Raw genomic sequence first — 72,089 nt, forward strand, 5'->3', positions numbered from 1 at the left:
ATATTTTTAATTCTCTTTGTTGATTTCGATATTGCTCAATCCTAGAACAGTGTTCATCCCATTGTTTATCAAATACCGATTTCTCATAGATTTGTTTAATACCCTCAATTTTATCATTCAATTCCTGTTGTATCTTAACTATTTCCTCTTGAAGAACATCGATAGTTAACAACATCAAATCTAGTGAACATCTGGTGATCACGGAGTTCCATTGCGCTACATATTGTTCATTGGCTAAAAAGCGTGGTTCTTTGTTAATACGTAGTCCCCGAGGGACCCTTTGTATATGACAATATTCAATCAAAGCAGCAGAATGCAACTCCGTTCTCACCAGTGTCTTATGTGTTCTTAAAATTTCTTCCCAACCACATGTCTGTTGCTGGAGAGGATCCGAAAACAAACGTGTGCCTCCCAATAATTCTGTAATTCTATCTTCTGACAGCCCAGACTTGGACTCCCACCGGGCAGTTGCCATATTCCCGTTCATGTATCAATCATTAGATTAATTAGGGAACCTTTTATATTTAAACACAAAGTACGTATTGACTAACCAATTTTTCACTTGTACTCCCTGTTATTCAATAAATTCTACAAGTACATATCATTTTTATAATTTAATATAGAAATACAAATATAACATATAACATATATCACCCCGTAGTGCGCACAGTTTTTCTGGAACTTCTTTGCCAATATCGGTCACATATATTCTCTTACCGTTATTCTAGCTTAAAGTAAGTCGATATTATCTTTCAAAACAACATTCACCATAATATATTTATGAAGTCAATAGCCCGTGGGTATACAGATATACCCTTAATGTTTTTATGTATAGTCCATATAGTGGCCACTATGTTGCCGTCATCCAGAACTCTTGTGGCAACCGGGCTTCAACTATTCATGCCCCTCCTTAACTTAGGAGCATTAAATGTTTTGTTCCAAAAGTATATATAAGGAGAGAAAACACCTTCACAACTTTTCCTCCATGTTTAAGGATCGTTGGTAATAGAAAACTCCAGCTACTGAGAGCATCTGCGGCTCATCCTTATTCCAGAATGTTCTCTCGTTTGGTTCTCAATGCGAGACCACATTTCGCTCACAGCTTCTTCAGGAGAACCGCAAGTTATCACCCTAAACAAACATATATTCCATGTAATATTTAGGAATTCCATGTAATGTTAGGAATTTGAGGGATGATGCCCCCCTGGTCACTCACTGGAGGGAATGTAAACATACATTAGAAGATATTAAATGTATGGCATTGCTACAGGTTCCTTTGGGGGATCGAGGCGGCAATGTGAGTGAGACTTTGTTCAATATAGAACAACGTTTCATTTTTCAATGGAGAACCGTGACACCTCGGGGGTTAAACCTAGAGGTGGAATGGATCTGAGGCCCCTACGTAACCAGGAGGCGTGGCTTGATGGTATATTTTAGGGATCTAGGCATTAACAGAGAAACAATTGTTGTCATTTCCTGGCGGCTCAGACACGGAAATCAACCCACCAGGTAAGTTGTTGAATAAATTGATATTATTACTGATGGATTAAGCAGGCACTATTTAGATTGTTGAAAAGAATTTTGGAAAAGGTTATGTTACATGGAATATATGTTTGTTTAGGGTGATAACTTGCGGTTCTCCTGAAGAAGCTGTGAGCGAAATGCGGTCTCGCATTGAGAACCAAACAAGAGAACATTCTGGAATAAGGATGAGCCGCAGATGCTCGCAGTAGCTGGAGTTTTCTATTACCAACGGTCCTTAAACATGGAGGAAAAGTTGTGAAGGTGTTTTCTCTCCTTATATATACTTTTGGAACAAAACATTTAATGCTCCTAAGTTAAGGAGGGGCATGAATAGTTGAAGCCCGGTTGCCACAAGAGTTCTGGATGACGGCAACATAGTGGCCACTATATGGACTATACATAAAAACATTAAGGGTATATCTGTATACCCACGGGCTATTGACTTCATAAATATATTATGGTGAATGTTGTTTTGAAAGATAATATCGACTTACTTTAAGCTAGAATAACGGTAAGAGAATATATGTGACCGATATTGGCAAAGAAGTTCCAGAAAAACTGGGCGCACTACGGGGTGATATATGTTATATGTTATATTTGTATTTCTATATTAAATTATAAAAATGATATGTACTTGTAGAATTTATTGAATAACAGGGAGTACAAGTGAAAAATTGGTTAGTCAATACGTACTTTGTGTTTAAATATAAAAGGTTCCCTAATTAATCTAATGATCATTACTGTTTATGCCTTTGGCTGGTCAAGACTGTACACCTGTTTAATCACTCACTGAAGAATAAAGAGTTTTGTTAGACACATGGGTTTCCTTTTTGCCTGATTTCCTAGGAACATTTTCCTTCCACTCTTTTTGTTTTTGCAGCATAGGAAAACCCATCTTATAAAATGACCATACAGAGCAGTAGGAAGCCTAATGGTTAGAGCAGAGGGCTGTGAATCAGGGGACTCAGGTTCAAATTCCACTTCAGCTGTTTGTTATTTATGTTTTAAATTGTGAGCCCTCCAGGAACAGAAAAATACCTACTGCACCTGACTGTATGCCACTTCAATAGCCTTCAGGCTTGTAGGTATCTTATACATTCAAGTACAGTTGGTAATCTTCTGTCCCTGGAGGACTCACAATAAAAAAAAAAAAAGACCTGAAATGGGATTTGACACTGGGTCCCTCGATTCCCAGTCCACTGCACTAACCTTTAGGATACTCCTCAGACCTGCAAAGTGCATAGTGTTCTGTTAAGAATGTCATAGAGCCTAGCATCCTTTGCTGGTTTCACATTCAGGGGAGAGGGAAGGGGAGAGCAACCCCTGGGGGATTAGGGAGGTGTTATGCCTTAATCTCTCCAGGGACAGCTGCTAAATTAGAGCACATTCCTGTAACCTGGACATGACAAGTACCAGGTCTAAACAACAATGCCTTTATTTTTAGTCTCTTCCCCTTCTGTGATTGGAGTTGGACGTCCATGTTTTTGGCCCTTCCTAGTCCTTCCCAAAACACACCCAGACCATGTCCTCTTGTCATATGGACATACTGCAGTGTTAGATGTTCATACCCTGCCATTGTAAAATTTGGATTTGGACATTCATGCAATATGGACATCTAAATGCCAGTTTTCACACATCCAAAACAAGAATAGGGCTTCTCAAATAACCACCATAGTTGCATACAATGGAGGCAGTGCATCGAAATATCTCTCATGCCTGTTACCAGCAGAGTAAAAAAAAAACAAAAAAAACTGAAGATTCTAATGATACCACCAGTATAACCGGTGGTGCAGCTAGAGTCCTGTCAGTATTTCTCTGCCTCCAGCAGCCAGCGCAGATCAGACTGATACAGCAGGATATTTGTGGTAGCAGGTCTGACTCCCTTGAATACACACTATGGCTTCTGTTCAGTGGTTGAGGCTGGCTAGTGTAGAGTAGACTTCCAGATGTTTGATTATGATTCTTCTCCTAATAGAGCCTGGAGGGATTCACTACCATTCTGTAGCCCCAATTCTTTGCCCAAGGGCCTTCGCTCAATGAGTCTAACTAGCACAGATTGCTGGTTAAAGAGGGTCAGAGGCAGGCTGGGGGTGGATTAAATTTCAGGGCTTCTTTTACTAAGCTATACTAACGATTTTCATTCACTAAATGCTAAGAAGCCCATAGAAATAAACTGGGCTTCTTAGCATTTAGTGTGCACTGATCATTAGTCCACCTTAGTATAAGGAGCCTTAAGTGGCTGTCTTGTCGATAAAATCACTTATCTCATTAACATTAAGCCAATAATTTTCATCAGCCCAACTTACAGTCTTTGAATATTCAGTTAAAGGTAAGCAGATAAATTATCCAGATATCTTTAACCAAATATCTTGGGGCTGAATATAGACCGCAAAGAAATATCTTTAACAGGCAAATAAGGACTAAGAAGTCCAGCAGATTCTGGCATTTAAAATGTTAAAAAGCATTGGTTTAGCAAATATCTTTTTTATGTACTTTTAAGTTGACAGTACAGCTGCCGATGGGTTTCTTTATACCCCATTAGGGCAAGTGGAGCAAATTTCAACAGAATATTTTCAACTTCGTTTCAGTTCTTCAAGTGATCCACCTTATTTGCAGATGCAAAAGAAAAATCATTTTATCTCAATTAATTAATCCATGCAGGTGTCCATTCAGTATCATACAGCTTAAGTAGAAGGCAGTTCTCCCTGTTTCCGAGCTGATTGGTTAGATACAGGCTCCCTCCCCTATGAGTCAGTGTAAAATGATTTTGCCAGAGCTGAATTCCCAATAAATGAGTTCCACTGCTAAACCTCTCTAGGACAGGGGCTGAAATCCATTCCAGCCTTCAGCACAGGTAGAAGGACGCAGCAGCACTTCACTCCCTCAGAGGAAGGTAAGCTCAGCAGGACTGAAAAAGCAGCTGTCACTTGCTCACTGTTTCACTCATTTAAACCCTCCCTGTTGGTACTGTAATAATTCCCAGCAACCCAGTTGTACACATTCCTACTTATCCTCATTTTGTCTTTTTTTTTAATACTTTTTTTCATAGATCTGCTAAGAAGTGAAAGAAACTGGTAAGTATAATTAAAGTACTGTGGTTGTCTTTTTGCTCTGTTGAATATGTATATGAGTTGCAAGTACATCCAATAAGAAGGACCAGCTCAATGTGCAGGGAAACCATACAAACTATATCCCAGCATCTAAATAATACTCAGCAAACGTCACCAATACACACAAACTTATGAAAACCTTTTAGCACATTTTAAAATTTGTGTTATGGATCCTCAGATGCTTGGCTAAATGTGCTAAAAAGTTTTCATAAGTTTGTGTGCATTGGTGACGTTTGCTGAGTTTGCTGAAAACTTTTTAGCACATTTAGCCAAGCATCTGAGGATCCATAACACAAATTTTAAAATGTGCTAAAAGGTTTTCATAAGTTTGTGTGTATTGGTGACATTTGCTGAGTATTATTTAGTTTTGTTGGACTAACTGAAATCGTCTGTGACTGGCATAAGTCTCTGAATTCAGTTCTGTTGGTATTATATTAAGTGTTGGCATTCTAGGATTTAAAAAATCTGCCTCGTGCTGTGCATCTTGCTCTTTCTCCCATTTCTCTTTCTTGTTCTCTCTCTTTCTTCCCTTAATTTTTATGATCTTCTTTCCTCTCACAGACACTATCTTCTATTTCCCTTTGTCCTCTTTCTTTTTGTTCCATTTACAATTTGTTTTTTTTAAACCTTGTCTTTCTCATTCCCCCTCCATTTTCCCCATTTCTGTCACACTCATTTTCTCTTTTTTCATATTTCTTTTTCTCTCCCTATTTTTTGCTCGCTTGTCACTCAGATTCTGGTAAGATTCAGACTCAGCAAACCTTACTAGTACAGTAACTTGTAGATAGGCTGAAAATGTAATATGTAAATTAGCACAAATAATATAAAAAGTATTAGTACTAAGAATATAACAAGGACAATTCCAGAATTCTGGTGATGCTCAGTATTGGTAAACAGTCTACTTCTCTCACTGTCTCTCCCGCATCTACATAGTAACATAGTAAATGACGGCAGATAAGGATCTGAATGCTCCATCCAGTCTGCCCAACAAGATAAACTCATTTTACATGGTATGTGATACTTTATATGTATACCTGAGTTTGATTTGCCCTTGCCATTCTCAGGGCACAGACCATAGAAGTCTGCCCAGCACTGTTCTTGTACTAAAAGTTCTGAAGCTAACATTGAAGCTCCTTAAAATTTACACTCCAGCCCATCTATATCTATTCAGTCACAATCAGGGCATAGACCGTAGAAGTCTGCCTAGCATTGGTTTTGCTTCCCAATTACCGGTGTTGCCACCCAATCTCCGCTAAGAAATCTCTCTTTCTTTCTCCATGTTGGTCTAGCCCTTTCTCTCTTTTCATTTTTTAAATCTCTCCTCTTTTCCTCTCTCTCCATTAGTCTGTACTCCAGCTTCGATCTCTTCCTTTGTCATTTGTCTATGCCTTTAGCTTTCTTTTTTTCTGTCACCTAGGAGTTTTTTTTTGCCTTCTCATCTGCTAGTGGATCCCAGGATCCTGCATGGTTTTCTTCCTTATCCCCCTGTTCTCTGTCCTACAGATGTGGCATTTTTTTCATAATCCTTTGATTGAGTCCGCTAGTTGCAGGAACTGAAGTATGATTATCTTATCTCTGTTCATGATATATTTCTTCAGTTTTATAGGCTTTCAGGCTAGTCAAATAATTTTGTTTTTTTGACATGAGGGAAGCAGATGGTTGGCATCAGCATGCAGATCAGTGACTGGTGAGAGATCTAGAAAGCTGAGCAATTTTAATGTGCCCCTCAGTTTGTCTATGTGGGAGGATTTGAAAACATAAACAGTGGAAAGATCCCCTGTGCCAGGCGAGAGCAAACGGCCATCAATCTATCTCTGAAACGTAAAGAAACAGTGACAGAATGAAACTGGCAAACAGTCAGCATAGCTAAGAACTTGTGAAATCCTCTCTCTATCTTCTTTCACATGTTGTCTCGCTGTATGAAACACACCCAGACATAGCTAAACTTCTCTTTCACTGTGAAACATTGCAGAGAATAAAGAATATACCCAGCCTTGGCTGATGAATAACTCAGGGCCTCTTTTACAAAGCTGCGCTACCAATTCTCGGTGGGACAAATGAGAGGAAGCCCATTCAATTCCTATGGGCTTCCTCTCATTTGCCGTGTGGGAATCGCTAGTGTGGCTTTGCAAAAGAAGCCCTCGGTGACAGTGTTGCATGCTGCTGTCAATTAGATGTGGCTTTAATTCCCAAGCCTGGTACCTGCTCCTCAGGGGCAATGGAAGTTTCAGAAGATTCTGGGGCAGAGGAGGTCTAAGTCATTTCACAGTGGTAAAGCCCGGTGACCTGATTCAGTCTGTATCTAGTGGGACTTAATATCTGAGTGGCTGTAATTTCTGGGGGAAGAGGGTTAAAAGGAGAAAATTTTCCTGTATAATCATATATGAAGATTTATGGTACCTTTACTCCAGTAGAGACTGGAAGTGCAAACGCAGAGAAGAAAAGTGGTAAAAGAAGAATGAAAAGAAAATTAAAAACCAACTTTTCCACCTTCTCTCTCTCACTATCTGACGATGAATGGAGAAAAGACATTTCCACCCCCTCTTCTCATTAAACTCAATATTCAATGAACCAGCAAGTAGGTAAATTGTCTAGATAACTCTAACCAGACATTCAGAGAGGCTGATCCAGATAAATCAGCTGCTGAATATATTCACATAGAGTTACCCAGACAACATTTACACTTCTCTAACTTTTACCAGGCACCACTGAATTTCAGAATAGACCAGATGGGCTTAACTTTGGGGTCATTTTACTAAGGTGTGCCAAAAAATGGGCTGCGCTAGTGTAGGTGCGTGTTTTGGGCGCACACAGATCCATTTTCCAGAGCACCTGTAAAAAAGGCCTTTAAAAAAAATTTTTTGCTGAAAATGGACGTGCGGCAAAATAAAAATTGGCGCGTCTATTTTGGGTCTGAGACCTCACTGCCAGCCATTGACTGAGCGGTAAGGTCTCACGCGTTAACAGTGCGGTAATCACCTACACGCATAGAATGACGACTACCGCCTGGTTTTTGCCGCATGCCAGTAAAGAAAAATTATTTTCCGCCGCACCTAGTGGATGCACATCAAAAATGAAATTACCACAAGGGCCATGCGGTAGCCGGGCGGCAACTCCAAATTGACATGTGTTGGGCGCATTTAGGCACCTATGCGGCTCAGTAAAAGGACCCCTCTATTAAGCATCTAGAGTAGGCTTCTACAATTGTCTAGGACTATACACATGACACATACTTTTGTGTGGTATAAGTTGGGACAGGATTGTTACAAAACATATCTGTCAATTTTAACCAGCACCACATACACAGTTATACCTCGCACAGAGCAGAGCTATGTGACAGAATTGGTGATGAATCTAGGAGACTATTTTCACAAAGTGCACCACACACATACCGGAAGGAATTCAACAAATGGTGTCAAATCTAGCACAGAAAAAATTGAGCACTAAGGGGTCCTTTTACTGAGGTGCGCCGAAAAATGGTCTGCGCTGGTATAGGCACGTGTATTGGACGCACGCAGGCCCATTTTTCAGCGCACCTGCAAAAAAGGTGCTTTTTTTGGCCAAAAATTGTCATGCGTCCATTTTGGGTCGGAGACCTTACCGCCACCTATTAACTTAGCGGTAAGGTCTCACGCGTTAACTGGGCAGTAATCGTCAGCATGCATACAGTACCGATTACCGCCTGGTTTGCACCATGTGGTAGAAAATAAAAATATATTTTCTGACGCGCGTTCGAAAATGGAAATGCCACCTGGGACACATGGTAGCTGGGTGGTAGCTCCCAATTGACGCATGTTGGACGCGCATAGGCACCTACGCGCCTTAGTAAAAGGGCCCCTGAGTGTAATTCTATAAAGGGAGCATGCTCTATATAGAATAGCATTTGGCGTGGATCCAGTGCTGGCAGGTGGAAATGCCATTGCCCAACTGAGGCGCATTTTGGGCAAATTCTGTAAATCCACATGCAACTTTTTGGAATGCTCCTAACACACCACTGGCTATGCTATTTTCTTTTCAAATATACACAATTGAAGGTAGGCACTGTGCTTTATAGAATAGCACACAGTGAGATGCATGCACAAATATTTAAGACTGCCAATTAACATCAATGATTGGTCATTAGCATCCAATTATTGATGTTTCCGAGCTTTAGTCATTTTATTTGTTCATGCATCTCTGGGTCATGGAAATGTGGGCATGGTATATAGATATTCAGTAGGCACATTTTTTTCATTCTTTCCCTAGTTGCTCTGTTATAAAATTGCTCCCATATAGTTTAGCCACACCCTGGGAACATCTGTGAAACATCTTTATATGAGGGCACATTTTGTCTGGATAACAATTTGCCCAAGAATAACTCACCTGCTCAGTAGAGGGCAGATGGTAATTTAAACCGCACAGATTTGCAGTAGCGTTCCTAGGTCGGCTGCCACCTGGGACGGATCGCCGCTGTGCACCCTCCCCCCCAAGAGCAGCTGCGTCCATCCCCCCAGGTTGCAGCATGAACCCCCCCCCCCGCCCCAGCGCATCAAGCCCCCCCCCCCCCCCCCGGGTGCATTCTTGGCTGCTGGAGGGTGCAGAGAGCAGCTGCGCACCTGTCGGCTCCACTGGCTCCCTGCTCCCTCTGCCCCAGAACAGGAAGTAACCTGTTCTGGGCAGAGGGAGCAGGGAACCAGCGGAGCTGACAGGCACGTGGCTGCTCTCTGCACCCTCCAGCAGCATGCACCCGGAGCGGACTGCCCCCACTGCCCTGCCCTTGCTACACCACTGCAGATTTGTTCATTAAATCCCAGACTTAGCCATACAAATAATTTGAATAGAAACTTTTTTCTGTATAGTAGTGCCTGGAATAAGGAAAATACATAGTTCTTTTTTTTCACTCTCCTGTCTAACTGCATCATGCTTACAGAAATTATAGACTAAGACCAAACATTTCTATCCCATTCATCTTACTGTGTCACAATGCACAGAATACAAAACAATCCCAGGAAATTTTACCATTTCACTAAAGGAGGATTCACTAAACTTGGGCTGATTGGCACTATCCACCCAATTTTGTAAGAAGAGTCCAATTCAAGAGTGTACAGAAATAATTCCCCTGATAAGAGAAATGAAATTGTGGCACATAAATCTTTTGAAACTTCAGGAATTATTTCTTCTTTCTAACAAGTCTGAGAAAGTAAAGAGCTAAGCATGTCTGATGTCTGCATAATGTATCACAATATTTCTGAGAAGTTCAAACTACAGTAACAAACCCTTTCCGTATCAGAGGTGTGGGGGGGGGGGGGGGGAGGTAGGAATGTCTTGCTAGGTGTATGTTTTGTTTCTCTTTTTCACACCCTCACCCTCTTGCATTCTGTCAATGCAGAAATTGCCCATCTGTAAATCTGAGTGTTGGCTTAGTTTTTATAGCAGATGTTGAAAAAAGGGAAAGAGAACAGTAGTGATGTTAATATAAAAAACATTTCCTTTACACAGAAGCTATGCTCTTAATTAATTTCTGTTTGGTGCAAAACCAAGCCAAGAGACAGCAATGTTGCCCACCGCATGAATAAAAATATTATCATTCAACATTCCTGATGATTGAATGGACTTGCCCTGCCCATGGACCACTCCAGTGCTATATGAATAGTACCAAGGTGGTCTGCAATGTATTTTAATGGCATTATCTGGATTTGCTCCTTAAAATCCAGAGGTAGAATAAGTCATTGCTAGCCAGATAAGTAACTGAATATTTGTATCTTTGCTGCTATTCAAGTAATAATTTAAAGAAGTCAAGACGATTATCCACATGCTTCAGAGCAATCTATTTCTTACCCAAAAATGATGTAGACATGTTCTAAATGAAACAGTTTCTCATTATGTTTTAGCAGCATAAGAACATAGGATACTGGGCTTGATGGACTTTTGCTTGCTTATTTTCGAAGGAGAAGGGCGGCCATCTTCTGACACAATTTGGGAGATGGCCGGCCTTCTCCTAAGGCCGGCCAAATCGGTATAATCGAAAGCCGATTTTGACAGGCTTCAACTGCTTTCCGTCATAGGGCAGGCCAAAGTTCAAGGGGCGTGTCGGCAGTGTACCGAAGGTGGGACAGGGGGTGTGGTTAAGAGTTGACCATCCTCGGCCGATAATGGAAAAAAGAAGGCCGGCCCTGACGAGCATTTGGCCGACTTTACTTGGTCCCTTTTTGTTCACAACCAAGCCTCGAAAAGTTGCCCAAATTGACCAGATGACCACCGGAGGGAATTGGGGATCACCTCCCCTTATTCCCCCAGTGGTCACCAACCCCGTCCCACCCCAAAACAAATTAAAACACATTTTTTGCCAGCCTCTATGCCAGCCTCAAATGTCATACCCAGCTCCATCACAGCACTATGCAGGTCCCTGGAGCAGTTTTTAGTGGGTACTGCAGTGCACTTCAGGCAGGCGGACCCAGGCCCATCCCCCCCCCCCCCCACCTGTTACACTTGTGGTGGTAAATGGGAGCCCTCCAAAACCCACTGTACCTTTAAGGGCTATGGTAGTGTTGTACAGTTGTGAGTAGTGGGTTTTGGGGGGGCTCAGGACCCAAGGTAAGGGAGCTATGCACCTGGGATCAATTTGTGAAGTCCACTGCAGTGCCCCCTAGGGTGCCCGGTTGGTGTCCTGGCATGTGAGAGGACCAGTGCACTACAAATGCTGGCTCCTTCCACGACCAAATGGCTTGGATTTGGTTGGGTTTGAGATGGCTGCCATTAGTTTCCATTGGCGAAAACCAATTGCAGCCATCTCTAATGCCAGCGATCTCTAAGGGCAGCCCAAGTGTTGAGATTTGGCCGGCCCCGACCGTATTATCGAAATGAAAGATGGCCAGCCATCTTGTTTTGATAATACAGTCAGGTACGCCGCTTAACGAGGTTGTCATTAGAGATGGCTGCCCTTATAGATGGGCACCCCTGTTCGATTATGCCCCTCTTGGTCTGTCCCAGTATGGCAACACTTGTTTCCAACAGTGTCCAATCCAGGTCACAAGTACCTAGTAAGATCTCAAAACAGTAAAACAAATTTTATGCTGCTTATCCCAGAAATAGTGGATTTTCCCCAAGTCCATTTAATAATGGCTTATGGACTTTTCCTTTAGGAAGCTGTCCAAACATTTTTTAAACCCTGCTAAGCTAACTGCTTTTACCACATTCTCTGGCAACAAATTCTAGAGTTTAATTACATGTTGAGTGAAGAAATATTTTCTCTGTTTTGGTTTGTTTTAGTTTCAGTGTATCTCCCCTAATCCTAGTACCTTTGGAAAGAGTAAAAAAGCGATCCACATCTACCCATTCCACTCCACTCAGTATTTTATCATATCTCCCCTCAGCCATCTCTTCTCCAAGCGGCCAAGCGGAAGAGCCCTAGTCTTTCCTCATAAGGAAGTTGTTCCATCCCCTTTATCATTTTCCTCGCCTTTCTCTGTACCTTTTCTAATTCTGATGTTATCTTTTTTGAGATGCGGTGACCAGAAATACACACACAGTATTTGAGGAGTGGTCGCACCATGGAGCAATACAGAGACATTTTAACATTCTCATTTTTGTTTTCCATTCCTTTCCTAATACTTCTTAACATTCTATTTGGTTTCTTAGCTGCTGCTGCACACTTAGCAGAGGGTTTCAATGTATCATCAACGATGCCACCTTGATCCTCTTCCTGGACCTTGACCCGAAATCTTGTATCACGTAGCTATAGTTTGGGTTCCTCTTTCCCATGCGCCAGTGGCATAGCCAGGCAGCCAATTTTGGGTAGGTCTGAGCCCAAAGTGGATGGGCACAAAATTTTCTCTGTCCTGCCCTACCCACACCTCAAAATATAAATGGCTAATAAGGATCCCCACATGCTGTCAGCTCAAGACTTTCTCTAAAGGTTGCTAGAACTCCCTTTTACCAAGCTTGGCAGGCAACAGCGGGGTAATGCTATCAAATTTCCCTTTACCAAAAATCAGTCTGACAGCCATATTTTGCAACAACTGCAACCATTTTTGTAACTTAGATGAAGCATTTTGATACAACGAATTGCAATAATCCAGTTTCAGTAGGAGAATTGCTTGTGGTAGACTCCTTTGCATTTGAAAAAATTTAGAAGATTTAATAGCCTGAAGCTGTCATAATCCAAAAAAAAAAAAAAAAAACCTTAATGGGGCTTGCTGAATGAGGGGCAAGAGAGACACATATGCCAAAGCAGGGAATAGGATTGAGGCAGCAGTGGAGACAGGAGCTGAGGGTGAATGGCACTGCTGAGTGAACTAGCTTTGAAGGCAGGTACTGTGGAAGTTTCAGCCTGCTAAACCTGCTGCTTTTAGCTTGGAAGAAATTTGGAATGTGGTGGTAAGTCTGCGTCAGTCTCTGCTCACCTGACTACTATTACAAATAAGAATATGTTGCTGGAGAAAGAGGTGGGAGATCACAAAGCTCAGACTGGCGTTTTGGCAGGAGGAGTGGAACAGATAGAGAATAAAGTCAAGACAATATAGAACTCCCAGGAAACCTTAATCTCTGCTATGTATTTACATGACAAGTTAGAGACATTTGAGAATGTTCTTTTGAAGTGCAATGTGTGTTGTATTAACTTCCCCAGTTCCCAGGCATATAGCTTTGGAAATGTATAAAAAGTGTTGTGGAGATATTCAGGGTTTCCCTAGGAACAGTTCCTCTGGTTTCTAGAATATATTATTTACCCCCTTATAAGAAGAAACCAGTAGAGGATGGCCAAAATGCCTGTTTCCTATTTCCGAGGGTAGTTCGGACCTGTCATTCTTGAAACCTTGGGCTCTAAACTTGTATTAACAGTTATTGTTAGTTTTGTGTTGGATCCTGACTAGAATTGAAAGTTCAAGCTTTTTAAGGCCACACAGAAAAAGCAGAAATATTAATGAGGTCTAGATTTTTGCAGTTGGGTTCCTCCTTTTTTCTTAAATTTCCTTGAAAGCCTGTGGTTAGATAGAAAGCTGTTTGCTACTTTTTTTAAAGCCATCTCAGCTTTCCATGGTTATTATCACTGAGAACCATGGAAAGCTGAGATGGCTTTAAAAAAGTAGCAAACAGCTTTCTATCTAACCACAGGCTTTCAAGGAAATTTAAGAAAAAAGGAGGAACCCAACTGCAAAAATCTAGACCTCATTAATATTTCTGCTTTTTCTGTGTGGCCTTAGCCACATCATAAAAAGCTCGAACTTTTATCACGATTTTGCCATAGGAAGGTTAATTTTCCACTGTTCCCTCTTTATATGATTTTTGGGGGCAGTTTTATAAGCTTACACCTAGGGCTATTGATCACATACATTCACTAGGTATTCTAAAAAGTAGTGCCTAATTTGCACATGTAATTTAATTGAATAATGAGCTAGAGCCAATTATTGGCTTCATAGCAAGCAATTATTGGCACTAATTAGATTTAATTAAAATATTTGCATGTAAATTCCACGCATGTTCAAAAAGGGGGCGCAGAAATAGGAGGGACGTGGGTGGAATGGGTGCATTTCTAAAATTTAGTGCAGGTAGTTATAGAATGAGGATATGCATGGAGATTTATACCACATTTCAGTTGGAGCAAAATGGCCATGCCTAAAGTTAGGCGAGATTCCCGGATGTAAACACTAGTCTATAAACCAGACCTAACTTTAAGCATAGTTTATAGACTAGTGCTTTTTTTTGGCCAATTTTTTGGGCATCATATATAGAATTTACCCTATCCCCCAGGTTCTATATAGCAATCCTAGAGAACTGTGCTGAAATTCAGGCAGATTCTGTAACAGCGCTAATTAGCATTGATAAATAAATAAAAGCACTTAACAAACAATAATTAGCACTAATTGGCAATAATTAGAATTTATGCACACAACTCACTAAGCATATTCTGTAATGCAATGCGCCTAACTTCTAACGTGCGTCGACAAAAAGGGATGTGGTTGTGGGCATTTCATAGGCGTTCTGAAATTTTCATGCATAGTTATAGAATATGGCCCTCTGCACCTAAATCTATGTGCCAGGATTTACGCCATGATTTCATTGTTGTAAATGGACATGTTTAGTTTTAGGCACTGGGATATCAACTAAGCGTATTCTATGTACCACGCCTAAATCTAGGCGCCACTTATAGAATATGCTTAGGCAAAAATGTTTCTGATGCAGATTTTTTAGGCACCATATATAGAATTCCCCCATATCTACTTAACTCCAGGATGGATGAATACATGGGAAGAGTATGGGCAAGCCATGAGTGTGGCCCCCAAGGAACACACATAAGTTATAGGATACTGTCTGTGTCACTTGGTGCACTTAGACACAATCATTTGCACGAGCCATTGCCATGGCATAAGTGTTCACACCTAAGATAAGGCGTGCCAACCCGCTGACTTCTGCTAATATGCTATAACGGCCTAGGTGCATCATATGCTGTATAGAATTAGCACTCAGCATGTGGCAGGGGCATAGCTACGTGGAGCCATGGGGGCATGGGCCCCCGTAGATTTGGCCCTGGAACCCCACCGCCAACCCCTTTGACCCCCCTCCCGCCGCCAACCCTCCCCTGCCGCCACCGTCGGGCACCTTTGCGTTACTGATCTGCAAGGGCAGGCTTCTGTTTCTGTCAGACTCATAGAAACAGAAGCCTGCCCTTGCAGATCAGCAACGTGGCTGCGCCGGAGAAGAGGACTTCGGCTGGCAGGGCTTGGGGACCCATGTGGGTTTAATTTACCTATCCCTGGAAGCCTCCCACTTACCTGAAGCATTCTTTGGCTGCCTTTAATTTAAAGGTTTGACTGTGTGCAGGAGGATCACAGAAGATTTGTGTGACTCTGCAATTCCCAGTGTTTGTCTGTGGTTTTTTTTATCACAGGGATAAGAACAGTGGCTTTATATTGCAGTGGAGTTTTTTTTCTTTCTTCACTTGAGAACTTGTTGGATACAAAGATCAGTAACGTTCAATATCTGCTACAATTATTAAGAACTGGGTTTTGTGTGCCCTTGTGTGTGTTTTTTAGGGCTCACTGACTGGTCTTTATTGAGATTGTGCTCTGATGATACACAGAGACTGAAGAAACTGCAATTTAGGGTTTAAGTTTAATGTTCTTTGTGGGATTTACATATGTAATCAGGGTATAAGTCTGGTGTGGATGGCAGTGTGAGTGAGTTGCAGGGATACTATTTGGTAATTCTTTTAATGCACTGGTTTGTTTTCACTAATAAAGATTTTGTAATTTATATAGAACAGGAGTACTGTTTGTTGTTAACATTGTAGGTGCCAAATCTCGGCATCCCTTTATAGAATTACCCTCGTAAAGCCTGGTTTTATAACAAGACACCCATGTGAGAAGCCCAAAAAAGCACCTATTTTAGCTTATTTTATAAAGGAAACCTAGGCGCTTTTGTACCTTTAGAAAAAGGGTCTGTATTCAGCCCCCAATAGAATGCAAATGTCAATGCATAGATTTATAGCTGCTGCAAGGTGGATATAATTATGTTTCTGTACCTTACCTGTGTATTTTATAAAATGTGTGTATACATCCCAATTCTTCCCCTGTTCTTAAACTATGCCTCCAGGAATGAGTACATGCAGTGTGCATATAAGAATGTGCCATCTTGACAGTGTACTTATTTTTACACAAGCATGTCACCCTCAAATTATACAAATACCTGTTTTGCATATAAAACAAACTTTACATGCAGAGAAATCTTTATAAAAATACCTCCAACATGACTGAATATTGCCAACTAGATGTATAAATTATATGTCTGAGTGCTGCCAACCCTGGTATGCCCCCAAATCTCATCCCCTTTTTGGACAGTTATCTTTGGTCACCAAAACATTTGGCTCTAAAAAAAGTGCTATTCTGCAAAACTTGCTTAAAGCTAGGCACAGTTTGTAGAATAGCGCTTTTGCCTGGGAATCGTGCCTAACTTTAGGTGCGGCCAATTATACCAACTAAAACGTGGTGCAAATACCCATGCATAAATTTAGGCATGGACGCCCTTATCCTCTAACTGTGCGTGTAACAAAAAGGAACATCTCCACTCTGCCCATGACCCTCCCATTTCCACACCTCATTTTTTGATTAATTTGTAAAATTTGTGAGCGGATCCTGCGCCTAAATTTACACATGTACATTTCAATTAAATCTAATTAGTGGCAATAATTGTTTGTTAAAAAGCAAATTATCGGTGCTAATTAACTTGTTCAATTAAATTGTGAATGCAAATTGGGCACGTGCCCAAATTTGTGCTTGCAATTTATAGCAACTTCTATAGAATTAAGGGGTAAGTCTCAAAAGATCACTTAGAACTAAGCGCAAATCTATATCATCAAGTAATTTCCATTATCTATTCCTAAGTTATGCACCTAACTTTAGGTGTGAGCCCTTACAGTAGCGGCTGGTATAAATGGTCACACCTTTGCAATAATCCTCGAGCATAAGTCCTACGCACCTTCCTGATCCGCCCTTGTCCTTCCCAGGTCCACACCCCCTTGCAATTACACACTATGGATTTTGCATGCGCAATTTATAAAATCCCAACTAAGGGCAGTGACACATGTAACTTCTAACTAGTGCCAATTAGCCCCATCCAGCACCAATTTATTTATATTCACTAATTAACACCAATTAGCAGCTAATTATTAAATTGTTACATATATAACTGACACTAGTCTACAAATTGCACATGCCGAGCATAAAATTGTGCACACAAGTTTATGACATTAGGGGGATAGATGGCAATTCTAGAACAAAGCACCCACATTTAGGCACCAGAGCACACCTACATGGCATCCTACTTTCCTTTATAGAATACTAGGGTAACAGATCAGATGCACATGTAGAATTAAGTTGTGATCGCTAGCCATAGAGCTGGTGTAGGTGCTTATGCATAAACTCCAGAGATATGCATGTAACCTATAGTATTCTAGATGGTTACATATGGAAGTATAGGTCCCACCCAGACTCCTCCACTGTATGCACACCTCTAAAATATGCACTATGTAACATACACATGTAAAGAATAATACTTAGATGGAATTTTGGCATGCATAAGCGTGTGTGCACATATTGGTATGTCTATGGTACTATTCTGAACATTTGTATGTGTAATTAGCATGTAGTGCCTACTTTATGGATTTACCTTTTTATGATTTACTAGTAAAAGAGGCCCGTTTCTGAAAGAAATGAAACAGGCGTTAGCAAGGTTCCATGCCCCCCTCCCTACCTTCCTCCCTCTCTCTCCTCCGAGTTCCAGCCCCCCTCCCCTCTGAGTTCCATGCCCCCCTACGTCCCTCCCTCCCTCCCTGTCCTCTGAGTTCCAGGCACCCCTCCCCTTCGAGTTCCAGGACTCCTGGCCCCCTCCGCTTTGAGTTCCAGGACCCCTTTCTTCCCCTTTCGAGTTCCAAGACCCCCTCACCTTTGAGTTCAAGGACCCCCTCCCCTTCAAGTTGCAGGACCCCTCTCCTCCCCTTCGAGTTCCAGTATCCCTCCCCTTCGAGTTCCAGGACCCCCTTCCCTCCCCTTCAAGTTCCAGGATGCCCCACGCAGTAGTAGTATCACTTTAAGTAATGCAAAGTGGGCAAGCCCCCCTCTTTGACGCATGCCTGGTATGCAAACTTATACATTTAAAGCAACAATGTGTCTCGGGCGCCAGATCGAGCAATTAATGTGGACGGCTGACCGCTTTCTAGCTCTCTCGGCACTGCCTGGGTCACGCACGGGCCAGAGCAGAAGGGGAAGAGGATATAGACCCCGCAAACCTGACGTTAAAATCCGCAGAAGTTCGAGAACAGTTCGCTAGTAGATCGTCACCCTCTGGGGGGTTTCCTGTGGTTTGGGGACAAGGGGGATTCCCTGCTGCGTATGAAATGGACACTGATCGGGTGAGGGGAAGCATGGTAGTACCGCCGAAGCGGAGGATGGTTTCCTCCATTTTTGGACTCACCTTGGCACTCATCTTCTGCTCGCTGGACCAGGTACTGTAAAACTATGATCTTCCTGACTTTTCCTCTGCACGCTGTGTGCTTAAGTTTAGTTACGTGTTTATTTGCAGATTGTCTGTGGAGAGTGTGGAGGATGGGCTAAAATGGCTTGCTGCCGGGTGCAATATGGGGGGGGGGGGCTGCTATTGCACGTGTTTGTCCATTACCTTCATGCAACTGCCGCGGATCATGCCTGAGTTCAGATCTGTCACTGCAACACGGTTTCCCAGGCAACACGGTGACATCACTGGAAGGCTTCAGACATTACGAACCAGGCTTCAACTTCCTGGCAGTCAGCTTCAGAACGTTGGAGGTGCAAATTATTATAGTAGAAGATATGTTCAAAATGATCCATTCAGACCCCAGGAATTAAAAAGTACTTATAAGGTTCACACCACCTCCCATTACATGCGTGCTTTTGAATATTGTTCGCATTAATTCTATAGATGCCAATACTCAAAAGGGCTTATGCTCCCAGCATTGAGAGGTATGCTCCTAAATTGGCCTCTTTGAAAATTTACTGGGGCTGAGTACCTAAATTTAGGTGCTTAATTTTACTAGGAATCTCGAATCCTAAAACTTGGATGGCAACAAGGGCGGATTTTAGGTAGCAAAAAAGTTAAAGGGTCAATTTCAAAGGCTTCTGCCCACTTAAATCACTTATGGCTGCTTGACTGGCAATATTCAGTGGCACTTAACTGGGCAGTACCACTGAATATTGGCTCTGAATGGCCACTTTTTATGTGGGCTGGAGAGGGGAATTCCAAGGGTGGAGTCCCTGCGGTCAAGCAATTGCTGGTATCTTGCATAAATAGAAGAGAGAGGGTCATGGACAGGCCACAGTCACTTTGACAGTCAACCAAGTCATAACAAAACACAAGAAAGAATCCTGAATTGGTTCTTGAGACCCAGGATCTATAAAAAGGACGCGCAGTATTGTCTCTTCTGCCATGAATGTCAACTCACCATCCCCCAAACATGCCTTAAGGTCACTAAATATCTCTCCTTTTCATCAAGGAGCCCTGCAGAGGATTGCCATGGACCTCATGGGTCCACTAAATAAGTCAGCCCAAGTACATCAATCCATCCTCAGCATTCTAGATTATGCATTTTGCTACCTGAGGCTATTCCTTTTTGGAAAATGGATAGTAAAACCCTTGTCAGGTCTTTCTGAATGCTGAAATCCAAAAGAAGCCCTTACCATTGAGTTAAATCACAGTCTGATTTAATACAGCTTAGTATAGAGGCCCCTTAGTGATGTTATTGCTTCAGTATTGCATATTTCACATGTATTAAAATTGTATTTTAGAGAATAGCCAGCTTAGGCTGCCTGAGTATTGGATGATGAGGTCTATATTAACTGTATGCAAATTCTTCCTTATAGGCTAATAAACAACTGAAACTGACAACACTGTTCTCCTGACTATCCTGCTCTTTCTCACATCGAGAGACAGACAGAGACAGACGGAGGCTAGTAGCATCAATTCAATTAACGAAAGGATAGAAGGGGCCTAGACTGACCTCCAAGCCCCTTGTTTTCCTGAAGACAACTGTGTTTTTCCATCATTCTTTTACCACCACTTAACTTCTTCCATTTAAGACGGCCTGTTGACTTTTTGGTTGAATTCAGAAGCACGATGATCCTCCACAGCAGGATCATGCTAATTTTCCTATTCAGCTACCTGCTCAACTCCTGGCATTTGACAGAAGGGGAGAAGGTCTACCATAATCGAGATCGCTCAGATATTCAGCAAGGGCCTGCGAACCGGGCAGAGACTGTTGTCACCCATAAATTTGCCCAGGTGAGTTCACAAACACAAAGCTCCTAAAAGGGCAGTTCATCTTTCTTTAGTTAGGATTATTCATATGTCTTTAGCAGCTTTATGTGGTAGCTTCTAATCAGTGGCGTAGGGAGGGGCGGTCCGCCCCGGGTGCACGCGCTGGGGGGGTGTCGGCCCCACTGGTTCCCTGCTTCCTCTGCCCCGGAACAGGTTACTTCCTGTTCCAGGGCAGAGAGAGCAATGAACCAGCGGAGCTGACGCAGCTCCAAGCGATGTGCACTCGGGGTGGCTCGGCCCTCCCGCCTGTCCCCCGCAAGTAAGAATTCACTCCGGGGGGGGGGGTGCGCTGCGGAGGGGGGCGCATGCCGTGCTGCACCCGGGGGGGGGGTGCGCAGCGGCGACCCGCCCCGGGTGTCAGCCGCCCTCGCTACGGCCCTGCTTCTAATTTAGTAACATGCTTTGACTACCCTCTGGAGGCAAAAAAAAGATTTATTAAGGATTTAGAAATTCTATAATGTTATTGGCCTCCACTGGATCACCTCCCCCCTCCAAATAAAACTATTCCCGAATTCTACTACTTTTAAGAAAGTTGCATGCTATGGGATTGACATTCAAAAGGGGTTTAAGTAAGCAGGAGAGTCTCCAGCCTGTTTAAACGCCAGTCAACAGTCCATTCCCAGATATTCAATGGTACTTAACCATACAGTGCCGCTGAATATGCAGTGTGAGTGTCATGCCTTTGTCCAGGTAGTGCTGGAGAGGTCTGTGGGTGGAGTCAGGGTGGAGCTAGCAGCTATGCAGGCACCAGAAATATTCAATGCTGGTGCCCCCATAACTAACTGGATAGATACGGTCCTATCTTTGTCTTGTTAGCTAATTTCCAAGACAACCAGAGAAGTAGGGAAGGGATCTAGGTAAACCAAACAAAGGAAACTCCAGAGATTGATTGTAGTAAAAGAAATTTATTGAAAAACCAGTTACCTTAGACTCAGCACGGTCTGTGTTTCAGCAAAAAAAATATGCCTGCTTCAGGAGTTGAATACCTGTCTGAGTGATATCCGTTGTGTCTTAAAACTGGTAAGACAAACTAAACCAACAAACACTCAAAACTGTCAGAGAAATTGTGCCAGTTTACTGTCTTCATCTGCACTGTTCCCTCTAAGCTGAGTGGGTATCCTACAACTGCATTGCTACCAGTAGGGGGTGGTGTGTTTTCAATCGCAATGGACAGGCAAGTTCCCTGGAGTCCTGCAGAACTTGCATGTCCCTCACTGTTGAAAATGTGATAGTGAAACAGCTCCCCCCCTGGCAGGACTGTAGGTGGAAGACTGCTGCTCTGCTTAAAGGAAACCTGAACAGCTTGCCAGATTTTGTTTCCTGCCTGTCCCTCCCCCTCCCAGGGTTGCTCCATGTATTTTCTAAAGCTTTGACAGCAGTAATTCCTAGATAAGGATATTTTTTTTTCTGTCTCCTTCTGATTTGGGGGATAGGGAAAACTGCTAGACTTTTCCTGCCATCTCCCCTTTCCTTTCCCCATCTTTTCACTCCATGACAGGTCTTTCCTGTCACACTAGTTACAGAATTTCCTTTTAAAATGTTTAAGGCATGCTTATGTTTATGCTTATTCCAGAACTTGATATGCTGCCTTTACTTAAACAAGGTCAAAGCGGTATACATAAAACAAAACAATCAAGGAAAATCAGAAAAGAACTCCATTAAAACATTAAAGAACCCATTCTTACAGGCTATATGGAAAGAAAATTATCCTTCCAAGGGCAAATTGAAAGCAAGTGTAGCTTTTCAGGAGCAACTTGAAATTAGACAGAGAAAGCTCAGATCTGATGTACGGTGGGGCGAGAAAGAAGAATACAGAGGATCTGGTGGATTCGTAGTGGGCCTGTTTGGGGGATGGGAGGACTAACCATGGGCATCAAGGGAGCATATTCTATAACATGGTGCGCCTGAATTCTAAATTGCATAGTTGGAAAGGGGGCATGGGCATTTCTAAAATCTATGCACATTGTTATAGAACTGATCTGTGCCTAATTTAGGTGTTAGGATTTATGCCAAGTAAAACATTTGGGTCACGTGGAGAGGTGCTCGGTGTTATTCTATAAACCATGAGGAAATTTAAGCCTATTCTGTAAAATGTAAACGTACTTTACAGAATACGCCTAGGTGTATTTTTCTTTTCCATGGGGAATTTTCAAGCGCCATATATAGAATCTAGCCCTAAATGCTCAAGTAGGCACTATCAAATTGCCTGGGCATATACAGTACATGTACCTGGGCACCTGAAAGTAGGCAGGCCAATGCCAAGTGCTGACCACTAACTTTTTGTGCCAAAATGCCATACTAGCATAAGTCGGCATTGACGCGCCTATAGCTATGTGTGAACAGTTATGTCAGGTCAATGATAGGGTTAAATGCTTTCATATATGTATACCCCCTTGCAGGTAGTACACATATGCACATATCAATTATCTCAGCACTTCTATGCATATGGTGATCATAACTACATAGTGCAGTGTAGAACTGCCTTGTATAAATGTAGGGCGGTTGATATTCAAAGCGATATAACCAGCCAGAAATGGCTCCTGGCAGGTTAATTTGCCTAAGGCTAACCACCAGCTATTTTGGGGGCATTCCAGGGGTGGAGTCAGCACTTGGCCGGTTAAGTGCCGACATTCAGCACTTAACCAGCCTGGGTAACCACATAAATAGGATCACAGAAAAGTCAGCCCTATCTTTATGTGGTGTCCCATAGCTGGTTAAGTGCTGGACATTGGACTTAACTGGTTATGCATTAGTTGGCACCACAAAACCAGATATTCAGTGCCAAAGCCCGGACATTGGATATCTGGGTTTAACCACCGCCGGCTGAATATTGAGGCTGTAGTTACTCAGAAAGCTGTGGCCTCTGGATAGCAGGAGAATAAATAATACTGGGCTTACCTGGTTAGGGTGGTGGACTTTGGTCCTGGGGAACTGAGGAACTGAGTTCAATTCCCACTTCAGGCACAGGCAGCTCCCCCTCCATTGCCCCATGTAAGCCACATTGAGCCTGCTATGAGTGGGAAAGCGCGGGGTACAAATGTACCAAAAAAAAGATATATATATGATCTGAACTGAAACATAGAGGAATGTATGCAGATAAAACCATGTGGCCTCTCTATGCCATCTACTCTCCCTTGTACTCCCTTAGGGATCCTATGTACCAGTCCCAAACTTTCATGAGTTCAGATAGTTTTCATTTCCACCACCTCCACCAGCAGGCCGTTCCATGAATTGACCAACCATTATGTGAAGAAATATTTCCTCAGGTTATTTCTGAGTCTTTCGCCTTTCACCTTCATCCTGTGACCCCTCGTTCCAGAGCTTCCTTTCAATTAAAAGAGACTCGCCTCCTGTGCATCTGTGCTGTGTAGGTATTTAAATGAGGCAGCATATGAACAGCATTTCTACAAAAGGGCACCAATTATTTAGAAACGTAGGGGGTGCCTACCTGGAGCCTGGTCTCTAAAGGAAAGTGGGCCTCTAGCTTCCTTTAGAGAATACCAGTGTAATAGGTAAAATACGCATGTATAATTTAGGCACGATCAGCCATACAACTGATATGAACGCTCATGCTTAGACTGTAAACAAAATAAAAAGCATAAATTTTAAGATTTATGAGCCCCACTTATGATCTGCCTAGACAACCTTTAGTAATAAAACTAGTACTACTGCTTTAGGTGCCTGTGTATTTGGATTTAGGGATAGATAAATTATTAGTTGATGGATGTGCAGCATATCCCACACCACAAGACAGTCAGCTACTTAACCCTGTCAAAATCAGATAATAATCCTGTTGCTTTGACCCAGCTGTAACTACTTCACAGCACTAACTGGATGAAAGGTTTTGATGTTCCATCTCGTGAAATGTCATCCAAGTATTTGCAGTAATATTGCTGACTTTAGTGTTGCACCCAGGAACGGTTGCGTATGTTTTAAACTCAGGGTAAGGGTGGGAGGTTCATATTAAAACTGAAACATAATCAAAGAAATTTGTATCTTGAGAATTCTGATGAATAGCCACAGCTGGAAGGGGAGAGGAGAGATAGGCAAGCAAACAGATAATTAAAGATATTTTCTCACACAGAGATACCTCTGGAAGTATGGCTGGACAGAGCCTGTTAAATGGGAGTCCCTTCAGTACGAGAGTGTGATGGAACCAGAAGAGGAAGATGTGGCACCTCCTGATGTTTCTGTTGTGCTCATGGAAGACCATTCTGAGAGCGGGAATGTTGAAAAATCTCAGGATGCAGAACCCACAGAAAGCCCACAATTTCTTAATGCCCTAAGACGCTTCCAGGAAGCCAATGGACTCCCTGTTACAGGCATCCTGGATAAGGCCACCAAAAAGATCATGAACACCCCCCGCTGTGGAGTTCCTGACCACAAAGTTCCTGAGACAAAAGAAGGGACCAGTATGCCAAATGCCAATAGGATCACGAAAGATGCCAACAGTCGCAGCACTGGGAATACAGCTGACATTTCTAATTTTTCTGAGAACACCACCACGAGCGCCATAGAACAAAGTAACATAACTGACCACACGGGAGCAACCAACTCCACAAATGCTAATGGCAGTGGGCAAATAGTACAGGGACGCTTACTCCAGAGACTGGTGGAACACGCACGGAAGAAAAGAAGTGATTCGCTGCGAAATGGCATCAAAACAGTGGCATTTCCCAAGCCTAAAGTAAAGTGGCGTCTGCTGGGGGAAGGATACAGTGAGTGGTTACCCACTGATCAGCAGAGGTACATCTTGAACTTGGCCTTCCGTATGTGGAGTGAGGTAGTACCACTGATCTTTGAGGAGGACATCATCTCTCCAGCGTATGAGATCGATATTAAACTAGGCTTCGGAACACGTAAGTCATGACAAAGTTGGAAAAAAACAAAATAAATGTATTATGGGGAATTCCAATTAAATATTTTCCCTTTAGACTATACCCAAAAATAATGGAAAATTCACTTATAAATTCCTCTAATTAAACAAAAATAAACTCTAAATTTCTAGTAAAAACACCAGTGATGGTGCACAGAAGTAATTTCAGACTCAGCCACTGGCTGACTATCACAGCGTTCAATCATCACACCAATTCAAGATATCCCCCAAGCTGTGTTTTTCAATTCAAAATCTCAGTTCATAGCTGAAATTCCAAAAGTCAAAAAGAATAAATGGGAAGTACTGCCGGGTTACTGTGGTAGCCCAGCGGTACTTCCTGTTTAGTGAGCGGTAAGCCCATGTTTTACTAATATTCTGGGCTCCTCTTGCCTCTATTGTACACAAAGGGGTTGATTATTCAGCCGATGGCATTTAGCATTTTGCCGACAGCTGTGGCATTATGCCCAGAAATTCAATGTCGGGCCTTGTCTAGACTTCAGCATTGAATTTCTGGCTTTCCGGAGCTGGCTACCCTATAGCCAGTTAAGTGCGCTAAGAGGTACCACATAAAGATAGGACTGACTTTTATGTAGTCCTATTATACAGTGATCTTGGCCAAAATAGCAGGTTTTGCACTGGACACATACTGGGCATTTTCAGCAGCACTGACCAGTTAAAGTGCCACTGAAACTGACCACTTAGCCCTAAAAAACAGATTTAACCAGCCAGGAGCCGTTTCTGACTGGTTAAATCACTTCGAATATTGACCCTATTGGCTTACTTACCAGGGCTGGTGGAGAATTATAAACAATATTGTTGGCTTCATAGAAACCAGACATGCTTCTTAAATGGCTTTAATGAAATTTAAATTAACTTATCATTTTCTTGAATCTGTAAGAGGTATGCTGAATGATTAAAGGATATGCTTTCGATTTAAAACTTTCTGTAATTGAATTTTGAATGTACAACACTTAAAACACACACAAATACACAAAGCTGTCAATTACTGAAAAACATTAAATCTGAAAACATATTATGTAGATTCATATGGGATGTAGGGGGGTTTAAAGACTCTGAGAGGTCATTTTATTAAGGTGCGCTAACGATTAGCACACACTAAATGCTACGATGCCAATAGGTACAAAATGACCCTGAGTATTGAGATGTATATGAAGGTTGTCAGTTGGTGTGGGGGGGGGGGGAGGTGAGGAAGGGTCTGTTTGGGGGAGGGTTATGTGTAAGGTGTAAGGACAGTGTGTGTGAAGGGAATGGGTTTGAATTTTAAGCCCTGGAATTATTCACTGACAACCATAATACACTTAGAAATACATTAATTTCTAAGCCATCGCTACCAGATTCAAAATGGAGGTTTCTGTGTGAATTCAATTGGGAATGTGTGTCCTGTGGATTAATTTGAAGGATTTGATGAACCCTGCACCCATTGCATTAGTGCTCCTCAAAGCAGACATTCTCATCAACTGTGGGTTTCTTTTCTTTCCTTAGGCCGTCACCTGGGCTGCTCACAGGTCTTTGATGGAATGGGGCAGGAATTTGCCCATGCCTGGCACCTGGGAGACATTCATTTTGATGACGATGAGCACTTTGTGCCTCCCAACAGTAAAGAAGGCATCAGTCTTCTGAAGGTTGGTAAAAACCAAATGCAGTGTTGAGCTCTTGAATATCTGCTCACTCATTCTATAACAGATCACCTAAAGGTAGGCATCAATTGTGCACATAAGTTATAGAATACTAGCTTTTACAAGCATGACTGTAACACACGCACATAACTTTGCACTAGAGAATGACAGAGGGGCGGGGATCCGCAGTAACCATGGGGATGGGGGCAGAGTCTGCGGGGATGGGGCGGGGACAAATCCCATGGGGAAGGGGTAGGGATGGGGACAGAGCCCATGAGGACAGGGACAAACTTTGTCCCCATGCCACTTTCTACTTTGAAGCCTGTTAATGAACTGGACTGTTATTTATGTTTGATTGATGCAGACAACAATATTTTTATTTTTTGGAAAAACAAGCAAACATCCTAGCCATAGCTAGCAAAATTTGCATGAGGGATCCTGTACATCCTGCTACCAGCACATCTTCTAAGAAGACAGCTTCTATTGCAGGAGGGACTGTGGAAGACAGGAGAGCTAGACTGAATCCTGAGATTGTTGATGACTTCTTATTCGTTCACAGATTTAAAAATCTCCCCTCAAGGGCATACAGAACGGGTTGTATTTTGTACCCCTGGATAATTTAACAGGGAGGATTAGGATTCCTTGGGGTAGTAGAAGTCAGCTATTGTTGGGGTTGGAAGGGTAGAGGGTGGTGGTGGTGGTGGTGGGAGAGTTATTATAGCTGCTAGTAGTTATTATTATTTTTTTCTATTTGTAATTTATTCAGAACAGTTGCATAGCATATTGTTCCTTTTTATACTTTAATAAAAAAAATTTAATATAAAATAATAAGTGCTTGAGGCTTCTGCAGTTGAGAACAGAGCCCATGGGGATGGGGTGGGGATGGGGACAGAACCTGCGGGGACGAGGTGGGGATGGAGACAGAGCCTGCGGGGACGGGGTGGGGACTGGGACAAATTTTGTCCTCTTGTCATTCTGTACTTTGCACGCAACCGTATTTTATAACATACACGCACATTTGCCTTAATGTGTAAATGCAAGAGGGCATTCACAGGGGGAGAAACATGGGTGGGGCCAACATTTATGAGCTTAATTTACAGAATACTGTGAGTTACATATGTAACTGTTGCATTTAGGTGCATGCATTTATGCCTGCTTTTGACATGATAAAAGAGCACATGCATGCCTAAAGTTAGGCACACTGATGTTGATTTATGCTAGTATTGTATAAGAGCACTCAAGTGTGTAATTGTGGTTTGGGCTTTTGTTGTAGCAGCCAGTTATAGAATTGTCCCCTACTGTCTACATTTTTCATTGTGTCTGGCTTCCCATTGTTGATGCCTCAACTTCCAGCCCAGCTGAAACTTGCTCTAATATTGTTCACTGTCAGTTGGGGCAGAAAGATCCAAAGGTGATAATGGCCCTCTGTTTGCAGCTGTGGTAGAGGTTCTCTGAAAACACCCTACCCTCTTCCTCTATATCCTAAGCATGACAGTGAGAGACTTACCAGCAGTTACCGTCCATGGGAACTGAGTTCGATTCCCACTTCAGGCACAGGCAGCTCCTTGTGACTCTGGGCAAGTCACTTAACCCTCCATTGCCCCATGTAAGCCGCATTGAGCCTGCCATGAGTGGGAAAGCGCGGGGTACAAATGTAAAAAAAAAAAAAACACTAATCTTGAATGAGTCAGTGTACAACAAAGTTAAAACACTGTAGTTGGGGGCTGGGTATGTGCAAGGTAGCAGTATTTGTTTGGGTGGAGGTCTGTGAGTCTCTGTGCATGGAGACAGTGTGTGCAGGAGTGAGCTGTGCACAGTGCTGGCTCAATCACTAGTTGGCCTAGACATGCGCCTAGGGTAACACAAGTGTGTGTCAGGGTGTGTGTGGTAGTCAGCAGGCCTACAAAAGACTATTCACTGCTGATGCAGGCTCTTGCCAGGTCTCGCCCCCTCTGAACTTCCTGTTTTGGAGGGAGTGGAACCTAGCAGTCCTAAAGCATAGATGCTCCACATCCTGTGCTTGCATTGGTAAGTGTTTTTCACACAAGAACATAAGAATAGTCATACCGAGCATTACAATAATTGAGTTGGGTTATTACAAGGGAGTAGATCGGAATGTTTAGTGCTTGGGGATAGACTAAGGATTTGATTGATCTAATTTGTCTTAGATGAAAATAACATCTACAAATGACTACGTTAATCTGTGATTGGAAAGATAAAGTCTCATCCAGAATTACTCCCAGTACCTTCACAGTAGAATGTTGAGGGACCGGGACAGATGAAAGAATAAGGGGTTGAGGCAAAATGATATTAGGAGAATTAGAGAATAAGATGCATTTCAATTTATCGGGACTGAGGGTTAACCCATTGCTGGTAAGCCAGGTTGCCATTTGAACTAACTTAAAGATAGTATCAGTGATTGGATTGGGGCACAGAGGGTCAAAAGAATGTAGGAGTTGATTGTTTTCTGCATAGATGAACGCTGTAAAACCTAAAGATTGAGCCTGAGCCAAAAAAATATGCCATAACAATATTGAATAACATAGGAGATAGGAGAGAGCCCTGTGGAACTCCTGATTGTGTTGAATAAGGTCGTGATGTGATATTTTGAAAACGAACAACTTAAAGTTTATGTGAGAGGTATGAATGGAACCAATCAAAAACTGTATCATGGAATCCTAGATGAAATAGTCTGGCTAGAAGAATGTCATAACTAACTAGGTGAAATGCCTCAGATAGATCTAGAGATAGCATTATAACTGAACTATTGGAATGCAGATGAAGGGTGGTTTCTGTGCTGTGGTGTGTACGAAATCCTGCTTGATTTGGGTGAAGAGCATTGGTTTTGTTTAGAAAATCCTGCAGCTGGTCAAAAACTATTTTCTCGGTAACTTTGATAAGAACCTGAAGGTTTGCAATTGGTTGGTAATTACTACTGTCCACGGGTTCGGAAGTATTTTTTAATTTCAGTGTAGTAGTCACAAGTTTCCAGTCTTCTGGAGCTATCCCTGATGTCAAGGATGTGGAAATCATTTGGAGCAGGTAGGGACTAAATTGACTGAAGAATCGTTTTAGAAGATGTGAAGGTATAGGGTCAGTAGGGGCCGTAGAAAGATTCATACCTGAAATTACAGTATTCAGTAGTGTAGCAGTTGGCAGATGAAATGTGGAAACAGTGCTTAAAAATAGTGCTGAGTGAAGTATTCCTGAAGACTTAGTGACATGGCTTTGTTTAAGAAATGATTAGCCAGGTCCTGACTACAAGAAAGTTGAGGTTTTAATGTGTTAGCATAGTAGGGAGTAGTCAGTGTCTTCATAATTTGATACAATGCAGCAGAGTTCCGGGCCTTAGAAATTTGGGTAGTGTAAAATGTTTTCTTGGCCATTTGCAAAGCAATTTTATAGCATCGTGCTGTGTCGTTGTAATTCGCTAGTGTAGTAGAGGAGGACAGGCATCTCCAGTGCCTTTCAGCCTGCCTTAAGTGGTATTTCATATGATGTGAGGATTGTGTATACCATGGTTCATTACATTGTTTACTGCTATTTATGGGCTGTGTTTTTATTGGAGCTAGGGGGTCTAGAGACGTATAGAGCAAGGTGTTCCAAACTTTGACTTGAGTTTCTATAGGAAAACAATTAAAGGAATCTATGTCTATGGATGCTTTAGTTAGGAGGTTTTGAGCAGTAAGCTGGCTAAGATCTTTTGAACTGTGGACCTCGAAATAAGGGCTTATATGACAAAAAGATAAAGTAAGGGAGAATGTAATTAAATGATGGTCAGTCCACGATAAAGAATAATGATAACAAACTTGGTTGTTCCAAAGAAGAAGTGGCCAAAAGGACAAGGTCTAATGTGTGTCCTCTAATATGTGCTGGCTGCTGTATATGTTCTTGGAGATCTAAGTCCGAAAATAGGGTTAAACGTTCTTGGGTATGTGGGGCATAGGCTACATCCAGGTGGAAGTTAAAATCTCCTAGAATAATAGGAATGTGGGAATTAATACAGTGATCCGACAGTAATGTTTGGAGAAGTGAAAAAGAATGTGTTGTTGGAGGTGGGGGATGATAAAGTAGAAGAGAGGCTGTGATACTGTCAGATTTGATTTTGAATTTCAAAGCATAGATTGGTGGGAGGGAGAAGATGTGAAAGTTGAAGAGTGGTAAAGAAGAAGAAGAATAAATTATAGCAACGCCCCCACCATGACGGTGGTCTCTATTACAGGAAGAAAAGGAGTAGCCAGGAGGAGTGGCTTATTTTAAATAGGCTGATTCAGGGTCTGTTAATCATATTTCCACAATGTAGAGGACTTTCAAAGAGAAAGATGTAATAAGATCGTGAATTAGATGATGCTTATTCCATATGGATTATAGCATTTAAAAGACCTATGTTAATCGACAAAGAAGGGACACAAGAATAAATCGAATGTTGTTAGTGCAGAAATATAATTTACCAAAGATGTCTTACCTGAGATAGGGGCTCAAGATGGAAATGCTTTATGGGGTGATGACCTCATTGAAACGAGATAGCCTGGGCAAGACACAGTCCTAAAATGCACAGATGGACCAGATAAAATAGTCTAGAAACATTAAAAGATATGTTATGACTGATCTTCTCTCAGTTCGTGTATGAAGGCGAGTATGAAGGAGCACTATCTGTTCCTTTTTCATGCTCCTTCATAGCATGCACGTGTCACACCTCTACACAGCTTTCATCACTAGAAGTCTTCTTAAAATACAAGAAGTACCAGTGACATCACTTCTGGTCGGCAAACTCGGGGAGAGTTCCATAAAGAAGGACCTATGTAATAAAAAGTCCCATTTCTAGTGGAGGTTAATCGAATTATCTGCAAAGAAGAAAACTGCAATAGACTATGTTGAGATGAGCACAGGCGTCAACTACATTCTTGCTTTGATCATTCTTCTGTAAGATATTTTGGTCTTCCCAAAAAAAAAGCCTTAAAAACCATGAACAATAATTTAAACATAATTCTGACTGAACTAGGCAGCCAGTGCAGGTCTCTCAATATTGGTGTAACATGTTGCAGTTAGAGAACAAAGCAAGGCAGTTTTAAAAAAACCCTCCCCCCAAAATGTCCCCACAGGCCAAAATCTATCACCCTTCAATTGTTCCACCAATCTGCAAATAGGCCTATCCCTAAAAACTTCCCCATGCAGCTGCCACACCACCCCAAACTGCTCCATCCCCTAAAATTGCTCCTACAAGCTGCCCCTCCCCAAAAATAACTGCCCTACCACACTGTAACCTGACCCTATCCTAAAAACTACCCACTAACAGCCTCACCATCTTGCAAACTGCCTCACCCCAAAAATAAACCCCTACAACTGCCCCATCATCCTTCAAACTACCTCACACCCCCAAAACTACCCTACCCACAACTAGCTACCCACAAACTGAACCTTATCCCTAAAACTACCTCACTGCAACTGCTCCACCACCTCACAATTTCTCACTCCTCAAAACTGATCCCCCATGACTACCCCTACATGCTTCAAACTGCCCTAACCCCATATAACATTTTGCCCTACAAGTGCCCCCACCCCTACTATTTCCCCCATAGGCACAACACCTGCCCAGCACAAACACAACACACAGCAGATATACACACACTGCGACCCTTTAGAACTCTTGCTGAGATAAATAAAATTGTGCTATTCTTTAATGGAGGGCAGATGTTCTTGAACCACAGGAATTGTGCTCAAGTTGTTTCTATGTAATTCACAATAGTAACTTAGCTTCTCCTATCTGTGATTAGAAAAAGTGCACAGGGGCCCTCACCCTCACATACTCACACAGGTCACCAACTTTATAGGTTCTGTTTCATGCACTTCAGTATCACTCTTTACGCCTACATGAATACTGGTTTGGCTGACACAGTACTAGGATATGTAGTTCTGAGGTTTACATAAATGAGGCTTGGCTTGAAAGCTCTCCCTAGATGATGGAAGGTCAAAGGCCTTTGTGTATTCTCTATTTTATAGTCAAAGGAAGCTTCTGTTGAAACCAGGTCCTACCACTATTTATACTGGACACTCATTTTGGTCTGCCACTTTTTTGCAACTTCCAGCTTTCTCTGGAAAGTCAGAAAGTTCACCTGTAAGACAACAGTCTATCTGCCTACAAATGAGTTCAACCAGAGGGTACTATGTTACTGGTAGAATAAAGTAGAAGCACTGACAATCTCAAGCAAAAAGACCTCATTGCTGAATTCTTCAGATTGCTACCTATGTATATATGTGTTTTAGGGTTGGGTATGTTTGTGGAGATCCAGTGTGTGTGTGGGGGGGGGGGGGGCAGGTTTTATATGTGTGGGTGTGCATAAAGGTGTGTGAGTGTGTATATGAGAAGGGCAGGGTGTGTATATGTAGAAGTCCATGCAAACGGTGACAAGGGATGTGTGTGTGGGTTTGAAAATATGGGGCAGGGAGAGTATATGTGTGTTGGGGGTGAGAGTGTATAGGGGGACACTGTGAGTAGGGGGTAGGGCATATGTCGTGAGTGTGAATATGGATGTGTGTGTGTGTATATATATATATATATATATATATATATATATATATATATATATATATATATATATAGGGGTAAAGATTGTATGTGTGTGTACGTGTGTGTGTGTGTGTGTCTAGGGGTAAAGAATGTCTGTATATGAGTGGTGGGAATTTGTGTTTGTGAGGGCTGGGGCAAACTGTGTGTGTGGGTAGGAGAAGGTGAGGCATAAGGTAAATCCAAAATCCTGCTATGGAGGTTTGCAGTAAACATTCTTTAAAAATTGCCAATTGTGTATGTCAACTGCAAAATCTTACTACACTTTGGCAAATAGCAAATGGCATTGCAAAAAAGAAAATATCAAGCATACTGTATAATAAAGTTTATTTTTAAGGCATGCAGAAAGAAAATGAAAAAAGTCAATGAAATATGCTAAGAGAGAGACAGGCAGAGACGAAGTGACAGATGTGTTAATACGTCATGTTAATGAAGTTATATAAATTTACAAGAGAAAAAGGCAAGGAAGAAACAAAGACAAACAGCAAAAATAAGATGAGAGGAAAACAAAGTTAAAAGTAACTAAAGATAGGAAAAGGCAAAGAGCAGCACAGAGTGGCTGAAACTAGAAAAGTAGAAACTGACCACATGATAGTCATTTACTTCCCATGAGACAGATGAGACTGGACAAGATTAGGAGCCTGACATAGAATGGGAACTAAGTCATTGAGAACCAATCTCCATGAATGACTGGACTGGGACGTATGATGCCCTCTCTAAGAGCTGCCTGTCTCTGTATTCTGGAACTTTGAGGGAAGTAAGTGGCATGACACAGACTTTAATTTTTGTTCTATTTTGTGCACTCAGGTAGCACTTCACGAAATTGGCCATGTCTTAGGACTGACCCATATGAACCAAATGGGCTCCATTATGCAGCCCAACTATATCCCAGCAAACACAAAGGAGGAACTGGATTGGATGGATAGGAAGGCCATTCAGAAGATCTACGGTAAGCAAACAGAAATGCAGTTCATGTCTTTCTCTTTAGCCTTACCACAGTTTTTGTGATAATTGAGATCAATGCAGAACTCGGTGGTAAGGAGTCAGGGAGCAGCTTAGATTATGGAGATTTGCATATTTACCACACTGTCATCAAATATGCCCACACTACATTAATTGATTTCCAAAATAGTTCCTTTAATTGGAAGGAAAAAACATCAGAAAAAAGTTTATCCAAACCTTAGACGCTTAAGATGAATCAAGCATCGGCAAAAAAAAAAACCCTTTCAAAAAACAATTTTGAAAGAGTCTTATAATATGTATATTGAAATATTTATCATAACACTATTTTTACATATATTTCTTCAACTTATCTTAAAAAGTCTTCCACCTTTGCAGCTCAACTCCAGACTTGACTTGAACATGTATACCTTGTATACCTTGGAGGAAAGGAGAAGCAGGGGTGATATGATACAGACGTTCAAATATTTGAAAGGTATTAATCCGCAAATGAACCTTTTTCGGAGACGGGAAGTCGGTAGAACTAGAGGACATGAATTGAGGTTGAAGGGGGGCAGACTCAGGACTAATGTCAGGAAGTATTTTTTCACAGAGAGGGTGGTGGGTATGTGGAATGCCCTCCCGCGGGAGTTGGTGGAGATGAAAACGGTAATGGAATTCAAACATGCGTGGGATAAACACAAGGGAATCTTGTTTAGAAAGAATGGTTCTGCGGAATCTTAGAGGAGATTGGGTGGTGACACCAGTAATTGGGAAACAAAAATGGGAGCTGGGCAGACTTTTACAGTCTATGCCCTGATTGTGACTGAATAAATAGGGATGGGCTGGAGTGTAAATTTTAAGGGGCTTCGACATTAACTCCAGAACTTAGTACAAGAACAGTGCTGGGTAGACTTCCCTAGAAAGGCAAGGACAAATCAAACTCGGGTATACATATAAAGTATCACATACCATGTAAATGAGTTTATCTTGTTGGGCAGACTGGATGGACCGTACAGGTCTTTATCTGCCGTCATTTACTATGTTACTATGAATTATTGTAGGAGCCTATTGTATAAAAGCACATAGATGCCTATGCTGATTTTGTGAAATAAACATAAAACAGGCCCATTGTTGAGAGTTCTTATAGATGCCTTGTTATAAAATGATCTCATGTTTCTAAGTTTACTCAGGCTAAGTGGAGGTATTCCCGAGGTTGGGCACATAAAATAAGCCAGACAATTAATGACCATCTCTGGGAAAAGGTAAGCAAAGTTACCAGAAGCAAAAAATGAGGTTTTAATATATTCCATTAGAGCAAAGAATTTGGAATTCAACAGTCCAAACCCCATCCTTTTATGTGAAAAAAATATAAAAAGCTGCAGAAGTTCAAACGTAACTTTTGTAGACTGCTTATGGACCCATAACATTTTGAATCCACTACTTTAGTCACCTTTTCCCAGAGATCAGCATATTTGTATGTGCCAAAAAGCAGGTGTAAAATCATGTGCATAGCTGAAGTAATTTTCAAAGTGGAAATGCATGAACACTTTCATTTTGAAGTCTTCTAGTACTCACACAAGGTATGGGTTTACATGTTCTTTTTGACTTTATATTTACAGTGGTGGAAATAAGTATTTGATCCCTTGCTGATTTTGTAAGTTTGCCCACTGACAAAGACATGAGCAGCCCATAATTGAAGGGTAGGTTATTGGTAACAGTGAGAGATAGCACATCACAAATTAAATCCGGAAAATCACATTGTGGAAAGTATATGAATTTATTTGCATTCTGCAGAGGGAAATAAGTATTTGATCCCCCACCAACCAGTAAGAGATCTGGCCCCTACAGACCAGGTAGATGCTCCAAATCAACTCGTTACCTGCATGACAGACAGCTGTCGGCAATGGTCACCTGTATGAAAGACACCTGTCCACAGACTCAGTGAATCAGTCAGACTCTAACCTCTACAAAATGGCCAAGAGCAAGGAGCTGTCTAAGGATGTCAGGGACAAGATCATACACCTGCACAAGGCTGGAATGGGCTACAAAACCATCAGTAAGACGCTGGGCGAGAAGGAGACAACTGTTGGTGCCATAGTAAGAAAATGGAAGAAGTACAAAATGACTGTCAATCGACAAAGATCTGGGGCTCCACGCAAAATCTCACCTCGTGGGGTATCCTTGATCATGAGGAAGGTTAGAAATCAGCCTACAACTACAAGGGGGGAACTTGTCAATGATCTCAAGGCAGCTGGGACCACTGTCACCACGAAAAGCATTGGTAACACATTACGACATAACGGATTGCAATCCTGCAGTGCCCGCAAGGTCCCCCTGCTCCGGAAGGCACATGTGACGGCCCGTCTGAAGTTTGCCAGTGAACACCTGGATGATACCGAGAGTGATTGGGAGAAGGTGCTGTGGTCAGATGAGACAAAAATTGAGCTCTTTGGCATGAACTCAACTCGCCATGTTTGGAGGAAGAGAAATGCTGCCTATGACCCAAAGAACACCGTCCCCACTGTCAAGCATGGAGGTGGAAATGTTATGTTTTGGGGGTGTTTCTCTGCTAAGGGCACAGGACTACTTCACTGCATCAATGGGAGAATGGATGGGGCCATGTACCGTACAATTCTGAGTGACAACCTCCTTCCCTCCGCCAGGGCCTTAAAAATGGGTCGTGGCTGGGTCTTCCAGCACGACAATGACCCAAAACATACAGCCAAGGCAACAAAGGAGTGGCTCAGGAAGAAGCACATTAGGGTCATGGAGTGGCCTAGCCAGTCACCAGACCTTAATCCCATTGAAAACTTATGGAGGGAGCTGAAGCTGCGAGTTGCCAAGCGACAGCCCAGAACTCTTAATGATTTAGAGATGATCTGCAAAGAGAAGTGGACCAAAATTCCTCCTGACATGTGTGCAAACCTCATCATCAACTACAGAAGACGTCTGACCGCTGTGCTTGCCAACAAGGGTTTTGCCACCAAGTATTAGGTCTTGTTTGCCAGAGGGATTAAATACTTATTTCCCTCTGCAGAATGCAAATAAATTCATATACTTTCCACAATGTGATTTTCCGGATTTAATTTGTGATGTGCTATCTCTCACTGTTACCAATAACCTACCCTTCAATTATGGGCTGCTCATGTCTTTGTCAGTGGGCAAACTTACAAAATCAGCAAGGGATCAAATACTTATTTCCACCACTGTACCAAGCTATGCAAGTCTGTCAGCACCTCTGAATATCACAGGTAAAAGATATCCAAATAGGTGGATAAAGTTATCTTAGGCCTGCTATATCTGCATTAGAGATAACTGCATAAAGTTAACCAGATAACAACCGAATATCACTTTCTTCCAGCTTACTTTGAGCTCACCCCTAGAAGACCTCCGATTCCTCTCAGTTTTAAACACTTCACTTTGGCCAATGAACCGTTAGATGGTCAGTGGAATCAAGATTTGAAAGATGACAATTTTTTTGTGTAACTCCTAAAGTTACATGACAAATCATTTAGAATATCAATATCCCACGTATTTTTCCTTCAAGGATGAGAATGGCCCATAAATTTTCCCATTTTTCTTTTAACTGAATTGAATGAAAATGTATACAGAAAGTGTATGATGGATGGTAATGTGGAATCTGAGGTTAGTTAATATTTTTTTTTCTTGAATCATCTCCTCCCCAATCACTACCACTACCAGCACCCCAAATAATGGAGAAAATTACTGATAAAAAGGGAAACATGATATCTTAAAAGGTAATATGTAATGCCTGGAGATTTCTGACATTCCTTGAGGAATAGGAAAAACAATGTTAGTGTTTCATTTTGTACAGAAAGTAAACAATCTCAAAGGTAGCAAACAAAGGAACTAAGAGGATGTTATGGACAGAAAAATAGTACAACTGTTAGGTTCTTTGTAAGCTGGTGAAACGTGAGTGAAGTTTTCATGGATATATTTAATAATAATTCAAATAAATAGAAGCAATCATATTGATATCTTACTATTAAAAATATCACAAACAAGTTCCAACTTTTCCTATAGAGTGACAGCCTATTCCTGAATTTTACACAGAGTTTAGTCTTTTTCTTCGCCTGTGATTTGCAGTCCAGGTTTTCTGATATCAGCTAACACAATGAATTAGATCATTACTTTGCTCAACATACAATATTTGTTGAGTTTTCTGTAAGTTCAAATCATGTACTAAACTCTTTTTTTTTACATTGTGATTTCATTATGCTAATTGTAGTTAATGAAAGTATTTAAAATGTACGATAGCTTGTTACTGTTCAGAGGTACTTCTAGTAGAATTCATAAAACATATTAGAAAAGTAATAACACACTAACCCCATTATTCTATAATTTTGCATGCACATTTTCATGCTTAGAATGCAAAATTGCACACACAAGTTGTAGAATACTGCCAGTTATGCGTGTAACTTAATTGCCTAATTAGGTGCAAATTGACACTAACAACAAATAATCAGCGATCATTGGAGTTAATTGACACAAGCCTCGGTAGCGTTTTAGCTCATAGTAGAAATCAGCTGATGGTAAACGCATCTCGGCGTTTACCACCAGCTGATTTCAACCATGAGCTAAAAACGCTACCATGGCTTAGTAAAAGACCCCCTTAGGAACTATTCTTTAATGTTAGCTCATATGTTTAGCAGTGGTTTTCAATCCTGTTCTTAGGGATCACCTGGCCAGTTGGGTTTTCAGGATATCCACAATACATAAGCATATGAGAGATTTGCATGCACTGCCTTCTTAGTATGCAAATCTCTTTCATACATATTCATTGTGGATATTCTGAAAACCCGATTGGCCAGGTGGTCCCTGAGGACTAGGTTGAAAACCACTGTTCTGTAGTATATAAGTGCCAGAGGTGTGTGGATGTGGGAGAAGACAGTATTCCCTCAAAGCGGAGTGATAGTGAAACAGCACCTCCCCTTCCCCCCCCCTCACACACACACACTCGCAGGACTGTAGATGGAGGAGTCCTGCTCAGATTAGAAAGAACAGTGGGAGGGGCATGAGCAGGACAGGAGCATGCCAAGCACTTATGTGCTATACAAGTAGAATGCGGTTAGTTACTCCCGTAACTGCCGAAGGTGAACGCATTTACGCCTACCATAGAGCTAGTATATGTGCTCACACCTAAAGTTACACACATAAATTCAGACTTAGGTTAGTATTCTATACCATCAATTAAGCACTTAAGTGCTGCTATAAAATTCACACTTAGTTCACACTCTTTAAGTGGGTTATCATAAAGATTTGCAAACCATAAAAGTTGCAGCTAGCCGTTCTTTTCTCATATTTGCTTGTTCAATTCAAAGAAAATATCATTCTTGTCCTGGGTGGGGGAGCAGGAAAGTGCGAGGGTCGCTTCAACACTGTGTTCGACTGGGTGCGGAAAGAGTCGAAAGAGAATGGAATATATCATTACAACACCTACTTCTTCCGAAGCAGTTGGTACTGGATGTATGAAAACCGAAACAACAGGACCCGCTATGGTGACCCCATTCAGCTTTCCACTGGCTGGCTCGGCATTCCACAAACGGATATTGATGCCTTTGTCCATATATGGACATGGAATAAAGATTATACCCTCTTCTTTAAAGGTTAGTGTTGGTCAACAAAGCATTAGCATGTGATGTGTTGCAAAGGGTGCATGTTTCTGCTTCAGAGATTTCTGCAAATGCAAGAAAAATAAAGTCTACATGTCATTTGCTTCCTGTTTTAGAACCTTTCTAGTAGAGAAGGCATGCTGATTCTAATAGGAATTTGGCCTGTTTTGATATCTTCAGTTCCTAGAGCTCTTTCTGTTACAAAAGTACTGCTTACTTCGGCTCACAGTCTGTCCCACACTGAGATGTGCTGTCTCAATGTCAAGAGAATGAAGAATCATGAATCATTTTTCTTTATATATACAATTCCTCAAGACCTACATAGTAAACTATAACTAAAATGACATAATTTCAGTGTGCACCCTACAGTATAAATACATGATAGGTTGAATAACACTCCAGGGAGCAGATACACCTGTACTGGCTTAATCTCCACAGTATATTTTTGAGAATTGATCTCTAGATAGGCAAGCCTATAAGTGGATGTCTCCATTTAGGCTCCCCTATACTCCATGGTGAGAGCCAATTCTATATCAGCATCTGGATGCCCAGATTCAGTTATAGAATAATAACGTAGCCCGATGTTGGTGTGCCTTAAATTTACTCATCTGCAGTTACATCAGTCAAATAGAAGTATAACCAGGTTTGATTGTCAGGGGGAGCAGTCTTTTTGTAAAATAGGCATCAGTATGAAGCTGAAGGCCTGATCTGCATAGGTGCCATTTTATTCAAAATCCTTTTCGGGGAGCAGCCGCTCCCCTTGCACCCCTCCTAGCTATGCCTCTGGTCATAGAGCTTGTGCAACCACACTAATTGTGCCCAGCAGTCTCACAGTGAACTGTCTAAACTGTTGGGCAAACAGATAAAGCTCTGGGCCACTGGGGGGGAAGACTTGCTACTAGTGGCATGGAACATGGCTAATGGGGAATTCATCAGCTCCCCTGGGAGTTCAAAGAGTTGTGGTAAAGACATAATGGTTGTGTGGGGTGTGTGTTGGGGGGGGGGGAGAGAGGTGAGGTACAGTGTGAGGGATCCCTGATGCATTTACTACTGTTGTCCAAGCCAGATAGAGAGCCACCTGGAGAAGGCTAGGGAAGTTCGAATGGGCCTTACCTTGAAACCTTGATGGATGGCAGCAGGAAAGGTTGAGCTGCCTGGCTCACCCCCTTTTAACCACTGCCCACTCCCTGGGCAGTTTGATCCCACCCAGGACTGTCCCCTTACCCTCAGGTGCCTGCTCCCCACCTCATGGGAAGGGAGCAGGGGGAAAGGGGGTACCTGTTTAACTTTGCCTCCTGAGTCACTCTGTTCTTAGGGGCTCTCTGCTCTGTTCCAGCCTTACACCCTCCCTTTCTGTGTAAGCTACTTGGACGGGAGAGGCTGGAGTAGAAAGCCCCTGCTGGTCTGGAGTCTGAAAAGAAGTGGCAGAACGGTGTTCCACACCATGCCCTCAAAAATTCAGCTGTGGCAGGGCCAAACACAATGGGTGAAATGAAACCATCATGGTTTATGTTGCCATCTACTAGAGACCACTTCTGATTAACCTGAAAGTCTAATGGGGCAGAATAAGACTTCCAGATCAAAAAAGAAAAAGGAAATATTTAGAAAGATGGCTGAATCCATCATTCATGACCAGGAGTTCTGTTGGCACCTCTGACTTTCTGCAGTGCAATATATAGTACCAAACTGTATAAATAAAAGATATCACAACTCTAAATGTTAGACCAGATATAAGACTTGATTCTTTGTGGGAGCTTTTTCTGATTCGGCTGAACGTCCATGTCTTTATATGGTTCTAGCAAGTCTATTTTTTCTTTTGGCTAGGCACCCAGTATTGGCGCTATGACAATGAAAATGACAAGGCGTACACCATGGATCCAGAAGGGAATAAGTACCCTCGTCTGATAACTGAGGGTTTCATTGGAGTCTTTAGCACCATCGATACTGCCTTTTTTGACAAACGGGACAACAATATTTATTTCTTCAGGGAGCACAATGTAAGCATTTTCCCATCTGATAACAGATATATGTAAATACTTCCTACTAACCCTCCTTCATTTGGAATATGGATGTCATAAAATTGATAACAATTCTCATTTCTTGACCAGGGAATACAATTTTAGAGACATCTTGGTAAACATTTTTCCTATAAATCTCATTTTTATCTTTTGTATAAAGGTTAAAAACAGGAGAAAGCCTTCTCACTCTGTATTATCTTAGTTAGTACACAAAATTATTCCCAAATAAGAAATATTATGAGTTGGACAACCTGAAATTGAGTAGACTCTGGAGTATTTCAATATATCCCAGTTGCAAAAATGTGATCTACAAGTCAATCTATATGTCAGGATTCCCTTACCTCAATGCCAAATAGTGGAATTCCCTCCCGAAATTCATCTGATGCGAACCTAATTATTTGATATTCCGGAAATACTTTAAAGCCTCTCTGTTTAGGCAATTTCTCATGGGCGATCAGAATTAATTTAATTTAACCCCCTAATTGTACAATTAATCAATTTCTCAGTTCCATTCTAATTGATATTATACATGGATGACTATAAATTGCTACCTTTTTGTGTCTAACATTCATTTCCATGTTACATATTGTAATATTCAATCCTCATTTAGGGGTCCTTTTACTAAGGTGCACTGAAAAATGGCTTGTGGTAGTGTAGGCACAGGTAAAGGAATCCTGTGCAGAAGGAATGGATCCTCAGAAGCTTAGCCGAAATTGGGTGGTGGAGCAGGTGGGGGGAAGAGGGGTTGGTGGTTGGGAGGCGAGGATAGTGGAGGGCAGACTTATATGGTCTGTGCCAGAGCCGGTGATGGGAGGCGGGACTGGTGGTTGGGAGGCGGGGAATCCTGCTGGTCAGACTTATACGGTCTGTGCCCTGAAAAAGACAGGTACAAATCAAGGTAAGGTATACACATATGAATTTATCTTGTGGGCAGACTGGATGGACCATGCAGGTCTTTTTCTGCCGTCATCTACTATATTACTATGTTTTGGGTGCACGCCAATCCATTTTTCAGTGTGCCTGTAAAAAAGGCCTTTTTATTATTTTTGCCAAAAATGGACATGCGGCAAAATCAAAATTGCTGCGTGTAAATTTTGGGTCTGAGACCTTACCACCAGCCATTGACCTAGCGATAAAGACCCACACAGTAACCAGGCGGTAATGACCTATGTGCATCAAGTGCCACTTGGCACGCATCCAATACGTGCATTTGAAATATTTTCGGATGTGCGTATTGGGCGTGCTCCAAAAAATTACCACAAGAGCCACATGATAGCCATGCGGTAACTCCATTTTGGCGTGTGTTGGGCACACGTAGATGCTTACACAGCATAGTAAAAGGGCACCTCATTTTGTTATTACTACTTAATGTATACTATCCCGTATCATTTTTGGTTACTGTTAAGTACAATAAGATGTTAGCCACATTGAACCTGATCTATTGGGATATTGTGGGATATAAATGAAATAAGTAAGTAAGTAAATAAATAAATACATAAATAAATAAATAAATAAATAAATAAATAAATAAATAGATTGGTCTTGCGGACCTTTATTGCTGCCAGTTTTTGTATACTTCATTAACTCCTTGCCAGTACTCCCTGCTGTGGTTCATTATACTGATATCTGTGCTGCACAGTGACTCGCTGGCATTCTGGGGTTTCTGATTCTCCTTGAATTTTGGCAATTTACATGTTGTGGCTATGAGGCTGGTGGCAGTGCTATATACTCAGGTTTGTTCCACTATAGCACACTTTATGGTGATCTTGTGCTTGGATCTTGAAAGCTAAGACCATCAATTAATTTCACAGGTAGAATTCAACAAAATTCAAAAGTAAATTTCCACAGCTAGAAACGTTTGTGTTTTGATTTTTCAGCTCATCCTTGTTTTTGTATTTTTTCTTCTTTCTTCTGGCTCTAGGTTACTGCCTTCAATGTGGAGACAAACAATATAGTGGAAGGATACCCAAAACCAATTAAATATGTCTTTCCAGCTGTGTTCCCTGATGATCACCCTATGGGGAACCTTGATGCTGTCTACTTCTCTTATGCACACGATGACATCTTCTTCATCAAGGACAAATATGTTTGGAAAGTGGTGAATGAAAAGGATCGTCATTCCAACTCTACTCTACCAAAGAATGGGCTTCTGTTCCGCCACCAGCTCAATGAGCTGTGGCATGACATATGTGATGTTCATCCATCCGTGTTGTCAACATCAAAGAGAAAAAACATGTCCACCCCCTCAGGTAATTCCTCTAACTAACATTCTCTCGTGCCTTTTGGTTGAGGGTATACATTTGAGGATAAACACCTCCAACTCACTTTCCACAACGCAAAAATAGCCATCTTCTGAGGAAAACCAGAACCTCATGCCTTATGTAGGCTGAATCATCTTTAATGGAATGGCATTGATAATAGAAGTCTCAGTGATTATTCTGTGCATTGTGTGGAGAGAGAGAGAAGATTCTCAAATACCAAGAAATACAGTCAGAGACCAGGAACATTTGGCAGAAAGATACAGAAATATTTCCCTTTGTATTCGGTGCCACAGGCTTCATTAAAAACAATGTCCAAGCAAACCTTGACAAGTTTCCTATACATATTACATTCTATGACCTCCAGAAGGAAGTTATCTTTGGCATGATGCAAGTACTAGGTGAATGTTAGCAGTAAATCTGAGAGACTGAACTCATATCTTACATACCTTGGCTTAGGAGTGAGGCTCATTGCTGTCATAGTATGCGCTAAAATAACCCATTGGGAGACATTGCACTCGCTACTGAACAAGAGAGAATAAAGTAGAAGAAGAAGAATGGATTTAACAGCAACCATTCAGAGCCCCTGTGAAGGACATCAAGATGTTTTAAATAAAGGACTACTCTCTTTTACCTCATAGTTCATTGCAAATATAAATATGGAGAAAAAAATTTAAGTGCCCATGCACCTGAAAGATCTTGGAAGTTTTTAATTTTATGTTTTGCAATTTGGAATGAATCCTTCAAAATGCATTCTTTTATCAGAAATAGATTGCTGGTAGTCCCGTAACCCAGTAATTGTCAAATTGTCGTAACTATAATTGACGGTAGAAGACTCGCAAGGGGATGATGAGATAACTCAACAATAGGGCTACTTAATCACTCAGGGGCCCTTTTACTAAGCCACATAAGCAACTACGCATGTCCAACGCGCACCAAAATGGAGTTGCCGCATGACTACCATGTGGCTATTGCGGTAATTTCATTTTTGCCGCACCTCTGATACGTGTGGCCGAAAAAGAATTTTTATTTTTGGATGTGTATATCGGACACACGCCAAGTGGCATTTGGCGTGCATAGGTCATTACCGCCTGGTTACCACCTGAGACTTTATCGCTAGGGCAATGGCTGGTGGTAAGGTTGCAGACCCAAAATTGACATGCGGCAATTTTGATTTTGCTGCACGTCCATTTTCAGCAAAAAATTTTTAAAAGGCCTTTATTACAGGCGTGCTGAAAAATGGATTGGCGTGAGCCCAAAGCCTGCGCCTACACTACTGCAAGCCATTTTTCAGCGCACCTTAGTAAAAGGACCCCACAGCATGCTAAAGGCTGATATTCAAAGGCCATACACTGGACAGCCTGCACTTTATTGGTGTTCTTTTGTTTTTACACCAACAGCAATTGACTGACATTGAAGACATTGAGATATCTGTTAAATGCTTTTAATTAGCACCAATTCACCTTTTTAAATTCACTTTCATCACATGCCTATCTCCAGCTGAATTTGACCTTGAAAAATAAATAAGCTAAAAATCTAATGCTTTCACACAGCCATTAAACTGTGGATAAACCACTTAGATAGAAAGAGGTTGAAACATGCTGACAGGAAATACCTGCATACATATATTACACTGTTTGGGATGTATTACTGGACATTGCTGCAAGGAGTGTATGGGGACAGTGTTGGAAGAGCTGAGCATCTTCATGAATGTAAGCACACTCCATGAGAAGATCCATGGTACAAGAAATCCCAGAACACTGCAGTACCTGTGTTTATGTACTAATGTACTTCATAGTGCATCCTTTTGTTTGTATAGCAGTCTGAAAGTAACATGTTAATGGATGGAGAAAATCTTGCTAAAATAGATTCTCAGAATTCACCATTCATGGATAATTGTTATATATCTTTGCGTTGATGTGGAGGGGCATAATTGAATGGGGGCCCAAGTTTTCATGAGGGCGTCCTCGCAGGATGGCCCCGTAAAGGGGCGGGGCAACCCGTATTATCGAAACAAGATGGGCGTCCATCTTTTGTTTCGATAATACTTTCGGGGACGCCCAAATCATGAAATTTAGGTCGACCTTAGAGATGGTCATCCTTAGGTCATTTTTGAGATGGTCATCCCCGGTTTTCAGCGATAATGGAAACCGAGGACGCCTATCTCAAAAATGACCAAATCCAAGCCAGCATTCGTAGTGCACTGGTCCCCCTAACATGCCAGGACACCCTAGAGGGCACTGCAGTGGACTTCAGAAAACGGTCCCAGGTGCATAGCTCCCTTACCTTGGGTGCTGAGCCCCCCCCCCCCCCAAAAAAAAAACCAAACCCACAACTGTACACCACTACCATAGCCCTTAGGGATGAAGGGGGGCACCTACATGTGGGTACAGTGGGTTTCTGGTGGGTTTAGGAGGGCTCACATTTACCACCACAAGTGTAACAGGTAGGGGGGATGGGCCTGGGTCTGCCTGCCTGAAGTACACTGCACCCACTACAACTGCTCCAGGTACCTGCATACTGCTGTGATGGACCTGAGTATGGCATTTGAGGCTAGCATAGAGGCTGGCAAAAAAGTATTTTTAAAGATTTTTTTGAGGGTGGGAGGGGGTTAGTGACCACTGGGAGAGTAAGGGGAGGTCATCCCCGATTCTCTCCGGTGGTCATCTGGTCAGTTCGGGCACCTTTTTAATGCTTGGTCGTGAAAAAAAATGGACCAAGTAAAGTCAGCCAAGTGTTCGTCAGGGACGCCCTTCTTTTTTCCATTATCAGCCGAGGATGCCCATCTCCTAAGCACACCTCAGTCCCGCCTTCGCTACACTGCCGACATGCCCCCGTAAACTTTAGCGCCCAAAATTGGCTTTCGATTATGCCGATTTGGACGACCTTGTGAGAAAGACGCCCATCTCCCGATTTGTGTCGGAAGATGGCCGCCCTTCTCTTTCGAAAACTGACCTGATAGTGCCATTCTATGTGGAGTGATATTATAAAGCATTTTTCACATGTAAAGTATTTTATATATACAGAAAACAGCCCACGTAAGTTTGAGGGGTTCAATGCATTCACAGGATGGCATTAAGTTATGTGTGCAGCTCATGCAGGTACTTCTGGAAGCATTGTTTGGGCAGAGCAGAGGTGAGCTTGCAGTGAACATATACATTTTAATAAAATACGTGAGTACACATATAGGGTCTTATTCTATAAAGGTTATACTCCTAAATTTATGTTCCAAAATTTATGCTCCTAAATTATGAGCATACTCTATGTTTCAAAATAGATTATGCTCGTAATTTAGGAGCGTAAATTATGCTCATAAATTAGGAACATAAATTTTAGGAGCATAACCTTTATATAATAAGGCCCATAAGGGGGTTTTTATATCTAGTCCCAAAAGTTAGGCAATGAAAAGATTGGTGCTGAGCCCCTATTCTACATAGGGCACCTGACCTTTATAGAATGATGATATAGCATACAGGTCGTGCCTAACTTTGGGTACTAGACTTATGCTTGATAGAAACAACTTGGTACCCATAGGCGGTCGGTGGCCCAACTGTTTGGGGAGGCTAAATGGGGTGGGGTTAGGGTGGGGTTAGGGATGGGCCGGGGGCGGAGCTTACATCCATAATTGTCTGACAACACACAGAAAAAAAAATAAGTAAAAATAAAATAGTCACAATTAATACCATCCATGGCCAGCAATTCTCCTCTCTCCCCTGGCCTTCCACTCCTATCCAGCAATCTGTTCTCTCCCCCTGCCCTCCCCTCCTCTCCTCCTCTCCAGCGATCTGTTCTCTCCCCCTGCCCTCCCATCCATGTCCAGCAATTCTCCCTACTTTCCCTCAGCTCCCTGACAGCCCTCCTCTCTGTTCCTTCCTGCCCCCACCCATGCATTTAACCCTTTTACTCTCCGTGCAAGCGATGTCAGTGAAGAAGAAGGCACTGCAGGCTCGTCTCCAGCTTCTCCCTTTCCTCCACACAGTGTCCCGCCCTCGCTGAAACAGGAAATGCATCATCACAGAAGGCGGGACACTGTGTGATGAGGGAAGGGAGAAGCTGGAGCCGGAGGTGAGCCTGCAGTGCCTTTTTCATCACTGACGTCGCTGCCACGGAAAGTAAAAGGGTTAAAATACATGCACGAATGGGGGGGGGGGAGGAGGAGGGAGGAACGGAGAGGAGGAGGGCTGCCGGTTGGGGAGCTGAGAGCGGGAAGGAAGGAGGGACCGTCAGAGTGCTGCCTGGCTGCAGTGCTGCGCCAGCCCTGTGTTTTGGGGGCAGCAGCCAGGGGAATGTCACGGTTGGTGTGGGGAGGCTTAGCCTCCTCAAGCCTCTTATACGGGGCGCCTATGTTGGTACCTAACTTTTGGGAATGCCCATGACCCACTTATGTCCCTAGCAGATCGTTGATGGATAAAAATGATTTTAATAATAAATTAGAATATGCATACAATAGCCCGACACAGGCCGTGTTTCGCCCTACTGGGCTGCTTCAGGGGCTACAAAACAAAATAATATATAATAAATAATCAAATATAAGTTAAAATTGAAATTAGAATAAAAAAATCCAATCTAAATCCCACAGAATTTACATGTATATAAAAGAACAGATAAATCAAAACATACATGTATATATAGTAAAATATCACATAAATCAAAATATACGTATATATACAGTAAAATATCACATTAAAAAATCAATGTTCTAAATAGTATTATCATGATTATGTTATGCTTGTAAATACAAACAAAAACTGAATGAAATGCATAAGACACCCACCTCTTCAATGTTTCTTCACTACCAAAGGAGGAGTAAAATGATAAAAGAAACTGTGATATACTAAAAAATGAAAAACAATTATGTTAAAAATAGAATGATCATAAGCTCATGGAATAAAAAATTGATTATGGGGTATCAAAATAATTAAATGAATAATGAAGGATGGAAAAGAAAAGAAGAAAATAATAATGAAAGATGGAAAAAAGAAGAAGAAAGATAAAAGAAAAAGGACTCACATATACAGTTGATATCTTGAAAAAACAGCTCTCTCAGAGATGTTGAAACCAATGATCAATAGCCTGCATGAAATAGTATCACTCATAAGTATATAGTCACGCAGGAATAGCGATAATTCTTACGATAGGAGTGTATATATCAAAGCCTCCACTTATCTCCCAGCTTGCCTAAAATGCCAGAAATATGGCAAAATAGATAACAAAATTGGCTAAAGATCTGCATTCACTCAATCAAATCGCCACTTATCTAAAATGCTGGGACCAAAATCAGAATATCATAATTATAAATGTGTGTAAGTGAAAAAAGAAATTCACAATACTCCTGAATGGCATCACTAATCGATTGTGTCACTCATAAGTTCAGTATGAATAAAAACACTGTGTTTTTATTCATACTGAACTTATGAGTGACACTATTCTTTTTTGCCAGCCTCTATGCCAGTCTGAAATGTCATACCCAGCTCCCTGACAGCAGTATGCAAGTCCCTGGAGCAGTTTGTAGTGGGTGCAGTGCACTTCAGACAGGTGGACCCAGGCCCATCCCCCCTACCTGTTACACTTGTGGTGGTAAATGGGAGCCCTCCAAACCCCCCTAAAACCCACTGTACCCACATGTAGGTGCCCCCCTTCACCCCTTAGGGCTATGGTAATGGTGTAGAGTTGTGGGGAGTGGGTTTGGGGGGGGAGGTTGGGGGGCTAAACAGCCAAGGGAAGGGAGCTATGCAACTGGGAGCTATTTTTATTTTTAATTTTTAGAAGTGCCCCCTAGGGTGCCCGGTTGGTATCCTGGCATGCACTACAAATGCTGGCTCTTCCCATGACCAACAGCCTTGGATTTCGCCGGGTTTGAGATCGCCGGCATTTTTTTCCATTATTACTACTACTACTACTTAACATTTCTAGAGTGCTACTAGGGTTACGCAGCGCTGTACAAATTAACAAAGAAGGACGGTCCCTGCTCAAAGGAGCTTACAATCTAATGGACGAAATGTCAAGTTGGGGCAGTCTAGATTACCTGAGTAGAGGTGTAGTGGTTAGGTGCCGAAGGCGACATTGAAGAGGTGGGCTTTGAGCAATGATTTGAAGATGGGCAGGGAGGGGGCCTGGTGTATGGGCTCAGGGAGGCCGGCCAAATCAACCCCGGCAAATTCTGACATTTGGCCGAGCCCAACCGTATTAGGGAAGAAAAAGATGGCTGGCCATCTTTTTCGAAAATACGGTTAGCTCCGCCCGCTTGCGGTGCCGGAGATGGCCGGCCAGCTATTTCACCAGCGCCTTTCGATTATGCCCCTCCATGGCCTTTTATCTGCCATTATTTTCCATGCTTCTTTGTTTCTAGGTTTCAATGACTGCCATGGGTTGAATATTGACCCATGAATTCCTAAATTAAGGCTTCTATGTTAAGCTCCTAAATTTGTGTTCTATTTTAAGCCACATTTCAAATCCCATGTTTTCACTAAAAATCCATCTGGATTTAGGAGCTTAAAAGCTACACTTAAAGATATAGATCTGTCATTTATTTGTAAGATTTATTAGCCTAATTTATGAGCCCAGTGCTGAAAATCAAGTGCTAAGCTCCTAACTTCTTTTCAATGCCTTAAATCTGCCCTTGTTGCCAATCACTTTTTATGCTCCTAAATTTAAGTGTTTAGCTACATTTTGAGTAAATAGTTATGTCCTCAGCTCTAGTATGCTGATAAAAAGGCTAATTTAGGATCATAACTCTCAATGTTAAGAGCATAAATTCTTTGAATATCGGGCCCAGGGTTTTAGATGTCATGCAAAAGGAGGTAGAAGGTCAGTGTGAAAAAAATGAGATGGGGAATATGGCAGGAACAGATCATCGTCCAGTATTCCAGCTGTACATTTTCATCTTGATGACTGGCACAAAATATTTCCTGCATGGTATTGCTGTATTTCTTTCTTCGGGCACCTTTTACAAAGTGACACTGCCAATCAGCAGCACACTGAATGCAAAGAAGCCTATTCAGTTCCCATGGGCTTCTTTGCATTCAGCAGACACTAATCAGTAGCGTCTCTTTGTAAAAAGAGCCCTTGTTGCTGAGAAACTCGTGTTGAGTATTTAGCTAGAAGGAACAAGATCCTGCTTGTTTAAATGATTGGCGCATTATAAATATAGGCAGAGTTTCTCCTTTTTTCAAACCAGAGTATGGTAAGCCAGTATCATGGAGCAAATTGTACCTCAAGGACATAAGCAACCACACATTCAATCATTCAAACTTTTCCTCGCAGAGAGATTAGAAAAAAAAAAAATCAAATGGCACAGTCAGGAATCAGATACAGCAATTGCTAGAACCAGCACCAAATTCTCTGGTTTGGTAAGTTACTTGATGATTTTATTCTCTGAAGAACAGCACTCCTGCTGATTATCTAGAGTGTGACACAACCATATGTGATTATTTATTTGTGTTTTGTTATCATATTTATAACTTGGAACATTATTTCCTTGTTGTTTTTATTATTTTTGAATTCACATTCCCTATTTTTTTTTGAAATGGTATGCCTTGGATTGGATTTTGTGTTCAGTACATAAAAGTAAAAATATTCATTCCCCCCCCCCCCCCCCCCCCCCCCCCCCCCCGTCTCTCTCTCTCTCTCTCTCTAGGTGGGTTAATCGGAGAGGACAGGATCCTGCCTTCTTAACCCACGCTGGGTTGGCAGCTGCCAATATTCAGCAGCATTTAACTGAGCAATGCCACCAAATATTGGCTCTGACTACCCAGACACAACCTAGGCAGTGGTGGCATAGTCTGGGCATAGGGCAGAGCCATGGCATATTTGGGCAACAGTCATATTCATTGCCGTTCCTGCATACCTAACTGGGCTGGCTGGACTGCAGAAATGGTTGGCCTACCTTTGCCCAGTTAGATGTGCAAGTATACCACTTAATATTGTCCATACCCACATAACTTCCAGATGCTGCCACAGACCTGGATATTCAATGCAGTGTCTGGACATGGCTCGGCCTTGAATATCCAGATCTATTTTAGCCGGCAGCAGCTATCATTTAGAAAAACGCTTGCCACCGCCAACTGAATCTTGATCAGTTTATATTTACAGAAGGAAAGAAATCTAACAGCAATGACAATAGAATTATCCGTTTAAGCAGGTCATCCTGAACAGGCTGACCCGGTCCTGGTTGGATCCCACTGCATGCCTGGAGTCGTAGGCCTAGAGCTCCATACATGCAATAGGGAATAAACCAATTTGACCTGAGTGAAATGGCATGCAGTTTCCCTGAAATGTTGGGTCTGGCAGGGACTGTACCTGCTCTTAAAAGGTGCAAAGTATGTATGGGGATTTCAAAATGTCCCTGGGCCTCCCTTTTTCAGTTACAGAGAGGAGAGCAGTTTCCACACCAAGGAATGTACCTGGACAAATTCCTTTGAATACTGTGTGCATGTTACCTCATTCAAGAGGAATATTGATAGACAGTGTGAGGCAGGTAGTGGATGTTTTTTCTTCACATTTATCTCCCAAAGGAATGAATTAATGAAGCATTTCTTCAATATGCAGAAGTATGTAAGAACTGAGAGGTGGTGCTAGACAGGTAATGAGTTCTGGGCTCTACGACAACAATCTTTCCACCCTGCTTGCCTAATTTTCAACACAACAGAAAATTCACAGAGAGTCACTTGAGCTTCACAAATGCAAGCTAAAGATTTTCCTCTGCACCTGTTCCCCACTCCTTTGTAGACACATGCATAAGCTAGTCTGATATTATTCCAACAAAATTCCATGAATTTTCCTCCATGTGGTGGTAAATTTGAGGCAACTGGAAATTTTTCATTCAAATGTGTTTCTGATTCTGTGGTCACTGAATTGAATCATTACCACCAATCACCAGAAAGAGTTAGGATGCCACTAATTATTTTCCAGTCTTAAACCCAAGTCTTTTTAGATAACTTTAGGCAACCTGAGATAATAGTCTGATATGAGAAAGTAAGCAAAGAAGATTATTAGTTGGCAAATCTGCCTAAAATGTGTGTACAACGAATTTTACTTTGTTGAAATTTAAGCTTTTCTGATTTATCAATAAGCGTTTGTTACATTTTATCAAGGGAACAGAGAAAAAGTGAGGTGGATGATACATGCTTTATTTTTATACCTTGAATGTTTGATGTTAATTTTAGCTGATTTTTGTACATAATGGACAAATGGCTAAATGCCAGGCGTTGATCTCTTTCTTTTACTGGAATAAATTTAATTTTTAGCATATATTTTTTTGCATGGTGTGGTCTCTAAGATTTCACTTCATTGCCTTGTGCTTGGTGTGTGTACAAGAAAGGGCATGTCCATGAACTCTTGAATGATAGAGCTTTGATAGTATTTATCTCATGCTTAAAGTTCAGTTTTTGAAGGACATGTGCTCTACATACCTATTCCAAACACTGTTACTGGTCTTCTGCTGTAATCTGGTTACTATCATAAGTACATAAGTGCATAAGTATTGCCATACTGGGAAAGACCAAAGGTCCATCGAGCCCAGCATCCTGTTTCCAACAGTGGCCAATCCAGGTCACAAATACCTGGCAAGATCCCAAAAATGTACAAAACATTTTATACTGCTTATCCCAGAAATAGTGGATTTTCCCCAAGTCCATTTAATAATGGTCTATGGACTATTTAGGAAGCTGTCCAAACCTTTTTAAAACTCCGTTAAGCTAACCGCCTTTACCACATTCTCTGGCAGCGAATTCCAGAGTTTAATTACACATTGAGTGGAGAAAAGGTTTCTCTGATTCGTTTTAAATTTACTACATTGTAGCTTCATCACATGCCCCCTAGTCCTAGTATTTTTGGAAAGCGTGAACAGAAGCTTCACATCTACCCGTTCAACTCCACTCATTATTTTATAGACCTCTATCATATCTCCCCTCAGCCGCCTTTTCTCCAAGCTGAAGAGCCCTAGCCGCTTTAGCCTTTCCTCATAGGGAAGACGTCCCATCGGCACAATAACCAGGCACAATACACAATTTTAAACAATGAGGGGAGCTCACCGTTAGCAAATTCTCAATATGCTCTACTTCTCAGCATTTCTATACCTTATATTATACAGGTCAATAGGATCAGAGAATCATAATAGGATCCATCAGATCAGCGTATCCGCCAACACTTTGGATAAATAAATGAGCCAAGCATACTTTTTAGGGGTGGTACCGCAATCCTCATCAATCCAGGTTTTAAATTTTTCACTATTAATCCTTATTTTGTTATTCAGACAATTTTTTATACAATTTTTTATATTTTCACAGACATCCTTAGCCTAAATTTTCTTTATATTATGCATATGAAAAAGATTAGCATAATATTCAAATTAGTACTTAGCTTTTAAGCTACAGTCGACGATACATAGTGGAGACTAGTTGTCACCTTTTTTGGACATAGATCCATGTTTCGCTTATGAGCTGTTTCAAGGTAGTCTCCTATAAAGTAAAGTAATAGTATACAATTAATCCTTAACTTCTGACAGGACTATTATGCACTGACTCACAACTTGACCATTACTAACCAAGAGTATTTCTTACTAGCGGCTTCTAAGATGGCTGCCCCGCTTTCTTAAGGCAGGCTTTATAGCCAGATCAAATATTCACGTGATGTAGAGTGCCAATCAGAGCGCCAGGCTAAACAGCTGATATCCAGTAGACAGATCATTTAATAAACAAAATATCTGGATAAACAAAATATTTGGCTGCAGTATTTTAGAAGACTTTAAATGAGTGTCAACCATTTGATTTCCCAATTAAGCCCATTTTATTTATTTATTTATTTGGATTTTGTTCACACCTTTTTCAGTAGTAGCTCAAGGTGAGTTATATTCAGGTACACTGGATATTTCTTGGTCCCAGGAGGGCTCACAATTTAAGTTTGCACCTGAGGCAATGGAGGGTTAAGTGACTTGCCCAAGATCACAAGGAGCAGTGGTGGGATTTGAACTGGCCACCTCTGATTTCAAGAGTGGTGCTCTCACCACTAGGCCACTCCTCCATGCCCCTATGGTCCCACAGTGTTTAAAGTAAAATTCCAAAATTGCTCTCTGAAGTTCAGTATTTTCTCAAATTCGCCTCCCTCCCACCCTTCTTTTACTTGGTCTATTATCCGCCATTGTAAGTCCATTATTTGATGCTGACATTCCACCCAGTGTTGCACTAATAGGGCTTCTACTTTATTAGTGAGGATCCTAGATTTATGTTCAATAAGATGTACTTTTATTGCTCTCATACTTCTCCCTACGTATATTTTGTTACAGGTGCACTGAATAATATATACTGCCATTTTAGTAGTGCAGTCCGAGTCATTAAATGTTTTAATTCTATGATGTAACTGTGGATCAGTCCATATTGATCCGACTATTTAGGTCTGACCATTGATAGTGCCCACATGTAGTGTGAGATGGAGCCTCTTGTACCGCAGTATGATTAATGCTTTTTCCAGGACAATATCTCCCCTATATTTCTGGCACGTGTAAAGGCTATAAGAGTCTTCTCTATAAACACTGCATCCATCTGCAAATAAATGCCAGTGAGACATAATAATTTGTATGATAAACTTAGCCAGCGAAGAGTATGGTAACACACAGACCAACCGGTTTTGTTCTTCATGATTCCTATCGTTCAGAAGTAATTCACGCTGGGAGTACCGTGCTCTCAGATAGGCTTTATGAACAATCCTAGGGGGTAGTCACGCTCCAGAAATTTAGCAGACTTTTTGCATGTAATTTGAAATCGTCCAAAAAGGAACAAAGTCTTCTTAATCACAAGAATTGTCCTACTGGTAGATTACTTTTCAGATGATAAGGGTGGAAACTGTTGTACTGTAAATAGTTGTTACGGTCTGTCTGTTTGCAATACAGAGATGTAGTAATCACTCCTTCTGATTTTTCTATATGGATATCCAGAAAATTAATATACCGCTGGTTGTATGTAGCAGTAAATCTTAGGTTCCTATAAACTGTAGTAACAATCCCTGTGTTCCTGTCCAGATGAAGATTATATCATCCAGATACCTCTTCCAAATTAATATGGATGATAGAAAAAATTCAGATGGGTATACATAAGATGTTTCAAATAAATCCATATAAAGTAGCTAAGGTCGCCCCCATTGCGACACCATGGGTTTGCTTAAAATATTTTTTATCGTACAAAAAATAATTCGATGTGATTACCAATTTCGCCAGATCCATCAAGAAGTAGAGATACAAGGAGTAAGGCTCCTATCGTTCAGGATGGCTTTAATAATTTTTAAGGCAGAATCTTGGGGGATGTTGGTGTATAAGGAAGCGACATCAAACGTGACAAACCATGCTTCATTTGGGATGTCATGTATGTCACTTAGTAACTTCAGCATGTGGGAGGAGTCTTGTACGAATAATGTAATCTTCTGTACAGCACTTTGAAGAAACCGATCAACGAATCTTGATAATGGTTCTAATATAGACCATACCATGGAGACTATTGGCCTGCCCGGTGGATGGTTCAATTATGTATTCTTGGCAGAAAATATATGTATGGCATGGAAGGGTGTTTAACTCGTAAGAAGTCAGCCTCTTTTTGTGTCAGCATCCCTTGACGTAGTGCTGGTTCAACAATAGGATAGATTTCTTCAGCAATTTCTTCAGTTGGGTCATGCTGTAACTGATGATAATTTTTGATCTTCTAATTGAATATATGCTTCCCTCTGATTATCTGTTGTAGATTGAATCATTATCGCCCCGCCTTTATCGGCGCATTGACTACAGATCTCACTCCGTGTACTAAGCTGTTTTAATGCTTCCATTTCCAATTTTGAAAAGTTATATAGAATCTTCTTCTTGGTATGATCTATTTCTAGTTTTTTAAGATCGTGTAGAACTAGTTTCAAAAAGGTGTTGATCACAGGGTCCATTGTTTGTGGATACCATGTGGACTTAGGTTTGCATATGGAGATATCCACAGTGGACGCATGCTCAGAAAAAAACTTTTTAATCTGTAACAATCTATTGAAATGGTAGAGTGCTATTCGGGCTTTAAACGGCCTCATAGCACGCAGGTTGTGCCTAATTTTGTGTGCTGGACTTCCACCTTATAGAAACAGTCGTAAGTCTAATGCCCATAGGCACGGATTGGCACTATTCCATAACTTGGCACCAAACGTTTGAGAATGCCCATTATCCACCCATGTCCCTCCCATAGCTACATCCCTTTTTTGGTTACACGTGAGAAAAGTTAGGTGACAAGTTATGGAATAGTGCGCAGGGGTGCCAATATCCTCATTAAGTTGTGCTCTAATCCGAGATTCGCACACAAATTCCAACATTCTGCAACTTATACAGAATCCAGCGGAAAATGTGGGTAGTAACAGGAGTGGATTTAGAGTGGGGAAAAAAAGTTAGGAGCTTAGCACTGATTTTTGAGCTCAAAGCTCATAAATTAAGTTCCAAGTTTATTTAGTATTTGCTTATATCGTCCATAAGAAAACTACTGAGCGATGTACCTAAGCAAACTAAAAGAAAAGTAGAAATAAGAAAAGAAATACAATCTCATCTAGTATAGCAAAGTTCCAGAGGTAAAGTACATCACAGATTCAGCAGATGCTTCTCCATAGCCTAGACTAGACTTGACTCCTAAATCTAGGCAAATAAATTTAAAAACATAGGGATCGATATTCAAAGTGATATAACAGGCAGGGCAATCTGTGGGTATTCAGTGGCAATATCCTCTCTAACCACCTAAGCTGAAACTGGATATTTCATTTTATTTCAGTATTTATATACTGTTTAGGCCTAAGAGACTTACAGTTTCATTTTACAGGTACTGGGTCTGCCCCTAGTGGGCTCACAATCTAAGTAGTACATTGTACTACTGTTATACCTGGGGCAACAGAGGGTTAAATAACTTGCCCAGGGTCACATGGAGCTGCAGAGGGAGTTGAACCTGGTTCCCCAGGATCTCAACCCACTGCTGACCATCAGGCAGCAGCAGGAATTGAACCCAGTTCTCTAGGTCTGCAATCCGCTGCATTAACCATTAGGCCACTCCTCCATGTCTATGTTCTGGTTGGTCAAGGGGCAGAGTCGGGACAGGGTCGATATATGGAGAAGGGAAACAGAGAAATCAGACAACATACAACAAAGTCCTAACTTTCTCCGGTTTTACTTAGCTGGTTAAGGGATGAATACAGGTCCCTAACTGGATAAGAGCTGGCTGTCTGCATATTCAGTGCTGGCGCTCAGACATGGCTCAACATTGAACACCTGGGCACAAAGCTGCCACCAGCTAAAAAGAATTGCTGAGCACTGCCAGTTGAATATTTGCCCCATAAAAATTAAGATGTATTTTCAGTTAAAAACATAAGCTCCCAAGTTTGGCTGAAAATGGGGTACAAATCTAGAAGCATGACTTAGGGGCATAAATTTAGCAGATGAGCTTTTTTGAATATTGCACCCTAGGGACCCCTTTTACCAAGCCACACTAAAATGTGGCCTGCACTACCCCTGGCATGGGTCTCTTCTGCACTCTGAGCACTGTTTTAGCTCAATGATAAAATGCCCTATTTTTAATTTTTCTTATTAATGGCCATGCACTAATTTCCCCACTATCGTGTGGCCATTAGTGCATCGTGCTAATCGGATAGCGTGTGATGATGTAGCTGCGCTAACCGATTAGCACAGAACATGCTTACTCTCCGCCCACAGACCCGCCCCCAGCACTAAAAATTAAATTCTATTTTTTAGCTCATGGGTAGTGCGTGCTGATCACAAAACTACTTCAGGATGCCCCTTAACGGGCTCCACAGTAGTGCTTTTTAACCTGCTTACCACAGCTTAATAAAAGGTCCCCTAAGTTTGTAAAAGACTCATTTTGAATGTCCAGTTGAAAATTGCTGGAATTCAGCATTTCAATATTTGTAGTATGTTCAGCATTTTTTAAGTTTAACCTTTTGAATTAGCCTTTGAAGTCTCTAGCTAAGAAAAGTGTCTGACTCCCGGCAGCAGGGTCCACGGCAACTCCTATAACTGTCTTATTATCAGGTTTTTATTTAAGTATGAAGTGTGAGTGATCCCTGTCCTATCATTTATTGGCATTCATTTCTATAACCGTTGGATGTTTTCATTTTAAATTTGTACATCAATGTGATCTATGTGTCAGAAAGAGCAGTATATCAAATACTAAATAAATATAAACACATACATTTACTTTGTTCACAAAAAAATGTTATTTATCAAAATATCTCTGAAACTCACAAAAATTTGTCTGGGCTTCATTTTGCAGCATTCCTAACTGACTGTTTGCTATGTTGTGTTTTATACATGTTTGACTGAAGTAATAGTGCCTGTTTTGGAGAGTCTATCCATCTATCTGTTTTTCTGTCCATCTGTATGCATAGGTTTGTTTGTAATTGTTCCTCTCTCCCCCTCCCCCTCCCCAAAAAGTAAAAAAAATCAGGAGAGGTGCTCAAAGCAGACAACAAAGTGGCAGGGAAATCAGGCCCTACCATCAGAAGAGAAGCCAGTGTCACAGGAAGCCCAACCTTCATGGTACAAAAAAGCGAAGCCCACACCCCATGGCAGAATGATACCGATGGGAACCCCAGCCAGTAACAGAGAAGCCACAGATACTAGCTGTAGTGTCTGCTGCTGGGAACCCAACACTACCAGCAGAAAAGGAGAAGAAAGGCTGCCACTACAGCTGTGAAATATGAAGCAGCTACCTAGGACCAAAACCCCAGTGGCAGAAGGAGAAGGGCTACAGTTACAGAATGTGGTGTCATCTGAGCCTGGACCCAACTCCCAGCATCAGAAGAATGACAGAAGGACCATGGCTGCAGCCAAGAATTATGGAGGAGCAATTGCCACCACCAGGGCCTACTCCTAGCAACAGAAGAAATTAAGGGAAGGGGGAGGGTATCAGGGGCATAGTAATAGGTAGGCCCAAGCACCCAAGACAGTACATAAGAATATCAATACTTGGTCAGAACAATGGTCTATCTAGCCTAGTATCCTGCTTCCAGCAGTGGCCAGTTCAGGTCACAAGTGCATGGCAGAAACCCAATTAGTAGCAACATTCCATGCTACTGATCCTGGGGCAAGCAGTGACTTTCCCATTATCTATCTCAATAGCAGACTATAAACTTTTCCTCCAGGAACTTGTCCAAACCTTTTTTTTTAAATCCAGATACACTAACTGCTGATACCACATCCTCTGGCAACGAGTTCTAGAGCTTAACTATTCATTGAGTGAAAAAATATTTCCTCCTGTTCATTTTAAAAATAATACCATGTAGCTTCCTTGGGTGTCCCCAAGTCTTTGTACTTTTTGAAAGAGTGAAACATCGATTTACATTTACCATTTCTATACCACTATGTATTTTGTAGACCGCTATCATATCGCCCCTCAGCTGTCTCTTTTCCAAGCTGAAAAGTCCTAACCTCTTATGAGAGGAGATCCATCCGTTAGAGAGGAGATCCATCCGTTAATCATTTTAGTTGCCCTTCTTCGAGCCTTTTCTAATTCCGCTATATCTTTTTTAAGATACGGTGACCAGAATTGCACAAAGTACTCAAGATGTGGTCGCACCATGGAGCTAAACAGAGGCATTATAATATTCTTTGTCTTATTTTCTATCCATTTCCTAATAATTCCTAGCATTCTGCTTGATTTTTTGGCTGCCACCACACACTTGGTGGAAGATTTCAGCGTATTGTCTACAATGACACCTGGTTCTTTTTCTTGGGTGCTGACTCCTAAGGTGGATCTTAGCATCAAGTAACTATGATTTGGATTATTCTTCACAATGTCATCACTTTGCATTTGTCCACATTAAATTTCATCTGCCAGTTAGATGCCCAGTCTTCCAATTTCCTGAAGTCTGTTTAACTCTACCCCCTGTTTTCTATCAATAAAAAAAAACTCCTAATCCACAACAAAACACTGCTTCCTATCCCAGAAATTTTTACAGACATCTCTCATGAGGGACTTTGTCAAACACTTTCTGAAAAACTAGATACACTACATCAACCGGCTTACCCACATGTTTATTCACGCCTTCAAAGAAATGAAGCAAATTGGTGAGGCAAGATTTCCCTTGGCTGAATCCACGTTGACTCTGTCCCATTAAACCATGTGTATCTATGTGTTCAGTGATTTTATTCTTTATAATAGTTTCCACTATTTTGCCCGGCACTGACGCTAGGCTTACATGTCTGTAATTTCCCAGATCACCCCTGGATCCCTTTTTAAAAATAGGTATTAGGAAAGCTGGCAAATTCACCCCTGGATCCATTTTTTAAAATAGGTATTAGGAAAGCTGGCAAATTGGGCAACGCTATAATAATGGGTAATTTCAATTGCCCAATATTGACTCGATAAATGTTGCATCAGGGAGTGCCAGGGAGATAAAATTTCTAGATGTAATATACGACTGCTTCTTGGAACAACTGGTCCACGAACCAACGAGAGGGGGAGCTATTTTGGATCTGGTCCTTGGTGGCATACAGGGCATAGTGCAAGAGGTTGTGGTGTCAGGTCCCCTGAAAAACAATGATCATAACATGATCAAGTTTGAGCTATTATCTGAGATGAAGGAAATCTACTGTAGCTGCATTTAATTTTCAAAAGAGTGACTGTAATAAAATGAGGAAAGTGGTTAAGAGGAGTGGCCTAGTGGTTAGAGTGGTGGACTTTGGTCCTGGGGAACTGGGTTCAATTCCCACTGCAGGCACAGGCAGCTCCTTGTGACTCTGGGCAAGTCACTTAACCCTCCATTGCCCCAGGTACAAATAAGTACCTGTATATAATATGTAAGCTGCATTGAACCTGTCTTTTTTCTATGTTTGTGCAGCGCTGTGTACGCCTTGTAGCGCTATAGAAATGCTAAATAGTAGTAGTAGCTAAAAGAGAATATGAAGAGAAACTTGCTGCAGAGGCTAAAACTCACAGTAGCAACTTTTTCAGGTACATCAGAAGCAGAAAGCCTGTGAAGTGATCCGTGGGACCATTAGATAACGAAGGAGCAAAAGGGATGCTCAGGGAGGACAAGGCCATAGTGGAAAAACTGAATGAATTCTTTGCTTCGGTCTTTACGGAAGATGTAAGAGATCTGCCTGTACCAAAAATGGTTCTCAAGGATGATGATGTGGAGGAACTGAAAGAAATCTCAGTGAACCTGGAAGATGTACTGAGTCAAATTGACAAATTAAAGAGTAGTAAATCACCTGGACCAGATAGCATACATCCGAGGGTACTCAAAGAATTCAAGCATGAAATTGCTGATCTGCTGTTAATAATATGTAACCCATTTTTAAAATCGTCCACAGTACCTGATGATTAGAGGGTGGTGAATGTGACACCAATTTTTAAAAAGGGTTCCAGGGGTGATCTGGGAAATTACAGACTGGTAAGCCTGACATTGGTTCCAGGCAAAATAGTGGAAACTATTATAAAGGATAAAATTACAGGACACACAGACAAACATGGTTTAATGGGACAGAGACAGAATGAGTTCAGCCAAGGGAAGTCTTGCCTCACCAATTTGCTTCATTTCTTTGAAGGCATGAATAAACATGCAGATAAAGGTATGCTGGTTTATGTAGTGTATCTAGATATTCAGAAAGCTTTTGATAAAGTTCATGAGAGACTCCTGAGAAAATTAAAGCGTCATGGGTTAGGAGGCAAGGTTCTGGTGTGGACTAGGAATTGGTTATTAGACAGAAAACAGAGGGTAGGGTTAAATGGTAATTTCTCTCAATGGAGGAGGGTGAACAGTGAAGTGCCGCATGGATCTGCACTGGGACCGGTGCTATTTAACATATTTATAAATGATATGTAAATCGGAACGACAAGTGAGGTGATTAAATTTACAAATTACACAAAACTATTCAAGGTTGTTGAAATACGTATGGACTATGAAATATTGCAGGAAAACCTTAGGAAATTGGAAGACTGGGCATCCAAATGGCAGATGAAATTTAATGTGGACAAATGCAAGGTGAGGCACATTGGAAAGAATAATCCGAATCATAGTTACCTGATGTTAGGTCCACCTTGGGGGTCAGCACTCAAGAAAACAATCTAGGTGTCGCTGTAGATAGCATGCTGGAATCTTCTGCTCAGTGTGTGGTGGTGGCCAAAAAAACAAACAAACAGGATGCTAGGAATTATTAGGAAAGGGATGATGACTAAGACATAAAATATTATAATGCCTCTGTATCGCTCCATGGTGTGACCGCACCTTGAGTATTGCGTTCAGTTCTGGTCACAGTATCTCAAAAAAAGATATAGTGGAATTAGAAAAGGTTTAAAGAAGAGCGACCAAAATGATAAGGGGATGGAACTTCAGGTTAGGGCTCTTCAGCTTGGAAAAGAGGCAGATGAGGGGAAATATGATTGAGGTCTACAAAATCCTGAGTGGTGTAGAACGAGTAGAAGTAAATTGATTTTTTACTCATTCGAAAAGTACAAAGACTAGGGGACACTCAAGGAAGTTACATGGAAATACTTTTAAAACAAATAGGAGGAAATAATTTTTCACTCAACGAATACTTAAACTCTGGAACTCATTGCCAGAGGAAGTGGTAACAGCGCTTAGCATATCTGGGTTTTTAAATGGTTTGGATAAGTTCCTGAAGGAAAAGTCTATAGCCTGCTATTGAGACAGACATGGGGAAGCAACTGCTTGCCCTGGGATTTGTAGCATGGAATGTTGCCATGATTTGGATTTCTGAAAGGTACTTATGACCTGGCTTGGCCACTGTTGGAAACAGGATACTGGGCTAGATGGACCATTGGTCTAACCCTGTATAGCTACTCTTATGTTATGTTCTCATATTACGTTGGCCACCCTCCAATCTTCAGGTACTATGGATGATTTTAACAATTTTAAGTGAGCATGTACCTAGCATATGTTCACTTCTCACACATGTATAAAAACTGTGTATACGCTAGGTGCTGGCTTGGGCTCAGGAACGCTGCTGCTGACTGCTTTGCTTGGGGCAGCATAGTACCCTAAGTGCCTTTGGAGGAATAGAGTAGGTCTTCAGGTAGTGTGGCTTTGCGATCCCTGCTAGTTCAGGTATTTATGTTGTGAGTTGGGAAGGGCACATGGGGGGGAGGGGAAGCAGAGGGAGCATGTGGAAAGGAGAAGCAGAGTGGGCATTTGTGCCCACCCATTCTACCTTTAAATCCACCCATAATTTGCTATCTGATTATGCTCCTGAGGAGAGAAGAAAGATTCTGTGGGACAATGATTAGAGAAGCAAGGAGGTATGGAGAGAGGAGGAGTGAAATTGCAGAGGAAAAGAAGGAGTGGTTGAGAAGAGGTGTGCACTAGGGTATTTAGGTATGTGAGGTTATAGAATCGCACTCAGGCAGATGGATGTGCAAATCCCAGTTATTGCCAGTTAACTGCAATAACACATCTTGAATCCACGTTCAGTGTTTGGTGCTAAAATCTCAGCACTATATATAAATTCCAGGAGTATGTTTAAGATGAAGATGCAGTTTCCTGAAAAGGTCAGCAGAGGGCAGTATAACATCTATTCTAGACAAAGTGTAATTGGAGGCTAAGCATACAGAGCGTCACTATAACGTTAGATTACTTTTATAATGGTACAGCCACAACGTACCCAGGAATTATTCACAGGGGTACATCTTCACACACCCCTCCCCCCCCAATACCTTCAGATCACCTGCTTTCCAGTCTTCGCCTGGGCAATGGCAGCAGCACCGGCACACATAGACTGCCTGCTCCCTCACCAGGACTTACTCTCTGAACTGTCCTGTCCTTCACAAAACAGAAAGCTGCGTCAGAAGGGACAGGATGGTTCAGAGAGAAAGTCCCGGTGCAGGCGCAGTTAGCCTATGACAAGTGCCGGTGCTGCTGTCACTGCCCAGGTGAAGACTGGAAAGCAGGTGATTTGAAGGCATGAGTGGAGGAGGCTGGGAGAATTGCAGAGCTTTCAGGGGCTGGGAAGGGAAGTAAGAAATGTCAGAGTTTATCTTCATTCTACCTCCTGCTCTCCACAAGGGAGGGTAGAAGGAAGAATGCAGACAGGTGGTGTGTACGCAACACACACACACACCTTGAATGGATACACCAATGTGATACAGCACTATGTTTTATTGACAGATAAAAGGAGCTTCAGGAGGGATGACACACACAGAAACATGCAGCCAGTAAGAACACATTTATGAGTGCGGAAGCCCAAATAGCTCCAAACAATTCAGAATAGTGAGAGTGAGGCCATAAAGTACCTAATCGATATGGCTACTGCAGGTTTCAAGATCTAAATGAAAACAAAGTGCTAATATTCCAATGTCTGAAAATAGATTTTTATACCTCGTTTTCTTTGAAACTTTTCAAGTGAAACATATATGTTACAGAAGAAAAAGTAACAAAAGATGGAGTAATGACTCACTCAATGAGTACCTTTTAACCTGAAGAAGCTGAATCTCCATGGAGGAGCAGTGAGGTACTCCATGGGTGGCATGCACCTCCCCCAGGTTCCAGATAACATGCACCCCCACAGTACCACCCTTTTGGGGTCAAGCCTACTAACTCAGAGATCCACCACACACAGGGGAAGTGGTCCCCCTCTCTCCAAAATGAAGCTGTGATCATGCTCACATTAATCCCACCACCCTCTTGATTGCATCCTGCACACCTAAGTTTGTACCTGAGGCAATGGAGGGTTAAGTGACTTTCCATGGATTACAAGAATCAGCAGTGGGAACTGAATTGGACTTCACTGGTTGTCAGGAAGGAAACTGTCATCAAAAGCATCAAGAAGAAGCAAGGTAGAGGGAATCAACTACACAAACAAAATGTGAAACAAATCAGTGAAGTAGGCCACAGATAGAACAAGGAAGTCAAACAATACAGAGACGCTGTCTTTATTTATGGATCCGACACAGATGGTGTTTTGGCAGATGCCTGTGGCAAGAGTCAGATATAAACACACTGCACAGTACAATCCTGCAAGAGTCTTCCCAATCAATGAGATAAATAATACGGGACAGGAAGCTGTTTCAATTGTGTGAATGCATGTTGGCTGTTTGTCCTGTATTATTTGGGAAGACTCACACAGGATTATACTGTGTGGTGTATTTATATCTGACCGTTGACGCAGGCATCTGCCAAAACATAGGCCATGACAGTGTCCTTAAATAAAGACAACTTTCCTCTATTGTTCGACTCCATTGTTCCATCTGTGGTCTATTTCACTGGTTTGCTTCTCATCAAAAACATCATCTTCCTTAAGTTATTCCCAATCATTGTTGGAGTCTCAGTTTAGGGGGGGGGGGGGGGTAGCACTTCAGAGATAGAGGGCTATATTATGATCGGACATATTTGCGGCCATCAACAAGCAGACAGAAAAAGTGTTTGAAGGTAGCTGAATTAATCAGGCTACTAGTTTGTGGTACTGGTAGCTCAACGTGGCTGCAAGCACAAAGGATGCAATAGGTATTATAACAGCATAGCAGATGCTTTGTCCCATTTCTACGAGTCTCTTTTTTGATCCCACTGATGGACAAGACCACCACATCAATGAAAACGTGGCATAAATCCTGCACATTGATTTACGCGCACTGAACCATATTCTACACGTGTAAATTTTGGAACGTCCACAAAACACCCATTTTCCCACCCATAGCCATGCCCCCTTAAAACTGCATGCATTAGAATTTAGACGCAGTTCATTACAGAATACGCTTAGCGACTTGTGCACGTAAATTCTAATTATTGCCAATTAGTGCTCATTATTGCTTAAGTGCTGTTATCATTGCTGATTAGCTTGTTAAGCCAATTACGTTACACGCGTTGTTATGGGATACACTTAGATTTCAGCACGGAATGCTAGTCACGCTGTATAGAATCCGGCAGTAGGGCAAACGGTTGAGTGAAAAAGCTCCATCCCTAGTTTACTATGGGCCTATACCAATCTGCAGTAAGCACTAATCAGTTAGTGCATGGCCATGTAGGATGTACTGATTAGTGCAGAAATGCTCACTCTCTGCCCCCAGACATGCCCCTCCCAGAAATATTTAACATTTTTTTAGTGCGGTTTACATATCTTAGTACAAGGAGTCCTATGTATGCTCTTAACTAGATTGAGGGAGGACAATTTCCATTCAATTTACCTAAGTAAATGGCTTTAGAAATTGTTTTTCCCCCAAGACATTGCATATGGAGGTAAGATTAGAAAGGATATTTTCATGCATAATAGGCTTTTATAAAAATACCCCAGTAGCTATACATGCAAAAGAATACACGGCGACAGATAGGCATGCACTTTTGCATGACCTGTGTGTAGGCATGTTCTGGGATGGAGTATGCATGGAACTGTGATTTATAAATTGTTGAAGCTCATTCAACAATACCAAAAACAATCCTCAGCTTCTCTTGTATAACAGTAATATCTACAAATCTCTGTGGTGCCCCTCACTGATTCAAAGCTCTAAATCAGCGAGACCTATGCACCCACCTCCTCATCAGTCACACAAAGAATACAGCTTCTTTAAAAATCTCTTATTGTTTATCATAACATTTCCCCAAAAAATTTCTAATGAATTTCAAACTTAATTTTGATACTCATCTTCACGATGTAATAATTTTTTAAAGAAGCTATCCTGCTTATTTTGAAAGAGATCGCTGGCCATCTTCCGACACAAATCGGGAGATGGCCGGCCATCTCCCGAACCCAGCCAAATCGGTATAATGGAAAGCCGATTTTGGACAGCTCCAACTGCTTTCCGTCGCAGAGCCAGCCAAAGTTAAAGGGGGTGTTTCATAAGGGTATGGAAGGCGGGACGGGGGCGTGGCTATGAGATGGCTGGCTTCGGCCGATAATGGAAAAAAGATGGCCGGCTCTGACGAATATTTAGCTGGCTTCACTTGGTCCATTTATTTTTAGGACCAAGCCTTAAAAAAGTGCCCCAATTGACCAGATGACCACTGGAGGGAATCGGGGATCACCTCCCCTTACTCCCCCAGTGGTCACCAGCCCTCTCCCACCCCCCCCCAAAAAAAAATTATAAAACATTTTTTTGCCAGCCTCTATGCCAGCTTCAAATGTCATACCTAGCTCCATGACAGCAGTATGCAGGTCCCTGGAGCAGTTTTTTGTGGGTGCAGTGCAGTTCAGGCAGGTGGACCCAGGCCCATCCCCCCCTACCTGTTACAAAACCCACTGTACCCACATGTAGGTGCCCCCCTTCACCCCTTAGGGTTATGGTAGTGGTGTAGAGTTGTGCAGAGTGGGTTTGGGGGGGATTTGGGGGGCTCAGTACCCAAGGTAAGGGAGCTATGCACCTGGGAGCAATTTTTGAAGTCCACTGGAGTGCCCCCTAGGGTGCCCGGTTGGTGTCCTGGCATGTCAGGGGCACCAGTGCACTACAAATGCTGGCTCGTCCTACGACCAAATACCTTGGATTTGGCCGGGTTTGAGATCGCCGGCATTAGTTTCCATTATCGCCGGAAACCAATGCCGGCCATCTCTAAAGCTGGCCCAAATGCTGAGAGTTGGCCGGCTCCAACCGTACTATCGAAATGAAAGATAACCGACTATCTTTTTTCAATAATACGGTTGGGGTGCCGCTTTACAGCGCCGGCCAAATAGATTATGGCCGTTCGATTATGCCTCTCCACATTATCTGTGATCAATGAGGAGGTGAGTGAGTGAATCTCACTGATTTAGAGTTGGGAATTAGAGAGGGGCACCACTGAGGTCTATAGATATTATTGTTATATAAGGGAAGCTGTGGATTGTTTTTACTATTTTATAAAATATGCACATTTTCATCCACTTTACATGCTAACATTTACCCCTGCCCCCTCCCATGCATAAAGGCTCATGGCTTCCATCTAGTCACAATTTGTGCATTAATATTTTATAAAGAAACAAAGAATAAATAACATTCATGTAACCGATTCCTCCTACCCTGGAGTATTAAATAAGATGTCTGCAAACAGATCAGAAAAACATCCTGGAGGAAATCCTTTATTTTGCAAGTTCTGAATTATATAGTCAGAACTGTTATTTCAGAATGAACTGTTGCATAGGAAAATACATATATACCATCTTATTATGCAATGTGCTTGCATTTCATCCTGTCAAATCTGAAACTCCTTCTGTGATAGTGATTGGGGCAGAGGTGACTGTCACAGGGAATCCAGTAAACATTTAACCTGCCTTTTCCATTTGCTACAGATCATATTTATTCAAGGACAATGGGCATTCTTGTAAGCCCCATGTAGCATTCCAGGCGTATAGACCTCTAGCCCTCTTTCCTGTATCCCACATGAACATAGACCTGTAGCATCCATTTGAAAGTATGGCTTCTGACAATTCTGGGCTTCTAACCACATTAAATAAGTAAGCACTTACTGTTATGGATTATTTTAATAAGTATATGGGTAATCATGCACTTTGGAATCATTCACCCTTTTGCAGACTAGAAAAGAGGCCTTTGTAAATTTCCTGCTGGTTCTTATAGGTTGCTGGGTAGGTTTGAATGGAGGCAGATAGGATGATGAGTTTCTGAGGAATTGAGTTTGTTCCACTCCACAGTATGGAATTCATTATTCACCTAACTGCAAACGGATAAGGGCCATTATTTTTAACGAACATTTCAAATCTTCACACTTCATTCCTATTCCTCATCTAAAATGCAATACTATAACTCATCTTCCTGCCGTACATTGTAAATTGCTCTATGTCCTTAAGTCAGAATCCCAGTTTCAATTCCTCTTTTCCATCCTAATTTTGGCTCTGCAGAACACAAGAACAATACTAAGCTTTAGAAAATTAATTTCAGTTTGGAAAAGAGTATCAAGAGATCACCACTGTAATGAACCTTTGACCTGTATATCAGTTCTAAAAATGCTCGCACATCACCATCTCGCTGTAGCAGGAATCTTTACTGCTTCTGAATTGTACCAGAGTGTAACTTGCCTGGAGCTACGAATGAAAAGGGCATGGTCCAAATAAAATCGATAAAGTAAACAATAAAAGATCTTGTAACAACTTTCATAGTAGCTGTAAAGAATGATAGAGGGCAACTGGATGAGAGATGACACCAAGACCTCTAGCTCCAGCCTCTCCCAGCAGGAACAACTGGACTAAAATGGTGTTACTAGTGATCGAAGAATGTTGTTTGTGGTGGGAGGAGGGATACAACAATTGTTAATGATTCCAGTAAAAATTTCCCTACAGCTGTATTCAGGGGTGTAGTATCAACTAGAGAATGACACAGGAATGGGGAACCGCAGTAACCGCGGGGATGGGGATGGGGACAGGGACAGATCTTGAGGGGACGGGGAGGGATAGATCCTACAGGGATGGGGACAGATCCCACGAGCATGGGGTGGGGATGGGGACAGAGCCCACAGGGACGGGGACAAACTTTGTCCCCATGTCATTTTCCACTTTGAAGCCTGTTAATGAACTGGACTGTTATTTATGTTTGAGTGATGCCTACAAAGATATTTAGATTTTTTGGAAAAACAAGCAAACATGCTGGCCACAACTAGCAAAATTTGCATGGGGGGATCCTGTACATCCTGCTACCAACACATCTTCTAAGAAGACAACTTCTATCCCAGGAAGGACTGTGGAAGACAGGAGAGCTAGACTGAATCCTGAGATTGTTGATGACTTCTTATTTATCCACAGATTAAAAAACCATAACAGTGCTTCATAGGGTATATTTTTCCCCTCTAGGGCATAGAGAACGGGTTGTATTTTATATCCCTGCACATTTTAACAGTGTGAATTAGGATTCCTTGGTGTAGTAGAAATCACTTATTGTTGGGGTTGGAAGGGTAGAGGGTGTTGTTATTACTTTCTTTTTTTTTTATTTTTTTTTATTTCAGAAGGTAAAGAGTTCCAATGTTTAATAGCCCAAAACAAAAAAGAGGCAGTGAAACTTTTCTGATTTCAACATACGTTGCTGGAGGAAAACGTAAAAACAAAGCATTATTTGTGCAGGAATGCGTGACTGAAAGGTGAAAAGAGCCCGCATATGTAGCTCAGCCCTAGTCCATGGAGTGATCTAAAAACCACAGTGCAAATTTGTTCAAAAAGCAGCATGACTGGACAGATAGCCAATGAGGTTTAATTAACAGTTTGGAAAGTCCTGCCCTAATGGTATTCATGTGGAAAATGCCATTCAGGGTCTTCATCTGCTCTTGTTGCTCCTAGACCTTGTGTTGGCCACTATTTGTTCCTTTTTATACTTTAATAAAAAGATTTAAATATAAAATCATAAGTGTTCAAGGCTTCTGCAGATGAGGACAGAGCCCATAGGGACAGGATGGGGACGGGGACAGAACCTGCGGGGACAGGGTGGGGACGGAGACAGAACCCACGGGGACAGGGACAAACTTTGTCCCCGTGTCATTCTCTAGTATCAACGGTGCACAGGGGAACACATGAACCACCAATCTGAAGCAGGGCATCTCATAGGTCTTGTTTTTCAGCTACATGGCAGCAGAAAACGTTTGTACCACCCTCCCAAGCAGTCACCCAAGGCCACTGACTGTATTCCATTTCAATCTGAACAATCAAACTTAGACACAAGAAAACAACACCTCCACAATAATGCTGTAATAACTTTATTTAGATGCTTTTGTTAATAACATAGTCATCTGGATGATAAATAAATATGCTGGTTATACTTCAGATAAGTTTTTAAACCAAA

General features: G+C 41.7%; 1 protein-coding gene across 1 annotated transcript; it reads left to right on the plus strand.

Moving 5' to 3' along the window:
* The first annotated feature begins 4,350 nt into the window (after positions 1 to 4,350).
* On the plus strand, positions 4,351 to 45,281 carry LOC115461210 (matrix metalloproteinase-21-like). Its single transcript, XM_030190880.1, has 9 exons — positions 4,351 to 4,417; positions 4,574 to 4,598; positions 20,000 to 20,417; positions 24,538 to 25,312; positions 26,833 to 26,972; positions 34,339 to 34,480; positions 39,849 to 40,100; positions 41,931 to 42,103; positions 44,046 to 45,281. Exons 3-9 carry the CDS (start codon positions 20,253 to 20,255, stop codon positions 44,388 to 44,390), a joined length of 1,992 nt encoding a protein of 663 aa, XP_030046740.1. The 5' UTR covers positions 4,351 to 4,417; positions 4,574 to 4,598; positions 20,000 to 20,252; the 3' UTR covers positions 44,391 to 45,281.
* The last annotated feature ends 26,808 nt before the right edge of the window (positions 45,282 to 72,089 follow it).

This window comes from Microcaecilia unicolor, chromosome 2, assembly GCF_901765095.1.
Source record: "Microcaecilia unicolor chromosome 2, aMicUni1.1, whole genome shotgun sequence".
NCBI lineage: Eukaryota > Metazoa > Chordata > Amphibia > Gymnophiona > Siphonopidae > Microcaecilia > Microcaecilia unicolor.

What these genes read in the sequence shown, in the direction of transcription:
- LOC115461210 (XM_030190880.1), top strand. Translation starts at nt 20,253, where the DNA reads ATGATCCTCCACAGCAGGATCATGCTAATTTTCCTATTCAGCTACCTG. An exon ending in TTATACCCTCTTCTTTAAAG is followed by an intron (nt 40,101 to 41,930) that starts GTTAGTGTTGGT and finishes TCTTTTGGCTAG; the next exon opens with GCACCCAGTATTGGCGCTAT. An exon ending in ATTTCTTCAGGGAGCACAAT is followed by an intron (nt 42,104 to 44,045) that starts GTAAGCATTTTC and finishes TTCTGGCTCTAG; the next exon opens with GTTACTGCCTTCAATGTGGA.